Source organism: Harmonia axyridis, chromosome 5, assembly GCF_914767665.1.
Source record: "Harmonia axyridis chromosome 5, icHarAxyr1.1, whole genome shotgun sequence".
In the NCBI taxonomy this organism is placed as follows: domain Eukaryota; kingdom Metazoa; phylum Arthropoda; class Insecta; order Coleoptera; family Coccinellidae; genus Harmonia; species Harmonia axyridis.
Genome location: NC_059505.1, coordinates 34,983,189 through 35,044,136, shown reverse-complemented (window position 1 = coordinate 35,044,136; position 60,948 = coordinate 34,983,189). Strand labels below are relative to the sequence as shown.

The following is a 60,948-nucleotide window of genomic DNA, read 5'->3' as shown; positions in this document are numbered from 1 at the left end:
TCAGTTTCAAGTGAATTTTATTCAACTGTTACTCCTCTGTCAAATTAATTTGTTTATCTTCCACGTGACTCATTACGGACCTGCATCAGACTTGCATTTTACTGAAGCGCCTAACAAAGAATGTTCGGTATAAGATGAAAAAACTCGAGTATCTAGACGGATACAGCAGTAGAAAGTAACACAGAATAATCGTGCTAAGCCGCCTTGTATTCTCTGAAACACATTCATTTCACCCTTTTTCTTAGAATTACGTGACCGAAAAGAATCGTTTTACCTACAGTACCTACTCTTAAGATAGAAATTCTGCGAATGTTAAAATTGAAATGAGGCCAAGAAAGCTTGACTTTGAGTGAATTTACTCAGTATCTATGTTCTCTTACCTACCAAAAATCAATAATGTGTATGAATTATATATTTTCTTCCTATCAAAAAAATAAAAGCCACTGATACCTATGTCTATTCATATAAGATTTTCTACTTCTTTACGCTGTATTTCTACATGTAGAGACTCAATAGACTGCAGTCTATAGAGGGGTATAGAACTTTTCAAATTCAATAAGTGTTGAGAGTTCAGAGTAATGAACATAGATAGAGAGGGCATATGTCAATTTCAGTGAGCAAATTTTGTCCCCAACATGAACTATCAAATTTGACAATAAGCGCGCGGAAATGAAAACATATTAGTGTTATGATATTTCACTAAATTCGCGAGTTTCTCCACAAAGAATGCACTTCTTATGTCTCATAGTGCAAAAGACGTGAAACAACCGATGACACTAGGAGACTAAACGTTGTCAAACCTTGGATTTCAGCAGATAGATACAGAAAATAATGAAGATATCTGCTTATTATTATTTCGACAATTAGAAAAAATATCGGATTCCAATTATTCAAATTTGCATATTTAATCAGGAATCACTCAAATGCATCTATTTCATTCAATATAATATACATTCATAATGATACAGTAAAATTGTGGATTTGAAAATATATCACGATCCGACAACGTAATCTAACCATGTTGGGGACATGCGTGTACTCCCTCTATTCATGATTATTACTCTATGGTGTTGAGAGTTTTGTTCCGGAGACGTTCAGGATATTTTTCAGATCGAAATAAAACATAAATAAAAAATTCATATTTCTTTGAAGATAAATAAAATAAATAACAATAAATAAATCACTTTATCATGCGAATGCAGATGGGTAGACTGAAGACATGGGATCTACTCCAACTCTGCTCCAGTGGGATGCAGCAAGAGATGGCAGAACTTCGTACACTTTGCTTCCAGCAGCGTGGTTCTCCAGTAAGCTCTTGAATCCAGTTGCTCCAGAGATTGCAAGGGCAATAAGACTAGCTCCAAGACCCTTGAAGGAGACTAGAGCGATCACTGCTAGTACAACTGTGATAACTATTGCTCCCTTGAGTTTCAGAAGGACGAGAAGAGGCAGGAGGATTTTTTTGATTTTGCTGCTTCGGGATTCTGCAAAAAGAGAAAAAAATTGAAATTGCCGTATATAGAAACTTGCCTCTTAATGATAATTTTGAATGTAGGGATTCACAGCTTCACAGCTACTTGGCTTAAGCTTCACTTGATTTCAAATCAAATAGAAACATAAATTAAATCACTATAAATAATAACAAAATAAAAATAATAAAAAAATAAAGTTTCGTAATATTGAGAAACCTCCAGGCTTTGTTTGATTTTATAATTTTCCATCCAGGATCTAAGACACATGAGGCATCTTATAGATTTGTCGCCTAACCTATTGCGGGTTTTTGTAACTGTAAGAGCAGCTCTGGAAAATTGTCTTTCAACAGGAGCTGAAGATTCTGGCGTCGATAAAAAATCCTTGGCCATTTTGGCCAAGTTTGGAAAGATATTTCTGAAACTACCAAAATCTATCAATAGATTTCATAGAAATGTGAGAAAACTACTAATAAGGTCACACTGGCGAATGCTTCAGTCTCTCGGCGCTCGAGGAATCCCCCTATTTAGTCTAAGCGCGTACGAGATTGCAGAAATATATGCAGTGAGACGTGTGCATATCAAGCTCAAGTAATATCAAGTTGCTTGATATCAAGTCAAGCAATGAATATCTAAACTCAAGTCAATTCAAGCTCAAGTATGTAATTTTTCACGAGCTTGATTTTCAAGTCCAGTGGTTGGTTAAAATGTCAAGCTACTTGGCTTGATGAATCCCTACCGACGCTGGATGAGTGAAGGCTGAAGAAGGAGAAGAAGATTTTTTTGTTCATTACAAAACTGCAGAATTGATAGAGTTGCAAATTTTCAATAGGATGTTAAATGTCAATTTGAAGCCTTGTGCAGAATTTCATGTTCATTGCAAAATCAGATCCGAAGTAAATTCAAGAAGAATATCGAAAAAAATCTCCCAATATCTCTGTGACCAAAAAACCGATTTTGGATTTTATAAATACTTTATATCTCTGTGCGAAGTTTTAAGATAATTATTTACTTATAATCATAAAAAAATTGAGAAAAGAGGAAGATATTGAATATTCAATATTTTCGGGATTACAGTTCTGGGGTTGAGATTCAATAAAGAATAATCATTCAAGCTTAGTACAGAATTTGGTGTGGATAGTTCCATTAGAATCATTGAAAATTCAAGGAAGATATTGAAAAAAACTAATAATTCAATGACAACAGATCCGTTGAAAATTTTGTTGTATCTATAGAAAAAAAATTTCGAGCTTCTTGCAACATTTTGCAATGATATCTTTATCAGTATCATAAGAAATCCAAGAAGAATTTGAAAAAAAAAATGAGTAAACCACTGGCGTGGAGTCAGAAGATTTTGAGCCCTCATTTTAAGCATTATTGCACCTTTGGAGACCAAATATATTCCTATAAACAGTATGAGACCTACAAGGGTGTAATTGGTGCATGAATGATGGAGCGCTTAATATCCCACGATATCACATCAGAGGCTTTTCTCATTTTTGTCACGCTATTGCAAAAATGTAGTAGGTACACACTGTTGTAAGAAAAAATGTTCTGTTGAAATTTTTTCTTGTTTTCCAAAAAACCAAGTCGAAAATGGTTGGAATCCGGAAGACAACGTGTTCTGCTGCGTCCAACAGACAACTGAAGTGCTAAAACATCAATCAATACTGCCTACAACAATCCCAGACCCCACCAAGCCTACCAACTACCAATAGATAGCAACCGTGACCACCACACAAGTTGTTCACCTCTCCTGATTCTATTGATCTCGTTCATCGTCTTACTGACCTAGTGCCGTAAAGCCACTTCCTGTCCATGGCCTACTTGAAGGCCGCATTTCTCTTCATTGCCATGGGCGTTAGTGCATAGCACTTGTCGCATTCTCTGCGCTTTTACCTCACCTTGGTTTCAGTTCTCAGGTTAACAGAATAGACGTCAGGGATCGTCTTCATTTTAGTCCCATGATGTGAGGTAGAATGATGAAGAGGAAGCTATGAAAGTGGTAGGTTAACTCATGGAAGATTCAAGTTTTCATCGGAAAAATGTGATTTTGAAGTTTTGATTTAAATTTTCACTTTTATTGAATATGACCCATTTTGTTTTTATAATTCTATTCTTTTTATTTATTTTTGTGGTGAACCATCAAAATCGTTATTAAATTTTATATGAAAATTATACTATGCAATTTAAATGCAAGAATCTACGCTCATATTGATCATTTGACTTTTAGCCTTTGAGATTCATTGAATGGCTGGAAAATCTGAAAATACTGATAAATTTTCGATCCATTAGAAACTGGAATATTTTAGCAGCAATTCATTGATCAAATTTTGTATCATTATCGACGTAATCAATTTAAATATTTTGATTTATTTCAGCTTGGAATAGATATCGGGTGGAATTTAAAAAAAAGTCATTGGTTCTTTTCGTTTTAGGTTTACCCAAAATTTCAGGAATGTTGTTCGAGTCCATTCTTAACTGAAGAAATTCTAGTGCTAGTCATTCTTTGAATATTTGTTGAAGAGAATTGTCATTTTCACTGAAATGAGGTTATAAATGAGTTTGAAGCTTCAGAAAGGAAAATATCGAGGCCATATCTTTAGAATTCCTGTGGTATTCATCTTTTCATGGATGGATACAGATAAAGAGCGATGCGAATTGTTAGAATTGAGCTATTAAGTTTATATCTATAGTCAAGAGTCACCATCCGCTTATAGATACGTTGAACTTGTCGAGTCCTTGACAAGGTCATATCAAGAGTATTTTTTCAGAAAAAATAAAAGAAACAGATATAACAAGTCACTCAATAAGTCCTAGACTTGGCGCACTGTCAATGCTCAATGCCATACTCTTTTTTTTCTTGTTAGTGCCAAGCTTCAAAAGATACGTGTAAAAAATTCAGAATATAGAGTTAACTCTTGATCTAGATATTGACGGTTAAGTGACGGGTCATTAGTTAATGTTTGAAAAATGGATAAAAAGGAGTTTCGTGTATGGATAAATAGTTATTTATTATACAAGGGAAAAAAGTATCAGATTTTAGCTCGAGGTTATGTTGTCTCCCGACGCGAAGCGGAGGGAGACAAAAAACCGAGAGCTAAAATCTAATATTTTTCCCGTGTATAATACACTATTTTTTTCTGTGACAGGAAAAACCACAATTTGATAATGAAAGAACATATTATTACAATATATTAAAGTCAGAATGTTATTGATATAAATTTTGAATTTTTAAACTAGTAAGCTGCAAATAGACCTGATGCGTTGCTAAGGGAAACTTCAAAGTAATCAAATATCTGTCAATTTAATTTTGTGATTTGTTTCAAAACTCAGTAATAATTGTTCAGTAGTTATTTTGTTGAATAATATAAAGTTAAAAAATGTCAGATTCCGAGTTTTCTCTGACTCCACTAGAGTTGATAGAAGCAGAAAATTTACGAAAACGCGTATTCAAGATTTATGGAATGGAAAATGAAAAAGACATGCAGTTCTTTCTCGGAGACAGTGTTATTGGCTTATTTTTCGGAATTGGCACAACAACAAAAGCCATCAATAATGTGGTCGAATTATTATTATTCCTTTATCTATATGTAGATAAATATATATCCGGGAAAAAAGTACTCACTTTTTTCCCGGGGAAAAAAGTAATTTCGTGAAAAGTCATATTTTGTTACCTGTCAACAGAGATAAAATGTCAAATTTTTTTCCCGTCACAGAAAAAACACTTTTTTTATGGGAAAACGCACTATCAGCAAATCAAAGGGTCGATAAGTGTTATTCAGACTCTGTTCCATCAACATAAACGGTTAAAAGGTACTGCAGGGAAAAAAATTTCTAATGAAGAAGTGAATGCCGAGGTTAAATCATATTCAGAAAGCCAAGACGAATCTTTTAATGGAAAAGGCGTTGAAAAGTTAAAGAAGCGTTAGAGTGCATGTAACACTTTTGAGGGCACCTTTGTAGTAGCTTACGTTGATGGAAACTGGACGTGCTGAAAAAGAATTTTAATCGGAAAATGGTCATCAGAACCATCTATAAACTGCAGAATTAATTTGAAACAATATATCTTAATGTCTTATATCTAATAATGATATATCTTAATAGATCAAAATACTAAAAGCTTTTTTGTTAAGATTACTTTATTCTTTTCATCATTCAGTTGAGTTTTAGGCAGAAATTTGTTGTCGTGGTGCTAAATCAAAAAGCTTTCTTCACTCAAATCTAGTTTGTCTAGCACTGTTCTATATTTTTATTGTTTGTGAATATGACGAAATACACTTCGAAAAATTAACTTTCAAAATCACCCCTGGTGACAATAAAGGTGTCTGCTGATTTTTTTTCGATAAATTCAAATTCTTCAGCCTCAAATCAAGCAAAATGTTAAAATAACGAAGGAATGCACATTCAAACAATTATCAACCTCGATCAGATCTGAATGGAATGAGCGTTTTCCAAAGATCCGTTATGGCTGCGCGAGTGAAAGTGCAAAGAAATGTGAGACACACGCTTGCCACACGAGTGGATTCGTCATTATTTCTCCAAGATCCTTTTTTTTTGTTCGATGAACTGATTCGCAACAATCTAACTCAACGCATAGCGGTTGGATTTCTTATAGAGAAATTGGAAAGTGAAAGTAAGGCTCAAATGTCCCGATCGTCTACCACCTGTGGTTGGTATCACTGGCCCAACAACGAGATATTCTTGAATGAAAATATTGATGAACTTCGAAGTATGACTTTTCTAAAAGGGAAACAACAGTGTTTTTGCCACATCAAAATTGATTTACCAATATGAATTTTGTTCGTTTAACGCCATTGACACTTTCAGATTCTCATTTGAAGTCGAAACTTTGAACGCAGATCAAGATTCGATGGACGAAATTGTGGTTGCTTCAGATCTTAAAACTGACAGCATCAAGAAGTTTGAATTTGGTTGCTGAAGTATATTTATTTCAGCAATGGTATGACGTCATTGATGACGTATTCGAGAATCAAATTGCACCCACCTTGCAAACGCAAACAACAATGTTTAGAGATTGTTGAATTGTATTATCGGAATCAATGCCCATTTGAGAATACTCAGAGAAATTTAAATTCTTTTATTGAAAAATGATTATGTAAACAAAGAGAATTGCAGAATTCATTGAGACGAAAATCCTCACGATACTGTTGAGACACCATTATATCCAGATAAAGTAATTATGTGATGTACAATTCATGCTGGTGGACTCATAGGTACATATTTTTTGGATAGGATGGTCGGAGAGTAACAGTCAATGGAGTTAAATTTAGGTACAGGACAATGTAAGAAGAATTTTTTCTGTTGTTGTTGAGAATATATGGTTTTAACAGGACAGTGCCATCTGCCACACAACAATCTCAACAATAAATTTATTGAAAACAAAATTTGGTGATGAAATTATTTCAATAAGAGGTCCAGTCCCCATAACATAAGTATACTATTTACGTTTTCAACTAAACGTAGAATTTTAATTGTTTTAACAGTCATAGTATTATAATATTATCTTTGAATGTTTTTAATAACCTCTTTGGACTTTTGCTAAACATACTATACGTGTATAATATTGAAGGCTTTCTAATTATGTTGCTTTGTCGATTGTCATTTATAAATAACTAATAATCTTCAAATTTATAACAATGGACAAGAAGTCTGTCCAAGGAAAAAAGAGTATTCATTTTGGCCTTTCATGAATGCGTCCCAATTTGAGCCAGAAAGATACTGAATGATATTTTGAGAAGGATTTAAGAATTCAATTTTTGTAAATATTGCGTTTTCTCTTACCTTGAATCAAACTCTTCGAAACATCAGAAGGCAGCTTCAAGCGGATCTCGTGGTTAGCCAAGAACCTGGCACATCTCTCCAACAAATCCTCCTCAGCCCTTGGAGCCTCAAACTGCTCATCATTCTTTCTAAGAGACACCATATCACCCAAAACCGATACATTAGATTGACCATCTAGACCATCCACCAACTTGACCAACCTCTTCTCTACACAATGGTAACTGTCGCCACAAGAACTATAGACATCTTCACAAACACAAGCACCAACAACGAAGACCAAAAATACCAAAATCTTGGCAGACATCTTTTTTTCTACTGTGTGAGCAACTGATGGAAAATACAGGGTCTTTCTTGGAAACCTCTGCTTTTATGTTTTTCTCAAACTGAGCCCGACGAGTGGGGTGGTGTGAATGAAAATAACATTTGTAACATGAATAAATAATATGTAGGGTCAGATCGTGTTTTGCAGAACAACAAGTTGGTCTTCTTCGAAATTCAGGAGTATCCATCGATGTGCCTGTATTGATTGTATGTAAAGCATGTATCGACAATGGTATTTCTCTGAATATTCTAGACGTGTGCTTGAGATTCTTTACGATAGTGGCCGGATTATTTGATGTTTTCGATCGATGAATCTTGAAGCTCAAACTTTCTCGTATTTGATTTCGTTTGATTATTTTTGGAGAAGATGTCCTTTAGTTTAACATGGATTACTCTGTAGTATATACGAATACGTTGTTGAAATCAAGACCTCAAAGTCGTTAGGGTTTTTTCGTAGTAGTGCGATTATAGAGAAATAGAATTTCTTAGTTATGAAGACGTAAGTTAAATTTTTGGCAAAAATGAATTTTGAAGTAGGCAATGAAGACTGAAGACGCAAGTTAACAAACAATTATTTATATTGTACACACATATATCCAATCTCCTATATCTTGTTTAACATTTTTTCTTGATATTGATATTTTTCTGCATGTTCTTTTGATTTTCTCTTCATTGTTATTATTACCTACCTTATTTCTGTTTTTTTTTTGTTAATGATTTTCGTCTAACTGTGAAATCTGCCTTACTCCATATTCTTATTAATTTGTTTTTCTTCTTATTTGTTTTCTTATAAAGGATTTTCCAATAAGGGGTTTCATTTTGATATAAAAAAAACAAGTAGGTATATTTTAATATTTTCACTTGTCAAATGTCAAAAGATGACAGTTCCAAGAGTGACAGCTGCCCAGATGGCGAACTATTCAAAATGAAACCTCTTATGCATTGGAATAGCCTGTATATCTGAATTTATCATTATTTTTCCTGAAAAAATCTCTTGTTCAAAATAAATAATTGTATATTTATGTAAAAACTTTCTTGAGCTGACAAGTAAAATGACATGGAATGTATTGTAAAATTAAAAGTATACCAGATGTCAAAAAAGAAAAAAAACAATGCTTCTTTCACACTATGGTTTATTTCTTTTCATTCAACGCAGAGTATCGCGACACGTGATGAAAAAAATTTCAATGTGAAATTGTAGAAAAAATTGGGTCCGAATGAAATTTTCTAAAATTCAGTGCTAGGACTGCATTGAAAAATATTTTTTGCAGTATCTTTGTAGTAATGTAAAATATCCATTTTGTCATTATGTTTTCTCAAAATCCTGAAAAATAATTTATTTTTTAATTGGTTCCCATGGTTTTCTACTTTTAAAAATCATGTATCGTGTACTAGAGCTAGAAGGATCAATGTGGTATAGTATACGATTTTGTACCGAATTTCGTGCCAGAAGCTCTCAAGTTTTCTGAGAATAGTTTTGGATGACGTACCGACAATATTTTTTATTTAATTTTTGAATTTTTCATTTTTAAAAACCTAAAAAGTTAAAATTCAAGGGGTTGTTAAAATTAATTTTTTTCGAACCATTCCAAAGGTTTATCATAAGAAATAATCAACCAAAATTGATCAACAAAGAGTTCTCATTCGATACTTATTAGGATTTCAATTGGTCGGAATCTATTTGGTGATTTTGGTGATGGAATATTGTTGGCATAAGTATTGATTTCTTTCAATAATTTTCCTTTGAAATTCTTTTAGATTATTCTCATCCAGGAAAATTTTCGAAGACTACCAGACGAATTCTTTCATAGAACGTTTCTTCCTTCTCATACGCTTTCATGTTCAGATCCATTCATTTTTAGTGCTCGGACATATCACGAAGAATTTTCGTCCAAAGAATTCAACAAATATTATCGAACAGCCACTGTATTATCCTGATATGACACCGGCTGACTTTTTATCTTTCCAAATTCCAAATTACCATCCCGAGGTTTTTTTTTTATTCGAAAAGAGAAATATTAGAGAATTTGCGAGACTTGAAGTAATTCCTGAAATTCTATTTTTATAATAAGATTATTAGTATCTATATTTTGCATTTCATTAATCGATTCCTCGTCCTTTTTAGACATAATATTATTGCCCATCAATAAGTGTTAAAACTTTCTTCGGAATGTAAACGCTATGACCTTGAACTGGTATTCAAAGAATCGGTTCACTCTAGTTTCTGCAGACTAGGTACTCAAACTGAACCATCATTGCCACCTATCGTTAGAAGACTAGAATTACAGCAGGAGGTGATAAATAATACAGTTCGGAATGTAAGTAGGTAACTAGATTGTTACATTCCCACTTCAGTCCATTACGTATTCAAATTCAGATAACCATCAAGGAAGATAGGAAATGCCATTGAAATTCTTTGAATATTCTCAGTTCATTATGCTGAACACTTCATTTATCGGTAGGTATAGAGAATTTTCACCGATGAAAATTTAATAAGCTAACGAGATATTTAATTTACAATTTTTTTTCGCAATATGAAATTGGTACTTGTGTGGATGATATAAGCTTTACTTTAATTCACCTGATATTTATCCTAATAACCGAATTATCGACTACTAGGTACATTATTTGTGAAGTTATGTAAGTTAAGAAAAAAAATTGAAAAGCTGAACTGAGTTTGAAAAAACAAAATAGTAAAAGTAAAAAAATGTGAATGATTCAAATGATTCCTTCGCTTTCGAATCACATACAGAACAAAAAGAAACACAAATAAAAACATATAAAATTATATTGAATTTTCAATAACAGAAGTACCTACAAGAATAAATAAATAAATAATTCGTGGAATAATAAGGTCTCACAGAGACCTTAAAATGTCATGTTGAAAATATAATATCTTCGTATCCTATTGTGGGATTGAAGTGTATCCTTTATAAGCCAATTGTTCTCCTTCATAACTTTCAGTGCTACCACCATTCACTTCAAGAGATCTAGCATAAGGATACTGGGGATTCCAACCTCCTAGATTATTTGTTCCATATGTAACAGATGGGTAGTAGGAATTTCCACCGTAGTATGGCAGATAATTTGTGCCCTGAAGAAAATAACAGAAATTACATCCTCAATATCCATAACATTTTTTATTATACCCTTTATAATTTAGTCTACCTATTTTTATTTGTTTAAATGAATGCTAATTCGAGTTTTCCATTAATTCATCAACTCACCCTATTCGACAAGTAGTTTTGGGCCAACAGGATTACAGAGATCAGTAGAGCCAACTTGGCAACAACTATAGCCTTAGCAGACAAAAGACCAACACCTCCAATCAATGCAAACAGCTTTGCAGCCATGCTGATCATAATTGGACCAATCATTCCACCAAAATTACCAAAACGATTTTTCTTTCTTCCTCTTCCTTCAAATGAATTTATTCTGATGATTATAATCAATTATTTTTTATTTTTTCTTACCTTCTTCTCCTTCTTTCAATGCTCTAGATATTTCCTCCGAATTTATTTTAGGTAGTTTGACTGTGAGAGTCCTTTGTGAGATTAATTTCATCGTTTCATCTCCAAGGAGTTCCAGGATTTTCTCAGAACGATTCACAGGATTTATGGGTAAATCTTCATCCATTATTTTATTGGGGATATCAGTCGGTCCATCTCTTTTAGATATGAAAAAATCATTTTGTTATGAAAACTGTGGAATTGTAATCTAATGAAGATTTCATCAAGAAAGTACAAAACTTTTTGGACTTTGAATAGATTTCAAGTTTGACTTCATTTTCGACATTATTGGTTGATACAAAATGGTGGAAGCGCTTATAATAATTGATATGATAAATATTTCTATTGTGCTTTTTTGAACTATGCCATTAAATAAAAACTAGTTCTCGTTTCAAATTTCATAGCACTCATAATACTTAGTTAGAAAATTATATATAATTATGGTTTTTTATTACCTTTGAAGAACTATCCCTGGTAGAACCTCCAGAGTGTTTTTATGAGATAAACTTCTCATCATGTTCAGTGTTCTGAGTCCAGCACAATTGACTACACCGTTGAATCCTCCTTTGTCGAAACATTTTTGAAAACTCTTTAGGACACTTCTGATAGGAAACTCAGCCTGTATACAAAATATACATGAAGTTTATTTGGACATTCACGAATAAGTGAAAGTCAGGAATTGAAAATGATTGATATTGAGTTTGAGATTGAAATAATTTTTGTTTTGACAAAATATTCCCACGATAGTATTTGATATACAGGTTGTTTCCTAACTACAGTATGAATCTTCAAAGGGTGATTTGTTAAGACCGTTAAAAATTTTTTCCTATGAATATAATTCCGATGTTGCTTCGTTTCTGAGATAGAGTTGAGGTTTAACTACGGTGAGGAATTTGAGAGTGTGATTCATTGGGAAGTTAAAAAAGAACGTGCCATCAGAACATCTGTCCGGAGTTGCTTAATTTCTGAGATACAGGACTTGAAGTTTGAAAAAAAACGGTATTTATAAAATATCTTCTATTTAACCATAACTAGATTGAAATTTTTGAGTCCAGTGTCGTCTCATTAGGCACCAGACTCAACAATAGAGAAAATAAGAACGCCATTGACTTTTTTGTATTTTTCAATTGAAGTTTCGTATTGTAGTTAAGAAACACCTTGTATGAATAATCTCTTGCATTTCTTTATAATCAAACAACAACTATATCCAAAGACAATATTTCAATGAGAAAAATAGTTTGATTATTATAATATAGTCGAGCATGCTATCTTGACATGACAGGTTTAAAACAGAAACATTGTTGTTCTTGAATTCAAAGACACAAAAAAGTCTATTTTTATTACGGCCCTAAATTTTATAAATCACTCACAAGTGAAATAACCGATACAATCAATTGGAGAAGAAGAAGAAACATTGATTTAATCTGAAATCATACATCGCACTGATTTCGTATCAGGGATTCACGGCTTGACTTGATATTCAAGCTACTTATAGCTTGAGTTTGACATAAAATCAACTCAATTTCAAGTCGAGCATTAATTTTTCAATGTCAAGTACTTAATATATAATAATAATAAATACTTGACATTGAAAAACTACAACTTGAGTTGATTTCAAGTCAAACTTGAGCGAGGGAGCTTGATATCAAGCCAAGCCGTGAATCCTTATTTGGCATAAGTTTAGAGCAGTTTTACATAACAAATGTCGATACTTATCCTTCTTTTGATTGTGGATATTGAATTTAGAGTAGGATAATGTAAAATTTCAGGGAGAATTTTATTTTTTAGGTTTTGCAGAGTGTGGTATACAATACTGCTTAGTCTGCATACTTCTGCCAAATTGATTATAAGTATTGTACACAATTTTTGATGAATAAATTGAATTGAAAAATGTCTCAATTTCTTATGAAGTTCTAGAATTCTGAGAAACTGTTGGTTTTTCAATTGAAATCAGTACAAAGCTTACCTTAATCGATCCAATAGCGATCAAAATCACCAAAACACTAAAACACTTGAACTGCATCTTGAGACTGTGGCACCTTCGAAAGATTCCTATAACTATTTTCTCAAAACATCTACAGAAACTTTTATACTATACGAAGACAAACATAAGACGGAATTTTATGAGTCAAACAATGAAAGGGAGGTGCTTTATTTGAAGAATATACAAGAAACATTGATTTAGCCCATATTATTGGCACCTGACCTACTGAAAATAAAAGTTACTCACGCATAACAGGTACCATTTTCAGGAAATGTTACTCATTTTTGTGTTTTGGACCGATCGTTACTCTAGGTTGTAGGAGGATTACAGGAAGTAAGGCCAACTTCTTCCTGATAGCAGGTACTCCGATCTTGAGTTACTTCATTTTTCACAGTACTACGATAATTTCACATGAATAAATTGAATAAACTCCATTTCATTTGTGAATACTGGGTGTTAGTTGATAAGTGCGTCAGGTTGTGATTCTGAATAAAAAAATAATTACACTGTGCTATAGAGGGTGTCCTGGGACACTAATCAGAGGTAGATTAAGACTAGGGAAGTACGTATTGACTATAAAAAATTGCTATAAAATAGTTATTTATAATACAAGTGCAGAAGGCATTGATATTCTTCCACGAGTTCAAAATTCAAAAACGAGCCACGAAGTGGCGAGTTTTGGAATGAACGAGTGGTAGAATGAGCCTTCTGTACAAGTATTATACATTATTTTCTCTTATTCATTGCATTTTCATTGAAATTAATGAAATATTTCCATAAATATATTTTAGTGATTTTTGCATTGAAAAATGTTGGTTGGCAGAACTGATTTCTTTGAGGCAAATTGATGAATTGACAGATAAAGCCGTGGCGGAAAGTTCGGAGTACCAACATAGAATAATAAAATATAACCATGAAAACTGTGCATTTCTGATATATTCTCGCACGATTTTGTTCTACAAGATGTGGAAGAATGAACGGAATAACCACAGAATTAGAGAAAATTAATTTCTGCGTTTACTCAGGAAGCTACAGGGTGAGTTCTCATATTCATGGAACGGCGGAATTTATTGAAACTTGGGATATTATTGACTTAGGTGGGTGTCCTGTCAGAGAGATATTAATGAATTTGAAGTGTTCAGGTTAAAAATATCACTTTGTATTTCGAATTTAAAATTTAGATTTCCAAGACTTGCATAAATACTGTATTTTATTTATAATTTGTATTTTTTTTTTATATGTGAATAAATAACTATTGTTCTGCTTAAATACGGTATCACTCAAACTTGTTACATTCATTTTATATGAATTTTTGAAATTAGACAATTTGTTGTGATTTATTTTTACATACAAACAGCATCCATACGGAAAAGAGGTATGACAGATTTTTGTCACAAGTTGAATGAGAAATTCAAAAATGTGTTTAGTTCGAAATATTTCAGTGACGTGCCTTCTTTTCAAAAGAGATCTTTACCCGTATGCGCTCCAATGATGAACATACAATTTTTTTGATTACATGTAAAGATAGTTCTTGAATTCTATTCTGTTCGGCCGGCTGTATCTAAACACAATAACTCTTCAACTAAAATACCAAAAAACGAAAAATATTTAGTATCGATGGTAGTTCGAAATGTGCTCCTGTTTATTTCAAAACTACCGATTCAATCGTGATGAAAATTTGAGTCAAGATTTAAAATGAAAATCTCAAGCGTTGTGTGAAATTTCATGTTGATAGTGCAACCAGAACTATGGAAAATTGAAGACAGATATCGATACTTCGAAAGGTTCGAAAACCGTAAACTTGAGATTTTGGGTGTTAAAGCGCCTATTGGTCAAATTCGAAAATGATTTATTTGTTATTGGAAGAGACCTATGGTATTGAGATTTAAAGTGGGATGGGATATTAGCATATTATGTCAGAAAAGTTAAAGTTAGGTACGGCAGTTAAGCTCCATCAACTCGAAGCCCATTACTTAAGTATTTTTGTAGTCAAGGCCAATGCTAGGGGTGAAACAGTATGAAGCAACCGTTTTAGGCGCCTCTATTTGAGGTGCGGTAATTTAGTCCAGTTTGCTGACCGCCTTCTCATATTTCATCTTCGATTCTTAAAAACAACATTAGGTTGTTCTGCCCCGCTGCGTATGTCAACACTCCCTGCTATAAACATCCCCAAACCACCTTCACTAATCTGCCTGTATAATAAATAACACATGGCAGCCCAACCAGTATAAACAGAATTTCCTATTACCCCCATTGAAGAGGGATAAAATCATGATGTATTTCACAAAGACGAAAAACGCTTTCGACTGATTTGGAAGCCTATGTTTACACTCAGAAAATTCCTACGATTTTGCATTCTAAACTAATTACTGTTAAATGCCAAACGTTTTCAGTGGAACACATATTTGTAATCCCAATTAGTTTTCGAAGCAATATTGAAACTTTACATGCCCTACCGCCCTTTGTGAAGTGGCATCGATTTTAGAAAAAAACGATTAATTTTTTTACGCACGATTGAAAGATTCTTCATTGGAAGATTTTTTTTAACTCGAGTTAAATCTTCCGTTTCTGTTGCAATGCACATCAAATTAACTAATACCCGATTAAACTTATCCCCCTAAACGGATGGATTATTTGCTTCTTAAAATATAACTCTACTTCTATAACCTATATTATAATCATAGAGTAATAAACAAAGATACAGCGAGTATATGCAATTTTTATATATGAAATATATTTATTTGAGTGATTTCCGATTAAATATGCAAATTTGAATATTTGGAATCCGATGTTTTTCCTAATTGTCGAATTTATAGTATGCAGAATATTTATTATTTTCTGTATCTACCTGCTGAAATCTAAGGTTTGGGAACTTTTGCTCTCCTAGTGTCATCGGTTGTTTCACGTCGTTTGGCTCGCTTGAAGTTTGTTTTCTGAATTTCTGATATATTTAGGTATTTATTTCAATATATTTCGAGTCAATATGAAACGTTCATTTACTATGAGACATAAGAAGTACCTTCTTTGTGGAGAAACTCGCGAATTGAGTGAAATATCGTATCACTAATATGTTTTTATTTCCGCGCGCTTCATTTCAAATTTGATTGTTCATGTGGGGGACAAAATTTGTTTACTGAAAATGACATATGCTTCCTCTATCTATGTTTATTACTCTGAGATTAAAATATATTTGAACTCCTTTTCAATATATGCCTCACCAAACCAGGAAAAAAAAACAATCTGCAATCGTGATAAAATGTCATATTCATATACCTCAAAAAAACAGCAGATATTATCGTATAAGATACTCATGATATAGGTATAGATTTATTGAGTAACTATAAGCAAATCTATTTTAGAACTTGAACAATAATGAAAAAACTCAATTACTTATCTACAAAACTATGATAGTGATCAATAACTTTTGGTCCATCATAATCCAAGTCTACACCTTCAGTTCGTGGAACGTACGAAAACTTTGATCTGAAAATGGGTGGAACTATGTATTCCTCAGGCGGTGACCAACCTTGTTTAACCAATGGTTTTTTGTCGACATATACGATTTTCACATTTGGTGCTGTGTAGCTCTGTGCTAGTTTGGCATATCCTATGATTGAAGATATGATCAAACTCTTGAGACTTAGTAAAACAGCTACACTAGTCATTACAGCCATTGCTTTGATAATCATTGGAAATATAATGGATTTTATCATCAAAGCAGTGATTATGAGGGGGAGCATGAGATGAAGTTTGTGCTTTTTCTCTCGAGGATCACCAAAAGCTAAAAAAAAAAGGTTTGAAGTTGAAGCAGCATCGGACGGGTTCATCATGTGGATGGGTGGTCACACCGTTATGCATTTTCAGTTTCTCAAAATTAAAAATTAGAAATTTGAAATTTTAAGGATGGACAATGATCAAGCTCTCAGAAGCTCTTTTAAATTCTAATATCGAAAATCGAATCGAAATTATGATATATGACAGTTATTCTATTTTCCCTTTTTATATCTATGAATTAATATCAGTTAGCAGATTTCAGATTTTTTTATTTTTTGATTTGATTTTTTGATAGGCATCGTTGTTGTTCTTGAAGAATTAATCAAAAACATCAAAGTGAAAATGGAATAACTGTCATTTAATTTACTATTTAAAATAAATTTTCACTAAGTAGATAAAGACCAAATCAAACCAATATTCGACAATCAATGTTTTTCATTCGTTTTCTGCAGATAAATTCGAATTCGAAGGATCAAAATAAAATAATAAATGTATAAACCATACTCACATCTTCCCTGAAATCCATAGGTCTGATTTTCCATCCTGACATGATCCAATAAAACAAATGAAAAACTAGGCGCGACCAAAATGAAAAAAATAAAAACACTAGAAATTAACACAATGTGCTTCATGCTAAAGTGTAGTCACTCTACTGACAATTCAATAAAAGGGATGCAATTGAAACTGAAGTATTTTATCCAATCATTTGCTCAATTGAGGTTGTTCTGATATAGCTCAGGCATAACATTGAAAACAACTTTGTATTTAACAGGAAAACAAGGGCAATCAGTTATTACTATCTAGTAGCCAATTTTCTAGTACGATGAATGCAATGAAAGTCTAATTCAAGGAATAGAAGTGAATGACGGCTTCTTCAGGGATACCTTGAATCTCTAAAACTATTTTTAAAGGCCATGACTTGCAGAATGCATAATATACTATTCGAATTATATTTACTGTAATATAAGTAACATTACATGTAAAACATTAGGTAAAAGTGTAACAATAGCTTTAGCTAAACTAACGACGGTTAATATTATTATAAATCTATTTGTAATACTTATTACTCAATTTTTGGAATTTTCTTAACGCGGATTGTGGAAGAAGTAAATTGTCAGAAATAATCACGTAAGAAAAAGCGTTATATCAGATACCCATCCTGTGTGTTTACGCAAGAATCGGGATTCTAGCACAACAATAAAGAAAACAAAAAATTTTTTTTTGTAACTACTGATTAAGATTCCTGTAGTGTTTCTTTAAAATTAGATGTTTGTACTACTAATATATAACTCTTTTACATAACCTGCGATTCCAGATGACTCATAATTAAATTATATAAATAAATCCAAAAATATAATTATAAAATTATTCTTGATTTGTATTGAAATAATTGAAATACAATTATTGTAGTGGAAAATAGTTATGATGTGATATTTACATTTGGCAACGCTGGTATTATCGTATGACACTAAAAACGTTGTCATTGAAACGGTTTTTCCATCATTTCTAGGTATTGTTTGTGCTGCTATGTATGTGATGATTTGTCTTTATGTAGGATATCAATAGAATACTTTTAACCCTTGTTTGCGTTTTTTATCACTTTTAAATATCCTGGAATCGAAATCAAAGTGATTTTTAAACAATTATTTTTCATATCAAATTATTATTTCCATATCAAATTAATTAGTGTTAGATTTATTTAGGATTTAGAGAAGAATATAGATAAATAGAAAGTAGTTTTTTGTGTTTGTGTTTTTTTGTGAGACTTGGGCTTTGAACGAGTGTAAATGTTATTTTAATTCATTTTTTGTTTGAATTTATATTATTTTGTCCTTTCTCCTATTTCAATATGGAAAGTAAAGAAACAGAACCTGTAGCAGGTACAAGTGATGCAAATGCAGAGAAGTGAGTTAATGAATCATATATGAGTTCAGTACAAGTATTTTAATATTTAAAAAAGTTTGAAATACCTACATGTGATGTATTTACATGCATTACAGAAAGAAAAAAAGAAGATCAAATGCTCAACGTCAAAAAGACTACCGAACGAGACAAAAGAAAGAACTCACGAACGAAGAAATAATTAGTAACAGGTAGATGAAAATTACAAAGATTATCTGAATTCTTTTTTTCCTGTTTTGGTTATTACCTGATAATAATATAAAGTTATATGAATTCTCATTATTGTAAAAGCGATATATTCATTTTTACCAATATATAAATTGTTATGATTAATTTTTATTAATTTTTCAGGAAAAAGCTCAATGCTGAGCGTGTTAGAAAATTTAGGGAAAAACGCAAATTAGCTAGAGGGCAAGCTGAATCTCAGTCATCTCAGTCATCTCAGGAAGAATTATTACCGAATGAAACAATTGATAATATGCAAGAAACTAATCCTAGTCTTGAGAGAGAATGCGAATAATTAACGTGTTGCCCAAGTTTACCTTCAATGGATGAAGATGATGAATGGTCAACAATGACTGACTCCGATTGATAAAATGATGATGCCATATTAAAACCATTAGTGTAGAAATTATTAGAAAATAAAACAAAACTTTGTGTCTGACATAGTGAAAATTCTAATTTTCCATTCATGTTTAATTATATACCTTATTTTCATTTATTCACTTTTTTTTAATTGGATTTCAGGTAGTTTGCGTCCAAACCATTCGAAATATCTTGCATAAAATAAGAAATTTATAAACATGTTATCTTCAAAAATTCCAACATTTATCAATGAATATTTAATTAAAAGGTGCCACTATTCGACGAGACAAAAAACAATTATTGAAATGAGAACTAAATCACTAAATAAACTATTATTTTCATCGACATTTCGTTGCTCATCGAAAAATAGAATTTTGTGAATTTGAAAGTGAAGTGATTAAGACCTTGCTCTTCGATCCATAACTACGATTTTCTTTTAATAATAAATGAAATAATAATATATTCTAAAACAAGTTGCAGAATGGTCTCCTATTCCGACACGAATGCGAAATGAGTGTTGGAATTGCCTTCTGCAACGAGTATTAGACGATATTTTCTCTATTTCAGTCAAGTTTTGTGAAATATTGTCGAAATTCAATGAAAAATTCAGATTATATATCCTAGTGACTTTTATATTGTATCTTGGCAGTTGCTGTGACTGTTATGAAAATTGACAGATTACGGAATTTGAATATGAATCGTACGTTTCGAATTTTGAAATAATTTACAAATACGCTTTAAATTCGTGAATAATGTCTGACGAAATCGATTAAACACCACCAGAACTAAGAGAAATTCCGAATAATGTTGCAAATCATTTCACTATATCCAAATTATGTATATTATATTGACAATTATTGACGTTTGTTGAAATTTGATAGGATTGGTCAGTCAGTATATATAGACAACCACAAAACACAAATATACCTGAAAACGATGCTGTAATAAGTTCATTACAGCACTGTTCTTAGAACTGTAATGAACTCATTACGTTACTGAAATAGAGAAACAATATTTCTTCTCTGTAACTACTGATTAAAATTCACGTAAAATTAGATTTTTGTGCTATTCTAATTTATGGCTCTTTCATATAAGTTACGATTCCAAATGACTCATAATTAAATTATAAAAATAAATAATATATATATGGTTTGTTTTGAAATAATTGAAATACAATTATTGTAGTGGAAAATAGTTATGATGTGATATTTACATTTGGCAACGCTGGTATTATCGTATGACACTGAAAACGTTGTCATTGAAACGGTTTTTCCATCATTTCTAGGTATTGCTTGTGCTGCTAAGTATGTGATGAGTTGTCTTTATGTAGGATATCAATAGAATACTTTTATCTCTTGTTTTCGTTTTTCATTACTCTCAAATATCCTGGAATTGAAATCAAAGTGATTTTCAAATCATTATTTCTATTCAATTATTATTTTCATATCGAATTAATTAGTGCTAGATGTATTAAGCATTTAGAGAATAATCAAAATAGAAAGTAGTTCTTAGTGTTTTTTGTGAGACTTGAGCTTCAAACGAGTGTAAATGTTATTTTAATTCGTTTTTTGTTTGAATTTATACTATTTTGTCCTTATTGCTATTTTAATATGGAAAGTAAAGAAACAAAACCTGTAGCAGGTACCAGTGATGCAAATGCAGAGAAGTGAGTTATATAAATATATATGGTTATTATATTAGTTATATAATTTAATATAAGTATCTTACTGTTTACAAAAGTTTTGAATACTTACCTACATGTGATTCCAGTGTTTTCTGTTTACTATTCACATGCATTACAGAAAGACAAAAAGAAGATCAAATGCTCAACGTCAAAAAGATGATCGAACGAGGCAAGAGAAAGAACTCACGAACGAAGAAATACATAGTATCAGGTAGTTACAAAGATTACCTGAATACTTTTTCCCGTTTTGGTTATTAACTAATAATAATAGAAAGTTATATCAATTCTTATTATTGTAAAATTTTTACTAATATATAAATTGTTATGATTAATTTCCATTAATTTTTCAGGAGAAAGCGTAATGCTGAGCGTCTTAAAAAATTTAGGGAAAAATGCAAAGCTAAAAGGCAAGCTGAAAGTGACTCTAAGTCATCTCAGGAAAAATCATTACCGAATGAAACAATTGAAAATAAGCAAGAAACTAATCCTAGTCTTGAGACAGAATGTGAAGAATTTAGGTGGTACCCAAGCAACTCTTCTCAGTCATCTCAGAAAGAATTATTACCGAATGAAACAATTGAAAATATGCAAGAAACTAATCCTAGTCTTGAGACAGAATATGAAGAATATAGGTGGTGGTGGTACCCAAGTTTACCTCCAGTGGATGAAGTTGATGAAAGTCAACAATGACTGACTCCGATTGATAAAATGACGATGCCATATTAAAACCATTAGTGTAGAAATTATTAGAAAATAAAACAAAACTTTGTGTCTGACATAGTGAAAAATTCTAATTTTCCAATCATGTTTAATTATATACCTTATTTTCATTTATTCACTTTTTTTTAATTGGATTTCAGGTAGTTCGCGTCCAAACAACTCGAAATATCTTGCATAAAACAATAAATTTATAAACATGTTGTCTTCAAAAATTCCAACATTTATGAATGAATATTCAATAGAAAGGTGCCACTATTCGACGGGACAAAAATCAATTGATGAAATGAAAACTAAATCACTAAATAAACTATTATTTTCATGGACATTTCATTGCTCATCGAAAAATAGAATTTTGTGAATTTGAAAGTGGAGTGATTAAGACTTTGCTCTTCGATCCATAACTATTCAATTCTATACAGAACAACTTCCTCGAAAATAATCAATGAAATAAACACACTTATTGGTTTAAATTTCTTGCAGATGTTTTAAATTGTACAATACAATGAAATAAAAGATAAAATCTATTCTATATAAGTAAAAAATTAATATCTAGAATAAATACATAAATAATATTATTACATGGAATTCGATGAAATATTAGATTCACATTCATATGGTAAATTATGACTGAAACAGATTGAGAAATGTATTGTAATTGTCATCATTATTATTATTCATTACCAAAAATTTTAATGTATTTTATCCTGACAACAATTTGATATATTAATAATTATTATCCTCTTTAATGAAATTATACAAATTCTGCTCTTCATTATGAAACTTCCAACTCAATTATGATGTATGATATTACAATTGAACTGTTTGAAATTCGTTGAAAGTTTTCGCGAAATGAATACCATCAAAAATACACAAATATTATGTATTGAGGTAGATTCCGTGATCATTCTAACTACATATTGTCAATTACCGGAAATTTATCTTTTTAGTGGTCATGATGACTCTTGAGACCCATCACTGCTGCAAACAGAGCAAAGAAAAATCCAGCCAATCCTGTTGCTCCAGTAAGCAGCAGCAGTCCCCCAATCATAACAGGAATGAGGGTGAAAAATTTCAACTTATACGCTAGAAGTAATGGTAGCAAAAATTTCTCGAGTTTTTTCCTCAGCCTTTTTTTCCTTCCCCTTCCTTCATCTTTTAGAGGGTCGAATTCTGAAATGAAAAAAGGAATGAAAAAAATATTATGTTATGTCTTGTAGCTAGAAATTTATCAATAACTTCTGTTCCTCAGTTCTTTTTTCCATTTGATATTGAAGCTTTTCCATCAAATCAAAATCAAGGAACAGCAAAAGTAGATAGTGAGGGTGTTTTCAAAGGTGCAAGCAGAACAGTTTGGCTTTACATTGGTAGGGCTTCCATATATTTCCTCAAAATGCCCAAGGATTTTTTATCAACGCCTGCATCTTCAGCTTCTGTTGAAAGACCATTTGCCAGAACTGCTCTTACTGCTACAAAAACCCGCAATAGGTTTGGCGACAAATCTATAAGATGCCACATGTGTCTTAGATCCTGGATGGAAAATTATGAAAGCAAACAAGCCTAGAGGTTTCTCAATATCAAGAAACTTTATTTTTTAATTATTTTTCATTTTGTTATGATTTATAGTGATTTAATTTATGTTTCTATTTGAAAAAAATTGATATTTACAGTTCCTCTATTCATTAAGTTCAATAAATGAAAGTGTTTTTTGCAAGGTTTCTTCTCATTTCATCATTTTTTTATTGATGTGACACTAAACAATAAAGTTGCTCAAATCAAGTAGCTTGATATGATTCAAGTACTTGATAAATAAATATTACACTTGATTTGAGATTGAAAAACTACTACTTGACTTGAAATCAAGTAAAGCTCAAGCCAAGTAGTTTGAAAATCAAGCCAAGCCGTGAATCCCTATATGGTAATAAAGAGGTTTAAGTTTAATGATGTCTTCTTTATTCTCCTATTTTTTAACGTAGCAAATATTTGAATAGTGGTAAGACCATGAAATCAAACGTAGCCATTTGTCAATTTCAGGTCGATATCTTCATCAGTTCGGATTCTGTTAGTTTTCACGGTTCTAAAAGTTGAGAATCGTGAAATCGCGTGGTTTTCATGGATCATTTGTAATTATCGTTGGACCTACAGCTGATTGAGTCGATGGGAATATGATGAACGTCATGATCAAGCGTTAAAACAACAGATTCAATCTCCAACTATGCAGAACTACACCGATGTTAAATGTTTCATTTCAATCACTTTATTTTGATTATCCTCCTCACGTACAATATAAATGATTACTGTTTCTTTGATTAAATTCAATGGAAGATTAATTAATTGTAGGTAATAATCATAAACTGAATGATAGTAATCGTAAAGGTAATGATGCTGTTGATTCAACACCTTCACACCTGAATTGAACCAAGAAATAGTAATTCACATGAGACATTTGAAGGAATGGACAAGCTAGACGATCATTTACCTCAAGAGGACTAGAATCAGAAGGTTGTCGAGCACCGGATTTTACTTACTTTCAAATTACCCACTGACGTATTCATTAATTTTACAAAAATCTATTAATGAAAATAAGAAAGCAGAATACATTTAGTTCATTTTAGTGATGAATTTAGTCCTCATTTTCCAACCGTTGTTCAGAAACATCAATATAATGAAAAGTCGTTTTTTTTATGAGATTCTTCCAGTGGCCAAGAAACAACTTGCATTAAACCATTGAAATGATCATTGAAACAATGTTCAGTTCATTATTCGATAGGATGTACCTTTGTGTCAGTAATAATATATTACTGTTTTGCTGTGCATATATTGGTATATTTGCTCTTCAACACTGAACCAATAGTGTACAGGGTGGGCAAATTTCGATGTTTTAGCACTACAACTTTTGAACCAGAGGAGATAGACAAAATCTGATACCCACTTCTCGATCTCTTTTTCTGAGAAACTAACAAGGGTAGTATTCATTTTTGGCCACCTTCTTTTGTTTTCGAGTTATAAGCGAAAATTGGAAAAATGGCGATATCGAAAAACATTTATATCTCCGCTAATACTGATGATAGAGCTCTGAAATTAAAACATTATACAGGCACTTTTTTACGTAGAATCCAGTGGTGTACTCGTATTTTCAAAAGGGTTTTTAATTACGAAGCTATGACCCAAAGTTATGTTTTTTTAAATGGGAACACTAAATTTTTGTGCCATTTTCTGAAAGCTTAATTTTTCCTGATTTCAAAAATATATAACATCGTATGATTCGTATCAAAATGAATAACAGAAAATGGTCAAAAACCTTTTTTTCCTTAAGAGTCTCAATATTTCTATGGTTTCAACTGTTGATGAGCCTTCCTATAACAAGAGCAGTGTCCTTCCGTCAATCTGAATATTTCTATGCTTTTCACTTATTTCTACAAAATTCGAATCTATATTTATTTTATTCAAATAGTTTCGAAAAGATAAACGAACTTGGAAAAAGGTTCCTAGGTAGCTTGAACACAGTTTCAAATATTCATCTATTGAAATATCGAGAAGAGGTGTCGACTGTGCATTGTGCAATTGTTCTCATTATTAGGTAAAATATTATTTCTTGTTTGTCCCTTCGTAATTAAAATGTTGAGTTCAATCAGATATGCATTGTTTCATATGCTGTTTAAAATGGATTGGTACTTGTGCGTATTGATTCTGGAGACCTATGTAAATAATCTCCTGATACATGCATCTTATTACAACTCTTTCGATTGAAAAATTCGATCTTGTGGTTTCTCCGTTATTTCCAAATCAATTTTTAGATAAAAAATTTATAAAACATATCTAGATTCGAATTTCGTAGAAATAAGTGAAAAGCATAGAAATAATCAGATTGACGGAATGACACTGCTCTTGTTATAGGAAGCTCAATTTTTCTGTGTTCATCAACAGTTGAAACCATAGAAATATTGAGACTCTTAGGTGAAAAGAGGTTTTTGGCCATTTTCTATTATTTATATTGATCCGAATCATACGATGTTATATATTTTTGAAATCAGGAAAAATTAGGCTTTCAGAAAATGGCACAAAAATCTAGTGTTCCCATTTAAAAAAACAAAACTTTGGGTCATAGCTTCGTAATTAAAAACCCTTTTGAAAATACGAGCACGCCACTGGATTCTACGTAAAAAAGTGCCTGTATAATGTTTTAAATTCAGAGCTCTATCATGAGTATTAACGGAGATATAACTATTTTTCGATTTCGCCATTTTTCCAATTTTCGCTTATAACTCGAAAACAAAAGAAGGTGGCCAAAAATGAATACTACCCTTGTTAGTTTCTCAGAAAAAGAGATCGAGAAGTGGGTATCAGATTTTGTCTATCTCCTCTGGTTCAAAAGTTGTAGTGCTAAAACATCGAAATTTGCCCACCCTGTACATTAATTAATTCAATGAAAAAGTGCATCATATCAATGAACTCAGTCATCCTTTTTTAACGATGAGCATAAATCTTATTGCAATGAAAAGTCGTTCAGCATATTGATGAATTTTTTTTATTGTATCAAGGAATAACTTCCATTTAACCAATGAAATGTTTATCATTACAATGTTTGGTTCATTATTCGATATGTACTTTGTTAGTTATGATGATGTACGACTTCATATACATCTAATAAAAGAAGTTTTTCTATCCAATGAATATCTAATCGAAACAATGAACACTCAACATTTGTTCCAGAATCCTGCTATTAATTTACAGGGATTCATAATATCAATGAATAAGGGTATACGTTAAAGAATGAAATTTCATTCAAATGATTCAAAATTACATGGTATCAATGACATCATGTTGATGATTGCCATACTTCAATACAGTGAACACATTTTGTACAGTATAGTAAAAAGAATAAAAAAGGATAACCTGATGAAGGGAAAGTTAAAGAAGATTTTCATTCTGTATTTGTAGAAAATTTCTTCTGTATACGAATATATTTAATGGATTTGTTGAATGGAAAGATCCTTGAAGCTATTTGAGAAGCAGGTGTAAATAAAAATTGTGCATTTTTTGGGCTAGAGGCTAATTATTTTTCTTCTTAAACGATGCGTAGCTAGAGTATGGAAAATTAAACTTTATACGCACTAAAGCAAATAAGTAGAGTACTAGAAGATTACAGTTATGCTCAGTTTGGAATAACGGACTTCTTCAGAAGTCAAATCCTTACCAGGTGTCATAGGAATCCTGGCTGCCAAAGACCACGTGGCAGAATCCTGCCGGCTCTCCCAAGATGTCCTAATCTCCGTTTTTTCACCAACTCCTTCACCACATAGGGCATCCTGCACCAAGACAAATGTAAGAATCAACACAAGCACTTGCAGGATTTTGCACAAGTTCATCTTAGACACTATCGAAATCAAAAAACGGTCAGATTATGGGTCTGAGCCCCATGTTCGTCGTCAAAATCGGAAACTGCAGGAGTGGTTTTCGTAGCAGGACCACAGTGCTTCTACGTTGAAACTGTAACGCGTAAAAAGATAACTCAGTTTGTCATTTACTGTTTTCACAGAACCGTGTAATGATTCCAGTCTAATGTTAAAGATTATCTAAGTTTCCGCATGAATTACCTTCTGACAAAAAGACACCGTACTATTCGGAGCCGGCAGTGGCGTAGACGTGGGTCTTGCTTCGCCACAATTCTGTGGAAAGACCATCAGAGGAGAAACTGTTAGATTCTTATTTTCCTTCTACAATGGAGGGAGGGGTTTTTGATTACTTTTGGGAAGAAAACAATTTTTGTCCTTCGATTTGAAGATTTACGTACGCAAAATGCATTTCTGACCTTTCTGTCTGTCTGTGTGTCTGCATATCCTTATAACAGCTTCGATATCTGCAATTCTTCTCAGATTTTAATGAAAATTGATCCAGTCGTAGATGGTTCAAATTTCAACTTATCTAGATATGTAGTGCACGTTGAGAATTCGTAAGTATACGTGAAATTCCTGTATCTCGAGCTCTACTAGCATAGTATAAGCTATATACTATGCTACTAGTCTGGTTTTGATGAAGTTTGCTATGAATATTTCGATTTGATCGAAATGCAATGCAAAGTAAAGTTTCTGAACCTCAAAATTTCGCGTTCTACAGTTTTGATTGTGATAACATTTCAAATGGTGATTTGGGTTGTCAAATAAATTATTTCATAGTGATTTCAACCTTTTTAGACATGGTGTCGCGTATTGGGAACTCCTTAGGAGATGAAATTGTTACAGGAAACACAGCAAAATATACACTATGGTTCATTAATTCCTCATTAAATATTAAATTATGAAAAAAGTGGTGAACAACTTTTTTTAAAAAGATGCATTCAAGGTGGAGTTGAATCTAGGTCCTAAGCAGTCCCAAGTTGTTAACCAGGCTTCAGAGCAACGAATCTTATAAAATTACGTGTTTTTAATGATCATAACGAAAACAAAAATTTTTTTCAATTCTCAATTCCCAAACTATGAGCTTACGACTTCAAGGCATATTTCATTCAGTATCATCGTAGCAATACATGACGATACGTTAAATTTCAAATTTATATGTTGTTGAATTTTCGAGCAATGAGTTTTTTGAATGTTGTTTCTTTGATTTTTCACTTCGACAATTTATGGATTGTATTATGTAGCTAGGTGAATATATTCAATATTGATTGACCAAATTCAATGAAAAAACTTCAATAGTTCCCGACAAAAGCTTAAGAAGGTGTACAGCGCAAAGATGGATTTGTTTTTATTCTATTTTGGATTCTATACAATCCAAAACTGCAAATTTCAGAGGGTGTTCAATTTTTTTTTCCTTAAACGATTCCAAAGCTTTCTTATTTTCAGTAGTAATTTTTTGAAAAAATAAAGAAGAATATAAAATTATTTTATATTAATTTTTTCTTCGATACTGATGTCAAATAACTGCAGAAAATATTGTTTGAACGATATTGTGTTATGAATTATCTGGATATATTATGAAGTTCATGAAATTCATATCAATAGGTTCGTATAGTTAATAAACATTTTCTCTATTTTATAAAAAATTCACTTCTTCAATGATAACATTTTTTTAAGTTGGAAGATAATTATTAGAACCTTTATATATCTTTTGCAAGACCTTCATATTTTTTCATGCCCATGCTTCAAGTTCTCAAAATCCAAAGAATCATGAGAAGGTAGGTATGTATTGAGATAACAATTCCAAATATTTATCTTAGTAGATTTCATTCATTAGTAAATCCACAATATTCCTATTTTATGGGTTAACTGAAATGAGTTATGGAAAAACAATTGAGTTAACCCATAATTATAAATTAGGAATTTTTTAACCTATAGGTAATTGGGTTCACAATGCAGAACATGTTCTAGAATGTCTATATGATAAATTCATATCTGTGGTTTGTTATATCAACCATGCCATCGTTTTTGAACAATCACGTACAAACTTGGTAATCTGTTTCTTTTTGACACCTTGGGTACAAAAGAAAATAGTGTATTAACATATTATGAATGGATAGGAAGACATAACTGTACTCCACTGCCAATATCCTCTAGAATATGTTAATCTAATTTCTCGTAACTCTCGAAGACATTATCATTGACTATCATATTCAACAGAGGTGTAATAAATGCGTTTATAATAGCGACAATCAAGTATGTTATATTATTCGCACTAGGAATGAAAGATGTTTTTCTAAATTAAGTCTATTAGTTTTAATATATTTTAATGGATTTTATGGATTTTTCTTCTTTGTAGGTATGTTCTTCGAAGAAAATGGTACTTTTTTCGTACTGTACAAATATTCAGGATGAAGTACAGTCGAGCCACTGGAAATTATTGATGTATTTCTGGATCTTTCATTCTTTCGATGAATAGATAACGATCTTCGAGAACTATCTCAAGCCTCAAACCACAATGAGGTTGCAGTTATCCGAATTGAAATTTTCGAATGGAAGTGAAACTATAATATCACGTACCTACCTGTAGATCTATGGAATTGCAAATCAGATTTTACGAAAGTATCGATTGTTCTTTGTATTTTAGTTGGGTGTGGTACTTTGGTACTCTAAGCTATGGATATTGTTGAAAAGTTTCATATTTGTTCATTCATGCGCAAATTGTACCCTTGGAGATGATAATACTGTATATGTGGTCTTCAAGGGCACATAAATGAATGAGCTCCTGATTTCAAGTTAGTGCTTTCCCATATTTTACTCGATTTTTTATGGTTATCGTGAAAAATTTTCACGAAGTTGGAATTGTTAATCTATATTAAGGATTAGATTAGAACAACTTTTTTGAAATAGAAATATGAATTGAATTACTATAAATCATAAAAAATGAAAATATAAAGTTTCCCAATATTGAGAAACCAACAGGCTTTGTTTGATTTCATAATTTTCCATCCAGAATCTAAAACACATGAGTCATCTTATAGATTTGTTGCCTTACCTATTGCGGATTTTTGTTACTGTAAGAATAGCTCTGGAAAATTGTCTTTCAACAGGAGCTGAAGATGCTGGAGTTGATAAAAAATCCTTGGTTATTTTGGCCAAGTTTGGAAAGATATTTCTGAAACGATCAAAATCTACCAATAGATTTCATAGAAATGTGAGAAAACTACCAATAAAGTCAAACTGGCGAATACTTCAGTCTCTCGGCGCTCGAGGAATCCCCTTATTTAGTCTAAGCGCGCACGAGATTGCAGAAATAAAGGCCGTGCGACGCGTGCACATCAAGCTCAAGTAATATCAAGTAGCTTGATATCAAGTCAAGCAAAAAATATCTGAAATAAGTCAAGTCAAGCTCAACTATGTAATTCTTTACGAGCTTGATTTTCAAGTCGAGTAGTTGGTTAAAATGTCAAGGTAGTTGGTTGATGAATCCCTTATCTATATATTCTCACAAAATTTCTACACGATTGGATCTATTCTCAATGAAATATCAACTTAGTTTTTTTATTAATATTCTGTTCGAATTGTCAATGGCACTGATGAAGATACCCACTCAATATTTTGCACGAAATTTGCATCGATATTTACGAAAATATTGGGGATTTCTTTTTCGACAATATTCTTGAATTCTCTATCGTTATGTTATCAACATTCTACACAAAGCTTGAAGTTACTATTTCAAATCACTACCCAATTCGAAATTCGATATTCTTCTTGAATTTTGTATGGTCCTAGTTAAGTGATCATCATTAAATTCTACAGGAAGCAAAAAATTGTCATCTCACGTCTAAATACCAATTTTGATTTCGAATGAACAGACAATTTGGAAAGTAACAGGAAAAATAAATTTCTATTCCAAGGAATAATTTTTCTGTTCTACCTATTTTTTTTCCCTTCCTTGCTCAAAAATATCATTGATTCGACCGAAAACAGGGTTTGATGAACCAAACTGTGAAAACTGTGTAACTAGAACGTTTAACTTGAGGGCCTGCCTCACTCGCGCAAAATTTCGTGCTAAATTGCGCCCAGTTTTGGGTAGTACGAAATTTCACTGGAAGCGAGTGATTTTTGAAATGATTGTTTCGAAGCCATGGATTTGACTTCTATACATGTGGGATCCAGTTATTATTCCCTGTAACGAAGTGGGATGGTCAACCGGATGCTTGGAGACCTATTAGTTTCTTTTAGTGTCGAGGGCATGACAGTTTCAATCGATTTACAGGGAACGAATTGTTATTGTACATAATGTAGAAAGGATGTGTTATTCTTCGGGGTGTCGAAGAATGTGTCATGTCGGTTGTAAAACTTAAGAGATTTACTGGGGTTGGGAAAGTTCCAGAACAAGACGGTTGTAGCAGATGTGTTACATCTGTTTCTCAGGTTCTAGTCCTTCTAGAATATTCGATTTCCAGGATCCGCGAAGATCTTTGGGGGCGGTACGGCAAAAGCTTTTATTGGACTAGGGGATGGTACCTTCCCCTAAGGGTGTGGTCAAACCGAGAGAAGGGAGGTCTATATTCGAGAGAGGGTAGTTCCAATCGACAGAGAGCACAGTTCAAATTAAACCGAAGACGGGTACAGCCGGTACAGTTCAACTTAAGTCGAAGTAAGAGTAAGTTCGGTCGGTCAACTTAAGACGTAAAACGAAAAGACGGTTCGCGGACTAGATTAAGACGAGTCGCGAACAAATCAAAGACGAGACGACCGAAAACTTGAAGTACGACAAAGACGTGATAATCGAAGACGTTTCGAGTAATGAAAACTAGAGTTAAAGACGAAATTCAGTACCGTTGTGAGAAACTTGTAATTAAGACGTAATTAGGATCTTCTCAATACGGAGTTTGTACTGTAGAAGTGTGGCTTTGTAAATAGATGTAAATAATTGAGAAGAGTTTAATTATTACAAATGCAACAAATTCACGGAGAAAAAGACGAAAGGCCAGGTAATCGAATCATACCTCTAGACGATCGATTAACCAAGCCTACATTCATGCGTTGAAATGTTTTTATGAATAGATAATTACTTATCCATCTTATATTCAAGTGTTTCATTAACTAATTCCCGGTATATTTTAAGTTCGAAATATATTCTATACCCTGCAAATTGAGCGTTAATCAGACAAACTCATTCAATATCCTGCTGATTTCCACAAAATTTATTGATGTTTAAATGACGACAATTGTTTCGCTACACTGTAGCTTTTTCAAGTCGGGTGCTGAACGAAACAATTGTCGTCATTTAAACATCAATAAATTTTGTGGAAATCAGCAGTGTATTATTATTTATTTAAAATGAATTTCCATCAAGTGAAGACCGAATCAATCAAATATTCATTCAATATCGCATGAATGGAACAACAAAATCTACAACATAATATAATTTAAAACACTCGCCTTCAGCCTTACGTAAACAACGTAATCCGAATGAAAAAACTCTTGTTATCGAGACGCCTCTGACTGCTACCGATTTTTTTGAGAAGATGGCTTTCGAACCTGTCATTATGCATGCTATAGTGGAAAGGAAAATTGTCATCATTCCAACCTATCATTTGCGTGAGTCTAACGGTGGACAAAGCGTGCACTCACTTCATGTCTTTCGATTCTGCTTGACTTTACTGTCAATAACCCACTCAATCCCTGGGTATTGTCTCATTCTCAATACTCTCGAAGGTCAAAACGGTTAAATTTCGTTTATTTCAACGAGATCATTATGTACTTTTTTTCATTGAAAATGACTTTATTGTCAGGAATAATTTTCTGCTGAAAGTGCTCGAAACTCGAAGTTCCTTTTATATGAAGAAGTGATGACAATGGGGTACTGATCCGAAGATCAACAGTTTCCGACTACTATATACAGGGTGATTCAATGGGATGGCCTATTAGACGTTTATGGAAAACTAATCATAATTTTGAGCTGAGAATTTGTATATTAGGATTTGAGATAATCATCTTTCTCTCTAAAATATTTTCAGATCTCTACAACTTCCGGTTATAGCAGAAACAGACTACTACTTCCTTATTACGAATGACACACCCAGTTTATTATTGCATCATTAGATAACTTTTTTGACAACAATTTCCGCAATATGCCATACCTTGGTAGGAAACTCAACGGTTCATGAGTTAATGGAATTTTTTTGAAAAAAATTGTGGCGATTAGGACTCACATTTTTTTAATTTTTCGGTAGAAAAAGCATTTTTCGAAAAAAATTCTTTTTTTTTTTGATTCCACAAAAACGTTGAAATATAAGACTGTTTCCGGTTTGCACCAAAAATGTACAGGGTGTTCATAAAAAGATCATAAACTTGGACAACTCAAATTCAACAAAACTCAAGATTTTGAAATTAGAACCTTGATTTTTATTATTTCAGTCAATTCTGCGTACAGAAATAGTGGGTTTGTTATTTAAATAAACCCTATACTTAAAATGAATACTTTAAGAGTTATCGAGGAAGAACTTTAAATGATGAAAACCCGCAAATTACAACTGTGAAGTTGTCTGTAACTCCCGGAAAACACAGAAAGAAACTAAAATTAGATGTTTCCATAACTAAATTTGACATTTGAAGATCTTATCCTGAAATTTCGCTCCAAAATTTCCATTTATAACGAAATGAAAAAATAGTGGAAAACCACTTACTACTAAATACCTTTGAAATGTGTCGGATACGAATAATATTCTCGAGATAAATTTGACATTACCTCTTTTACTATTTTCCCTGTTATTCCATTATCGATAGATATTTTGAAGCGAAATTTAGGGTCAGATAGTACTCGATACGGTATTCAAAATTAGTTATCGCAACACCCCTGGTCAAAATCAAGGTGTTATACTCACCCCCGTTAGGGGTTTGATGTCCGAGGGATGAAAAAAGCAGAAAAGTTGTTCCCCCTCGAATAAGAAATTGACGGTCCGTTTTCGTTGGACCATCCTGTATAAGTTGTGGCATATTCCCAAGAAAACGTGGTAATATTTTGTTCAAAACTAATTATTTATAATGAATGAGGTGTAAAACAACAGCCTATATGCCCTGCTTAAGCGCTTGTCCAAAAGATTCACATTTAAATAATATTGTAGTCGAATATTTCCTCAGAGTAATAAACATAAAAGAGAGAGCATATTATGTCATTCATATAGTAAGCAAATTTTGTTCCCAACATGAACTATCAAATTTGACATGAAACAGAAATGAAAACATATCAGTGATACTATACAGCACTCAATTTGCGAGTACCTTCACGAAAAATGCACTTCTTATGTTCCATAGTGAATCAACGTTTCATATTAACTCAAATTATATTGGAAAAAATACCTAAATATATCAGAAATTCAGAAAACAAACTTCAAGCGCGCCAAACGACGTTAAACAACCGATGACACTAGGAGAGCAAAAGTTGCCAAACCTTGGATTCCAGCAGATAGATACAGAAAATAATAAATATTCTGCTCATTATAAATTCGACAACCAGGAAAAATATCGGATTCCAAATATTCAAATTTGCATATTTAAATTGGAATTACTCAAATGAATATATTTCATTCAAAATAATATATATTCATAACGATATAGTAAAATTGTGGATTTGAAAATATATCACTAACCGACAACGTAATCTAACCATGTTGGAGACCTATAAAAATTGCATATACATCCCTCTATTTATGTTTATTACTCTATGAATATTTCTAACCAGTCTAACCCAATTCTTATATGTTACTTTTCGATAACACATGGATGAGGTTTTATTTCTTATGATCATTTGAAAACTTAAGTAGCCTCACCTTGTACTGAATCTGTGAAGGAATCTTCATTTAAGAAACAATAAAATCTCATCCTACAAATTTTATCTCTCGAATTGAATATCCCCTAGTATACTTTTCAACGACCCGGATACTCAGCAGTAAAACTCGAACACTTCCTCTATACCCATCTCAAAGGCAAACATTCCCAAAACATCAATCAAACCATACAAAACGTCGAAGATCACGATTAAGGTCGTCCATCTCACCGAACACCTTAAGCGAAACAATCAGGTTTACCAACTTACCATCGACCCACTGATCATCCAAAGACGTCGTGAGAGAAAGAACTCAACTCATCTCCATTCTTGGGAACGAGGAGAAAGCGGAAGCAAACCATCTCTCAATACCTAGTGTACGCTAAGCATAAGGTGCCTTACTGAAAGAGTGAAAACTTCTTAATTGCCATTTTAACCTTATCGTTCTCCACTTGCATGCTAAACACAGTCATCTGCGTTTTATTTCTTGCGTTAACATTGAAAGCATTCGATGATTCCGTATACCACCTGAACAATTGGGTCAATTAGACGATAAGTTATATGTCTAATTAGGATCCTGGAGAAAATTTTCACTCAGGTCAACCAATTTCCTAGCTGTGACTCTATCATACCATTCATGACTAGAATTCCCTCAAATCTATGAGAGGAAAACTTAATCTTGTTACTCTAAGAATATCTCATCTGAACCAAGTCAAAATCGCTAATTCTTGTGTTAAAAATCATCATTCGAATGATATTGGTGAAATATCAAATGATTCTCTGAATGAAGAGTCATTTTGATACTGAGGAGGATAGCTCGAATGAACCACAGTATAGGAAAACAACTTTTATTCTTTTAATGCAACAAAGATTCGTAGATTTTCGATTGAACAAGAGATAGACATTTTCATAAATAATCGAAAAATAAATACATAAATTAAATAAATAATCAACGGAGTGCTGGACTGAAAGAGAATCTGGTAAGAATAAGATTGTGAATGACCAAAAAATCGGTCGATATTTGTACAACTGTCAATGGGATTCTAGATCCCATTGTTAAATTCAATAAAACCGTCTAATCAAGTTCAATTCATTTGGGCGCATAAGCGTTGTATGCGTATTTTTGGGATTCGTTGACATCGTCGATGGATCTCTTGTCCCATCCACCTCCGCTTGATTGCCATCCACCGGAGTGTCCACCGCTGTGTCCATGTCCTCCACCACCTCCTTGTTTGGCAGCTACGAGTTTCTTGAGGGCGATGATACCAGAGAGCAACAAGGCGATCTTAGCGGTGATCAAAGCCTTTCCAGCGAGCAAGAACAGACCAGCGATGGCCACAGGGATCAAAGCAGCCATTTTGGCGACAATTCCCATCATCATACCTCCCATCATTCCCTTCATCTTCTTGCCACGTCCTGAGGAAGAAAAAAGTTTGAGTTTATGAAGGTTTAGGATTTCAAGGATGCTTACCTTCTTCCAATGTGAAGTCTGACGCTGTGAATTTGGGCAGAGTGACTTGTACGGACCTGGAGCTCAATACTCTGGATACCTTGTCCAGGAGCATGGAGTTGAGTATTTGGTCTTGAGCGTCAGCACCTCTTGGCAAGGATTTCTCCAGCTGTTCTTCACTGATTGGTGGTTCCAAGGTGTCGTTTTGTACACGAGTCACAGTAACTCCATCAGCCAAACTGAGCTTCTGCATACGTCCCAATCGGTCCAAGAATGTCAAAGCCTTCTTCTTCAAACAAGGAGAGAACCCATCGGATTTGGTACAGTCCTCATAGAGCTTGAGAGCCACACGTACACCAGCATTTTCAAAAGTATCCTCGTTGGCTGTGACGCTTGCGATTGTGACAGCCAAAAGCACAAACACACACGTATTTTTCAACACTGCCATTTTTTTTTCACTGCACTGAAGACGAACGTGGAAGAACTGATGATAATCAATGGTTTGATTGTGGTTTTATACCACACGACTGTGACCTTTCCTACCAGTGACCCGGCGAGAAATTTTAAACGAGAAGAAAAGAGAGAGGTGGTAAGGAGCAAGGAGTGCAGCTACCAGATCTTCGTTGCTTCATTGACATATTTGCCGACAACCCCACAACAGCCATTGGCTAAACTTGACACACATACGGTTATCTCGCGTGGTCTCCAACCGTTGCGCTTGTCAATTGCGCACCACGCCGTCTGTGATGTTTCCCACCTGGTTTTTTTTGGACGCGATGGAGCTTGGCTTTCGTAATAATTATTTACTGAAAGAGAGTGAATATGATAGGACGGTGAATGGACCGAAAAAGTCTTGAAATCGAAATTGTTCCGAGTATATTTTGGTACTTATTGCATGTGTCGCCTTGTTTTTTTGTGATTTTAGAGTCTTCGACAATTTTTAAGGATGTTTACAGTGTTATTGGATAATTAAGTTTCGATTTTTTTCATGGACTATATGATTAAATGGATAATGAGGTGATTTTTAGTTTATTTCAATCGAATAATCAACTTTTCAATTCGTGATCGGAAGAATAGTTATAAATGACAAAGAATCATAAATTTATTGTGGTCGGTCTTACAATCAAACACAGTTGAATTCCATAATTTCAGTGATTTTATGCTTCATTTGAAGTGAAATTTAAGTAATTTTTTTTATTGATGTTACTATTGGAATGTTATTCGAGAAATGTTTCGAATTCAGAAAATCTGTTATCAATTCAATGCATAGTACGTTTATATGGTGTTCTTTATTGAATTCAAAACATTTTTGACATAAATCGAATTACTTAGGCGTCTTAATTCATGGAAATCAAAACAATGAAGAAATTGTAAGGATTGTTTCATGACAGTTTAAATGGCTTTCCAACTAAGAATGAACATTCACTTTTGTAAAAACTATTCCTGTTGTAATTGAGAAGTTTATGATTTGATGAAATATTCTGCGAATCAGTTCTCATTTATGTCAATCAACTGATTCATTGTTTTTAAATGAAAGCTCCAGAATTGAGCTCAATGATGATGTAAATTCTTAAAACCTGATAGAATTACATATTTTCAATTTGGACTCCTGATTTTAATCAGTCCAAAAAAAGAAAATCACTATCTTGAATTTGAAGGAATCAAAGTCGAATAGCTTGTAACTGAATTGAAAAAATTGTGGCTGAATATCCAATATAAAATTCTTGAACTCTATTCATGATAGTTAAGGGTACAGTTGATGCGAAGAAAATTGTACTTATAAGAAGATTTCGACTCTTTCTTAAGTGGTAGAGTTTTTGTTTTGCAATGAGAAAACGTCAAACATTAAGAGCTGACATTTTTTAAGAGAACTAAGTAGTTCTATGGGGGATACAACAAAAAACAAATTGTTGATTGAAATACAAAATGATTTCTAAACAATACTCAAGTAAACTTCCGAAAACCTTGATTGTAAAAATTCCAAATATTTGAAACCAAATTAATATATAGAAAATGAAGTAATATGTCGATGAATGATATTAATTGATAAATCATTTTATCGTTAAAACCACAGTAGCAGTGGCTTCAACCGAAATCGTAATATTGTTTATAAACAAAGCAATTGACTTCATCTCACATTCTTTGTTCTTTGCAGTTTAATGACTCTCTAATTGTTGTTAGGTGATAAAACTATTCTTTGGAACAACGCCTTGCTTATTGAATGGTTCATTTATTATGGGACTGGTTTATGCTACTTGCTGATGGGCTTGTCAACGACTAGGTACTCATTTTTTTGTTCTTTCCCCATTTGTGAGTATGAAATACTCGAACCGATATAGAGTCACTTTCTAAGTGTTTCTCGTTTTTCAAAATATTTCAGTCAATTTTTTTCTTGTTGCAACAACGACTATCAGGCTACTTCAAATTGAACGAAGAAGCATAATACTGGGTGTTTAATTTGCCATACGTAATATAAGAATTAATTCCTAAACTTATGGCCTCTGTAATATATCCAGTATTATACTATTGAAATTGAATAGAAAAATTCGAAACTTCAATGAAAATAGTGAAGTTTATTCTCAACTCAATTTCATGGATTTCTGATAGAAAATATTAGATAGCAATAAACATGATTAGAATTACTTTTGAATACCTACCAAACTTCCTTGAAAATATAACTTTCAATTCCAATCTATTGCTCATTCTAAAATTAATTCTTATTCCCTTATGATATTTTGAGATATCTCTGATGGGGGGCACAATAGACCATTAGGTCGCAGTGAAACGTAACCCCCTAAATTAAATCTAAATCTAATCTAATCTATGATATTTTGATAGTTTCAAGTTTGTTTTATTATTTTCTATTTATCGCTAATAATAACATTTTTAGTTGTTGAGTTGATTAATTTTGACTTGTTCTCGTCATTCAATATTTTAAGGCACCTATAATGTAATACTAATAAGCTATACTCTCGGCTATACTTTGAGACTTCCGTTATCTTATCTCCGTTCAAATCTCGTTAGATGATCTACAATTCAGCGTGAAGTAGGATTAAATTAAAAAGTTTTCATCTAAATCTTGTTTCTTGAAAATCACCAATTCTAAACAGAAGAAACTCGACAGGCTATGGAGTTGAAAATTCATAAAATCTAAATTAATGTAGAAAACAACTCATTTATTCATTTATGCTGTTCATTATCGTATAAGAATTTCTCCCATCTGTTGTTACTCTTTGATCAAACGAAATGGGAAATTAATTTGTAGGTCTCACTGTATTTAGTTGGGTTTAATTGAAATACATTTTTAGAACGTAGAGAAGCTGGACAGAATGAATTTAAAACTATAAAACAATAATGATGTCTTCGTTATCTCTCGATATTAATTTAGATAAAAAACTTTATGAGAGAAATGATGCTTGGTTTAAAAATAATGAAGCATCTAAAATTTATTTGTAAAAAAATTTCACTACTCAAAAAATTTTCCGATATGAGAAATGAGTTCAAATTTTGTATGAACCTTGTACTCTGTTCAGTCTGAAATCACAAATTCAGATCAGCTACAATTATTCAATTGATAATTAACCTGTAAAGTGAAAATACCATGAAAAAAGCCATACCCTCAACACATATTTATCATATCTTGAAACAATATTCTTGCGGAGATAAAAAAGCATTCATAATAATTCATACTTGGAAGGTTCGATTCTACTTTTCGATATACATATTTGAGAATCTTCAGTTTTAATGAGATTGAGTTATTCATGTTATAATACTACGTTTTGGAAGAATCGAAAATGAAAAAGTTTTTTCGACAAAACTTTCTCTGCAGAAATATTTAAAAAAAAATTGAGTCCTTGTCGCAATCATTTTTTTTATAGGAATCTCATCAAATCATGAACCGTTGAGTTTTTACCCGAGTTATGACATATTGTTGAAATTATCATCAAATAAGCTATCTAATATTGCAATAATATACTGGGTGTGACTCTTGAAATAAGAAAGTAGTAGTCTGTTTCCGGTGTAACCGGAAGTTGTAGAGGTCTGAAAATATTTCAGGGAGAAAGATCATTGTCTCAAACCACAATTTGCAAAATTTTAACACAAAATTATAAAGTTTTCCTTGAACTTCCAATAGGCCATCACCTTGTATACCACAAACACTTCACTGAATAAGTCCCGATTTCAATAAGAAAAAACACATTTTTTCTCGAAAATTGGACTTTATTCGTCATCATAGTTGCCTTCAAGAATGCTAAATGTACTTCAACACTTCTCTTACTTTTCCATATCTTTTCTGTAGAAAGATTTATATTTGCCTTCATTAGAGCCAAATTTCTTTCCCTGGAGCATTCTTTTGAGGTCTGCAAAGAGCCAGGGGGCCAGATCTAGAGAAAAAGTCTCCGATTGAGAAGTTCAGTTCGTTCAATTTGGTATTCATCTTCTTCATCATATTCAAATTTGCACATTTAATCGGCATCACTCAAATATTATTATTATTATTATTACAAAATGGATAAGAGAGGAGGCATAGAAGCCTATAACTCTCAGGAAAAAAATACAGAAAAGTTTACATAACACCAATACCCTAAAAATAAAGAAAATGCTAAAACGACATTAAAGTGCATCCAACAGATTTTTAAAAGTATTCACACTTGGGGCGTCCGCTATCCAGCCTGGTAGTGAATTCCACCTATCAAACACCCTGTTGCAGAGGAAATGTTGCCTTTGAGATGTCCGATAGTTTTCGTGGTACAATTTCAGCTGGTGACCACGAAGATTGTTATTGAGAGACGTCTGAACCTCTGAACACCATCTTCAGGTGAAAACGAAAGTTCATCTCGTCTTCCATGAGAACAAAATCGAAATATTCTAACGCTGCAACAAAGAAGAAACAAAATAATCAGAATTCATCCAACTTACATCCAATAAATCATGAGTGAAATCTCTATTAAATCGTGCACAATCAAAGAAAGTGGAAAGTGACAAAGTATAATAGAAATTACCTTCAATGTATCTTCATCCTCTAGTCGAATGAAGCAAAACCATGGATCGACACCACAAATATGAGGTCGATTTGGCCATTAACAATGAGTGGTGAATTCAGGTGGATATTGGTACCTACTTAGGACTTGTTTCAGCAACATGACAAGAGGTTGGTTCCAAATGGTATAGACGACGACCCAGATTGATGAACCCATCAGAACTCGGAAATATGAATAATGTAATATGTAAAACGATTTTTTCGGTCCATTCATAACGTTTCTATCCATTACAAGGAGATATCAACATAATTTGGAATACAGTGTGTGTATATTCAATTATGAAATCGTTGATATTCTACCACTTTCTATCTTCTGTGGCATGCCGATACTCTTGAGAGACTTCTCGGGTATCAATCGATTTGTCGTCAGATACACTTTCTCGGGTAATTCTCTGATTCTCATAGTACATTTTCGAATGTCCAATCCTATCTTATTTGAGGATAATCCAAGGAGTGTCAATTATTATGCATTATCCAATCATTGCTACCTTTGAAGGTGGTCGATTTATACAGGGTACCCAGGAATAACTGATCAGGCTGGGCAAATTTCGATGTTTTAGCACCATAACTAGTAGAATTTCAGTTTTTGCCACTTTCATCTGTTTTCGAATAATCCAAAAAGTGTTGATGATACTAATGTATATTATAAGGTTTTGTTGTCTGGGGACATATTAAGGACAAACTTTATAAAAATAGTAAGGAAAATATAAATGAACTCAGGGAAAATTTCCTAGGTTGCTTGAACACAGTTTCAAATAATCATCTACTGAATTCGGTGCGAAGGATTGGAAGAGGTGTCGACTGTGGATTGCTGCAAGGATGGCCAACGATTTGATCTGTAAAAACTTGATTCTCATTCAAAGTTATTACTGACCAATTGTTATCACTTTTAGGTTGAATATTACTTTTTGTTTGTTCCTTTCCTAATTAAATTGTTGAGTGGATATTTTCGTTATTTTCGAATCCATTTTGAAATAAAAATTTATGAAATTTATTGAAAATCCGAGTCTAGATATATATCTAGACTCGGATTTTGTAGAAATAAGTAGAAAGCATTTCAGTATTTTTCCTTTCTTCAATAAATTATCTATTTTTAAACAGTTCTTGATAATGTATTGAAGTTATAATATTAAGAATTCATCAAGCCAAGTTACTTGACATTTCAACCAACTACTTGACTTGAAAATCAAGCTTGTGAAAAATTACATAAGTGAGCGTGGCTTGACTTTATTTTAGATATTTATTGCTTGACTTGATATCGAGCTACTTGGTATTACTTGAGCTTGATATGCACGCGTCGCACGGCATATATTTCTGTAATCTCGTGCGCTTAGACTGAATAAGGGGATTCCTCGAGCGCCGAGAGACTCAGCCATTCGCCAGTGTAACTTTATTGGTAGTTTTCTCAAATTTCTATGGAATCTATTAGTAGATTATGTTAGTTTGTGAAAAATTTTTCCAAACTTGGCCAAAATACCCAAAGATTTTTTATCAACGCCAGCATCTTCAGCTCCTGTTGGAAGACAATTTTCCAGAGCTGCTCTTACAGTTACAAAAACCCGCAATAGGTTAGGCGACAAATCTATTAGATGCTTCATGTGTATTAAATCCTGGATAAAAAACTATGAATTAAAACTAAGCCTGGAGGTTTCTCAATATTAAGAAACTTAATGTTTTTATCATTTTTCATTTTGTTATGATTTATAGTGATTTAATTTATGTTTCTATTTAAAAAACGTTGATATTTTCGGTTCTTTCAAACAATAAGTTTAATGAATAAAAGTGTTTTTTGCTAGGTTTCTTCTCATTTCATCATTTTTTCTATTGATGTGACAATACACAATAAAACTGCTAAAAATCAATTAGCTTGATATGATTCAAGTACTTGATAAATAAATGCTTGACTTGACTTGAGAATGAAAAACTACTGCTTGACTTGAGCTTGACTTGATTTTAAGTCAATTCCTGGTTAATATGTTTTATTCATAAAAGGACTTCCCATTTGAAAGAAAGTTATGACTTTTAGTCACAAATTGAACGAGCAATTCAAAAAAATTTTTTTTTTGAATATCACAGTGGTGTAAAATAATTTATTATATCTCAGTGGCGTCCCATTTCTTGTTTCAAAATTGAGAGCAATAAATAGTCAGTTTTTAAGAAAATCTTCAACCCTTCATAAAAGTTTTATTACAAACTGTTATTATATTTTCATGAAGAATTACTCGCTAAAATTTGTTCCACATGTATAAAACGTCATCAAATGCCATGAAAGACCAGACAATCTATTCAAAATAAAAGTCACATACTCAATTGATTACCTACTATTTCATGTTGTTAGCATAGCAACCTCTCGAGTCTCGATATGAAAAAAAAAAACTGATCCAAATATGATCAACAGATAAATGAGAATGAGGTCTTCTTTCCTGCATTGGAAACGGAAATCTCCGTACCTATTCTTATTCAAGTGATGCCTCCATCTCAATAATATCCCATGATAATTGTCATTAGAATCTATTCGTTCGCTTTTCTCCGAAACCATACCTCATAATTTTCGCACCAGCTACGTGATTACATCTTCAGAATGATGCATTCAACGCGGTGATGCAGACGATAACTCTGTCGTTATATGGGTGTGTCGAAGAAAGAAGAATCGTAGACGGTAAAGGCTCTCACACACAATACGATTTATTCTTACCGGACACAATATGATAGAAATTGGAAGGGGATATTTCCTTATAGTTATAATATGGTTATCAGCTTCTTTCTTAACTCAAAAACTTCATTTCAATAGAATATCGAATGGTATATTCAATATGACTACACACATCGTCAAAAGGCTTCTCAAGAAATAAACAATCTGGAAATGAGATCAATATTTTTCTCTATTTCAACTGCAATATATTTGAGAAAATCATTATTTGTTTTTCTTTGCTTCATGCAGGATGAGACAAAATAGGAAAAATGAGAAAATTATAGTTATTCCACAACTGAATCAAAATTCAATAGTCCATATTATCACCTCTTCTTTCCATCAACTGCCCAATACGCAATAACTAAACTTTTTAGGCATATTCCTGAAAATTGAAGGTGGGTTTTAGCGATTGGATATTGCTCTCTTTAAGTAATCCAATACGTGTTAAATTGGGATCATGTCGGGTGAGTTTGCAGGCCAGTTCATTCTCTAGAAAATTTTCTCTTGAATGATGTTTTGAACCCTTCATGTTCAGTGTGGTGGGGCGTTATCCTCCTGATAAATGAAACTCTTCCCAAATTCGTCGCGCAGAGAAACAATGATTTTTCTATGTAGATGTTATCATTGTTCGTTCAACGATAATAAGAGAGGTAAGGCGACCGAACATTAAATCCCTCCAATTGTTTCAGAAATCTAAGAAAACAACAGTTCTTTGGAAAAAACAAGTTTTGAAGTATTCAATTAGAATATGATGTTTTTATACCATAAACCCCTCTTTCTCAGTTTGGGTGTGCAATAAAAAAAATTCTGGATTATGTTACATTTGGATTATCTGATCTTCTTTCTATAATTGAAAGGTATAATAAAAAAGAAAAACAAATCTTCATTTTTCACTAATCATTTACTAGTAAGATTCCAACCGCCCAGTGAAGTTCTTAAGAAGATTATACACTTTTTGGAAGTAGAAAATTGAGCAATTAGCTGTCTCATTGGCATGCTAAGCTAATTCTAAGGAGCATATACGAAACATTGTAATACCTATTTGGCTTATCTTAATTGTAACTTAACCTAACCATTTCCAAGTTAGATTCCAATCGCCCAGTGAAGTTCTTCAGAAGATTATACACTTTTTGGAAGTGAAAAATTGAGCAATTAGCTGTCTCATTGCCATGCCAAGCCAATTCTAAGGAACATATAGGAAAAATCGCTATACCCATCTGGCATTTCTTCATCGTAACAGTTGACTGTTCCCAAAAAAGTTAAGTTTACATGTATGTGCCCAAAACCTTATGTTCTGGGGCAGTCGTACATGTTACATATTACATGTTACATGAAGTTACATGTTACATGTAAGAATACCTTTTTTTTACGATTGTCTCAGAAAATCAGGTTTTGCTGTTAAGAGGGATTACCACCACGTGGCTCTGGTACCCATTCATTTCCCCTCTGGCTCTCCTACGATGACCAAACTTTGTACGGTGTAGGTAGTTGTACATTCACTCCATCTTTTTTCTTTTTTCGAAGCAAATAAGTAGAGGGCAGCACTGTACTACGACTTTCCCGAAATTAAAGTTTTATCTTTTCTGTAATAATTTTTGGTAGGTTTTTGTTGTCGAATATTTTGAAAATATATCACTGCTTCGTACAAAGTAATATATGTTATCAGTTTTTCTGTGAAAAACGAAAAGTTACCGAAATTTTCTATTCATTTCTTTATATGTAGATTATTATTTAAGGAAATCATGTGATAATCCCATAAAAATCGGTGATTTGTAAGAAGTATTATTTCTAATTTCGCTTTGAACTGAGCAGTCACGTGGTCGTGTTCCCTCTTAAAATGCACTGCGAGTATTCTTAATCAATGCGAATTTGCCGTGTTGGTTTGTGGGCGCCTTTACACGAGATATAACCTTAGCCGACGTCAGGTATCCAGGTTAAACGTCTCCGATATTCGGACAACCTGTTGTCGAATTCCAAATCAATTATTAGAGCCCGAGGACGTAGTATCGACTTCCATTTTCATCTAGAGATGAAATTAATATGAAATGCGTGAATTTAGAAAGTTCCGTCTTGGTTCCCCTTTTCGGGGTCAATTTTGGAAGATTGTATTATACGTATTTGCGAGGAATTTTTTAACATATGTTAAATATGAAATATTTCGAGTTGATAGTTGTTTCGCCAGGTCGATAGCAATATTATCATGATCAGAAACTAAATATTTTTCGTTGCATGTTTTTTTCAATTTCAGTTAACCGCAAACAAAGATTCGGTGGATTAGAGTTACAAGTTGTTACTTCAACTTTTGTCAAATCTTTACTTCAGTTCAGAGATTAAGTTACTATACTTTCGCAGATAACTCCATCAGGTACATATTTGTATTATTGATGTCTAATGAATATCTATAAAGTGTAAGATATTATCAGAATATATATCTGAAATAATTTTACATTTCCATGATAAATCTTTTCGAACAGAATATACAGGGTATTAGTGAATAAGTGCGACAAACTTTTGTAGAGGTTTTGTTTTTAAATTGACTATTTAGTGCCCCCAATTTTTTCAGAGAAGAAATGGTACGCCACTGGGATATTTTGAACTATAATCATTTTTGAATTGCTCGTTCAATTTGTGACTTTTTTCGCACGGGACGCTGTTTTTATCTTCGTCTTCTTCTAATGCATATCCATTAACGGATGTATGCGATAACATTTTCCGCTGTTTTAATGAAAAAACAATAAAACCTTTATACTTTAATACATCATCAAGAACTATCTGAGGAATGAATTATTAAAGAAATGAAATTGATTGCAGAAAAATACGCGTAAAGGTGTTTTATTCTCTTGCATTATATTTGAACTCCGTACGAAAAGAAGTCATGCAGTTTTCTGTCACAAATTAAACGGGGGATTCAAAAATGATTTTCAGCATGCATTTGACTTTTAATGCTCGGCTCAAACGCATTAATTTAGTTCGATAGCCATCGCCTGTAATTGTTTCAGTCGGTTTTAACCATTCATAATACACTACGTCGAGCTGGTCCCACCAAATACTGAGCATGACCTTGGAACATTGAATAATCGGTTTGGCTGTCGACGTGGAACTATGACTGGGATATCTCCATGATTTTCTGCGCTTGGGATTATCGTAATGAACCCATTTTTCGTCTCCGGTATCAACGCGATGCAGAAATTCCTTTCGTCTTTGCTTCGCAAACAGCTGTACACAAGCAAACAAATGCCGTTCAACACCTCTCGGCTTCAACTCGTTAGGCACCCAATTTCTTCATTTCTGAATCATTCCCATGACTTTCAAGCATTTTGAAATGGCTTGTTGCGTCACTCCGAATGAGCCTGCCAATTATTGTTGCGTTTGATACGAGTCTTGATCAAGTAATGCCTCCAATTCTGCATCTTCGAACACCTTCTCTCTTACACCGCCATGCTGGTCTTCGACGTCAACATCACCGTTCTTGAAGCGTTGAAACCACTCTCGGCACGTTCTTTCACTAATAGCGCCCTCACCATAGTTATTCGAGAGCATTCGATGAGCCTCAGTCGCAGATTTCTTCATATCAAAACAGGCAATTGAAACCTCCTACAAATGACGAGAATTTGGCTCGTAAGCTGTAATGTTCAATCGAGAATAACTTTATGATACAGATACAAATCGACTAATTTTTCGATGGAGTTATGTTAACAAATACCTTATTAATCTTCTTTCACGATCTATTTATTTCGACTACCGCTACAGTAAAAAACAAAACTGCAAAACGGCGGAAGAAAAGTTGTACACCTAATATATTAGATCATTGAACATTTTCAACAGTGGACATCCACATTGTTAGAAAGGGATATCAATTTTCACTATCACTTATTGATTCAAAACGGATATCCAAAGAATATTGTGAGCTTTAAGGGATGCTACCACTAGATGTCATCATCCAAATAAAAATTGAACTCTTTGCGTGTTCCGGAAAAACTTTCAATTACGAAAATATTCGGCCACACTGTTTTATCTGAGCCAATAATAAAAAGTCCACTATTAATAATTATTTCACACAATATTTAATTATCGAAAGATCTAATCCAACTTATAATTAGATGACAGGATCAATCTGATCTCCAAACTTAATACCATGAATTATATTTTAGTCCCAATCAATGAGAACTTGCTAATCTGAAACGGATGTACCAGTTTCAAGGGACATGAGAACTATTGTACCCACCTGATTACGTTAAAATGATTATAAAAAAATTCGGAACTGTGTTAATAGAGCAAAGTAGTCCCACAAATTTGTCCAAGAATAAAAATTAGTTCCTTTGAACCGTAGAGAACAATGAGGTATATATATTTGCGGGTGTTCTGTGAAAGCTCTACCTATTATAATAATAAGGAAAATACTTACGTGTGAAAAATTAAGTCTTATTATTCCGGTTCGATTCGAAGAACAAGAGGAACTAAAAGAAATTATAATTATTTGATTGAACATTTTCTCAGGTTATAAATTTTCATGATGGATTATATTGTTTTATGGTTTTTCAAACTTGAAGTCATCCGATGAAATTTATGACTTATGAGCTCAATACATAATGATTACTTGTTTTGAAAAGGAAGAAAAATGTCTACTTAATTAAAGTCAGTTCATCATGTAAATTACTTCAACAGTATAAGGATTATTAGACAGGCCGACATACATTTAGGTGCCCGTGATTTTAAATGGTGCTGGTAAATTTTTGGGATGCAGAAGCCGAAATAGATCTTATTTTTAGATATGCTACATTTAGCATGTTTTACTTCCAGCTTGTGTATACAGGGTGATTCACCGCAATGGCCTATTAGGAGTTTGCATGTTGGGGTTTGAGACAATGATCTTTCTCCCTAAAATATTTTCAGATTTCTACTACTTCCGGTTTTACCGGAAACAGACTATTACTTCCCTATTTCAAATGGCACACCCAGTTTACTATTGCATCGTTAGATAGCTTTTTTGATGACAATTTCAGCAATTTCACATACCTTGGGTCAAAACTCAACGGTTTTTGAGTTAATTGGATTCTTATGAAAAAAATTGTGGCGACATGGACTCAAATTTTTCAAATATTTCTGCAGAAAAAGTTTTTTAGAAATAACCCTCAGATTTTTCGATTCTGCAAATACGTAGTACTATAAGACTGTTTGCGGTTTGGACCGAAATTAGACAGGGTGTTTATAAGAAGATCATGAACTTGGACAATACAAATTCATCAAAACTCATCATTTTCAAATTGGAACCTATATTTTTCATTATTTCAGTCGATTCTACGTACAAAAGAGTGGAGCTTACTTGAGCAAACCCTATTCCTAAAATGAATACACTAAGAGTTATCGAGGAAGAATTTTAAATGAGGAAAAACCGCAATTTCTAACTGAATGAAAATCAATATTTTTCTTCTAGAAATCTTGAGGATTCTAAAATAAAGAATAATAAATTTTTTTTTTCAGAATCACAATTATGGCTTTTACGATGTTATATATACCGACTAGTCCACTTGTCCCAGCGAAGTTTTTCTTGCATATTCCTTTGGCATCTACAACAAGAAAATTTAATAATTATCCGATTTCGTTTCGAATGGAGACAGTTGAAACATGTTCATGAATTTGAAACAAATGTAATTGTTTCAATCGTACCCACAAAAAGTGTTTCAACTGTCCCCAAGACCCCATTTGACACAAAATACTTTACAGTAATAGCAACAACAATTTCTGAGAAATACTATTTACTCAATCATGTTCTGAAAGCATTAGTCTAAACACAAATTCACTTATCACTACTGTCACTGTTAACAAAAATGAACTAATTGAAAAAATATGCGTACACAAATACTTACTTTTGCTCACCAAATAACAATAGGGCTTACTACAAGGAACTGCAATTCGCGAAGATTGGCGGGATATTGACATTAACATACAGTTCTTGAGATATTCACCTTGTTTCAACCGCCACCTGTTTTATTCGTACCCAGTCTCCCCTAGTCAGTGACTTCCGGAAAACACAGAAAGAAACTAAAATTCGATGTTTCGATAACTGAATTTGATATTTCAAGAATTATACCCAATGCAAGTGTGTAGTTATGAAATTAACAGGAAAAACAAATTTAGAGTGAATGATACACATTAATGAATATAACGGCACAATTGGGATCTAAACTTGAAGATTCTAGATCTTTTTTTTGGGAGTTACTGTTTTTAGGGACGGCTTTTTAGATAGATGTCCAAGTCGATTGAGGATAAATTCGATATCCACGAGTCGAATCATATCATTTGAGAACATTTCAGATTCAAAATTAAAAAAACAAAAACATCTAATGCAATAATAAAGCAACCTTTTTTTCTTCAGAAGTGAGAACAGTAGAACGCCAAAACGGAACTGATCTAGGTGCTGGCAAAAAAATTGAATGCGGGGGCACATCCAGTGCTCGAGACCAAATGTAAAGTAACGTTGAATAAAATTTCAACATAGCAAGTAATTCAGAACGAATCTTATTCTTATGATTCACTTTACCTGTCCATCCGCATTCCAGCGCTGCAAAAAGGTAGGTACAGGAAAAAGAAGCGATGGACCTACCAGAACATCACTTTGAAAATCTAGCGCTTGCTTTATTTCGCATTTTCAGGTTATTGTTCTAGGTCTAGGTCGAAGAAATCAAGGTCGGATAGGTCCTTTCTGTGTTTTACCATCTGAAATGTTTCGCAGTTAATCAAGATTAACGGATTATTCTCAGGAATGCCGTCTTATAGGTGCGTAGGTATTTTCTTCTCCGATGTTATACAATGTGTCCCACAAAATTGTTGAATGTGTTGGAGATAGGGTCAGATATTAGGAAAGGAGAACTTTCAGGAGGATGACTGATGAGACAAAAATGCTTGTAATGGGTTCACCAATAGCAATAAAATTAAAAAAAATCATAATTATTCAGTGACACAATTTCTTTATTTCAATTAAGGATTACATTATGCCATTATGTATGGAAAATACATAGGAAATTCGAGGCTTTATTGTAAAAAACTGGTTATACATTTATGATTCAAAGTATTGTCCATCGCTGGTCACTACTTTCTTCCATCTTTCAGGCAGCGTACGAATCCCGCATTGAATAAGCTGGTCATTTTTAGAAGCGATACAAGAATCGATTCAATTTTTTACTTCGTTATAAGACCGGAAGTGCTGGTCAGACAGGCCGTGTGCCATTTATCGAAACAAGTGATAGTCCGAGGGCACAACGTCTAGAGAATATACGGAGGGTAATGCCATGACGACTTTCGCAACATGAGGTCGGGTATTGTCATGCTGTAAAATCACTTCTTTATGTCTACGTGGTATTACGGCCGTTTTGTCTTTCCATGCTCGGCTCAAACGCATTAATTGCGTTCGATTAGGATCGCCTATGATTGTTTCAATCAGTTTTATAACACTTAGCCGAACTGGTACACCAAATACTGAGCATGGAACCGTGAATATTCGTTTTGTCCGTCGACGTGGAAGCATGACCGAGATATCCCCATGATTTTCTGCGCTAGGGATTATCGTAATGAACCCATTTTTCGTCTCCAGTCGCAACGCGATACAGAAATCTCTTCCGTCCTTGCCTTGCAAGCAGCTGTTCACAAGCAAAAAAACACCGTTCAACATCTCTCGGCTTCAACTTGTAAGGCACCCAATTTCCTTGTTTCTGAATCATTCCCATGACTTTCAGGCGTTTTGAAATGACTTGTTGCGTCACTCCCAATGATCCTGCCAATTCTTGTTGCGTTTGACACGTGTCTCGATCAAGTTATGCCACCAATTCTGCATCTTCAAAAACCTTCTCTCTTCCACCGCCATGCTGGTCTTTGACATCAAAATCACCATTCTTGGCAAGTTCTTTCACTAATACGAGGTTCAATGTATAGTCTGATGACTTCGGTTCTTGAACCAGTTAAATTTTATAAGGATTTATACTCAAATCTTCTTTCAAAATTCTGTATATTCATTTTAAGATTTATTTGTTGAGATTAACGTGGAATCTACAAATTTGAATTTTCTTTCACACTTGCCGCTATCAAATCATTATTATCTTGTGTGCTTGCATTTTTTTGTCATTATAACCATTTGAAATCCAATCATTACTACCAGAAAGCTTTTTATTTATCTCTTTCCAACTCAATCATTCAATGAAAATGTCACCTTTAATGACGATAGCCAAACGACAGTAGTTCATAGACATTCTCCATAACTTCATGATAGGTTAGCTAAGGATCTGAAAGAACATCGGTTAAACTTTTTTCCAATCATTAAAATTATTCACTTTGTAATTCAATTTGCAGTAAGTAGTAATGAAACGTTATTTTCAATTCCACACCAGCCACACAATAAAACAACCAAAACTAAATAACCATATTGTATAGCTCTTCAAGCGCACCAATTCGGAACAAATTGGATACTGATTAGAGTATACCTTGTATAGCTAGTAACGATCATGAATGACAAAAAATATAATTACTCTCTGAATACATCTAGTGGCACAAATTTAAAAAAATAGAGTACTTCTCATTAGTAGTAATATTCAGTGAAGTTGCCTCCAGGGTATAAGATTAAATTATAGTAGCACAGAAGTTTGAAAGAGAATATATGGGTGTTGGGATCTAGAGTTCATTCTTTTTTCAGGAGTAAAAGTATGATTCTGTCAAAACTGAATGACTATTTCAGTCAGAAATGTTATAGGTGCGATGAGAAAAATATTATAAACTCTTCTAAAATGGACTATCAGGTTATTTTTGTGAATTAGCAACAAAACCAAATAGGGTATCAATATTCCATGTCGAAATTATTAAACTGTATATCAACTTAGACTAGATATAAGGAAATATAATAAGGTCTTTCAACGAAAATTTGATCCTCCCACTACTTAGGAACAAAGAATTTTCGAAGATTTTTGAAAAACCTTATAGGAATTCTTTCTCTCTAATGCAGAACTGGAGAATTATTTTTGGATTCTTCAAAACTCTTAGGTTCTTGAATTTGGGTGGTTCAACTGTCTGTTCAAAATGATCTTTCAAGTTCAATTTTAATATTATTAGGTGTACCTACAACTTTGCTTCCGCCGTTTACAATAGATAGCTGTAGCGGTAAGTGGTAGTCGAAATAAATAGATCGTAGATGGCATACAACAATCTTAGGTATTTGTAAACATAACGCCAGCGAAATATTAAAGATTTGTGTCTGCATCTTGAAATTATTCTTGATTAAATATGTCAGCTCACGAGCCAAATTCTCGTCATTTGAGGAAGGTTTTAATATTCTGCTTTAATATGAAGAAATCTACAGCTGAGGCTCATCGAATGCTCTCAAATACCTTTGGTGAGGCCGCTATTAAGAGAGAACGTGCCGAAAGTGGTTTCAAAGCTTCAAGAACGAAGATTTTGACATACAGAATGGCGGTGGAAGAAGAGAGAAGGTTTTTCACAGAGGCAGAATTGGAGACATTACTTGATTAAGACTCGTGTCAAACGCAACAAGAATTGGTAGGATTATATGGAGTGACTCAACAAGCCATTGCGAAACACCTGAAAGTCATAGGAATGATTCAGAAACAGGGAAATAGGTTGCCGTACGAGTTGAAACCGAGAGATGTTGAACGGCGTTTGTTTGCTTGTGAACAGCTGCTTGCAAGGCAAAGATGGAAAAGATTTCTGCATTGCTTTGTAACTGGAGACGAAAAATGGGTACATTACAATAATCCCAAGCGCATAAAATCATGGGGATATCCCGGTCATGCTTCCAAGCCGACAGCCAAACCGAATATTCACGGCTCCAAGGTCATGCTTAGTATTTGGTAGAACCAGCTAGGCTTAGTGTATTATTAGTTGTTGAAACCTATTGAAACAATAACAGGCGTTCGTTATCGAACGGAATTAATGCGTTTGAGCCGAGCATTGAAAGACAAAGGGCCGCAATACAACGAGGGACATGATAAAGTGATTTTACAGCACGACGATGCTCGACCCGATGACTTTGATTTGGAGTTCAAATTGGCAATCTTTATGCCTAAAATATATAATTGTCTATTCTCATAAATCAATTGTAAAAACACGAAAAATTTTTGAACACACAGTATCACGGAAACCAACATTATTTGTATGAGGGATTTTTATGGAATCACCCTGTACATTTCTAAGTGAATTTAACAATTCCAATACCAAACGTTTTCAACTGGAAATAATTAAGTACTTGCCTGAAACCGTGATACTTAACTCATATACTCGTATCTGTATGAACATAAATAACAAATCGAGATCCGCCAACGGAAATGTTTATTATTCAAACATATGTTCTTCGCAACTCTAATTGAATAATTAATTACCAAAATGCACTCAACAAGACGGTCGGTATTGATTACGAAGTGCACAATTATAAATGTCTGGCGCACCGAAACTTTTCACTCGGTCGAATCGTCGTCTGTGTACCTCAATTTTCTCTTGTAAACCTCTTAGAGAAAACTGTTGTTACGCGACAGCACGTACGCTAGTAAATTCCTTTTGTAGCAGAGTGTATCCTGTATGTGCTTCAAAATTGCACTTTGAATGGCACTTTCAATAGAAATGCTGGTTCTCTAGCGAGGTCAACTATGGCAATAAAGACGGCCAGAGTCGGTTCTCGTTGTTGAAATGATGAAAGCGAAGTTTGACACAGCAACTACGTAGTCGGATGTTGAACTAACTACAGGAAATCGAATCAATATCCGGGAAATCGAAATATCTACTATTGTTTCATTGGTTTCTGAAAAGCTAATTAAATAAAAATTCAGATTTGAGGTAGATGATTTTATCATCGTTTTAAATCAACTGTACGTCAAACTTGCTTCCTCCGTTTTGATGGCTTTAGCGGTAAGTGATAGTCGTAATAAATAGATCCTAAATGTCATACAATAAGCTTAGGTATTTGTAGATATAAAGCCATCGAAATGTTAGTCGATTTGTGTCTGCATCATTAAGTTATTCTCGAATAAACATGTCAGCTTATGAGCCAAATTCTCGTCAATTGCGGGTGGTTTTAATTTTCTGCTTCAGTTTGATGAAATCTGCGGCTGAGGCTCATCGAATGCTCTCAAATACCTATGGTCAGGCCGCGATTGATGAAAGAACGTGCTGAGAGTGGTTTTAACGCTTCAAGAACGGTGATTTTGACGTCGAATACCAGCATGACAGTGGAAGAGAGAAGGTTTTCAAAGATGAAGAATTGGAGGCATTACTTGATCAACACTCGTGTCAAACGCAACAAGAATTGGCAGGATCATTGGGAGTGACGCAACAAGCCATTTCAAAACGCCTGAAAGTATGGGAATGATTGAAAGACTTGTTGGCTTGTGAACAGAAGCTTGCAAGGCAAAGACGGAAAGGGATTTCTGCATCGCATTGTGACTGGAAACGAAAAATGGGTTCATACCACAATCCCAAGCACAGAAAATCATGGGGATATCCCGACCATGTTTCCATGTCGAAGGCCAAACCGTTTTTCACAATAAAGCCTCGAATTTCTGAAAAAACGACGGAAACAAAGATGTACGCGTATGTAAAACCTTATACAGGATATTACAAACTTCAGGTGGTGATTCTGTATGTATGGTTTGTAATCCGAGATTCGGAGTGTCAAAGTTTTTCTGAAAAACTGACTATTAATTCACTGTTTTCAATTTGAAAAAAAAAATGGTACGCCACTGAGATATTTGAAATACTCATTCAATTTGTGACTAAAAAATCTAAAAAGCCTTTCTTTCTGTATGTGGGTGCCATTTTTATGCGAAAAACATCTTTACTTCCATATTCAATCAAGAATTATGAAATAATGATTAATTTATTGAAGACAAGAAGAATAAGATGTTTTATTTTTCTGCATTTTTTTTCGGCAACCCTCACAAAAAAGGCAATAGAGATTTTAGCCATCAACTAAAGAAGGAATTCAAAAATAATTTTCAGTGGCGAACCATTCTTTCATTTAAAAAAAGATAATTGCCCGTATGCGCGCCAATGATGACATACAATTTTTAATAGTCTGTCAATAAATGCGCCAACTATTTTTTGAAACCCACAAAATGTTATTTCAATATCTTGTCTGGTGTTAGAGCAATAAGAGTTTTAAAAAAAAACTCCATCTCGGAACACGAAGTTATCGCTAACAAAAATTATTCAACGATTTGTAATGATTTTTACATGCAGGATCAACTCCTGGAGTTTATTGCACTTATTCACTAACAACCTGTATACAGGATGTAAGGTGAGACATAAAGTTCTACATTGAGTTAACTATACATAGATGTCTCTCATAAAAAAAAACATTCCTAATTAATGAACATCTATAAGATTATGATGTATAGGTGTAAAAAAACCTAATACCCAGTAAAATGAACTTTCCATAACAATTTTTTGTATACATATCTCTTAGGAATTACTTTGAGATTGATCAAAATTTGAGAAGAGTCCAAATGTAAATTATCAATTTGTTGGTTCTTCTCGTTTTCTTTTGGACTCAGAAAGACGTCAGGGGCCAGGGTATCCTCCTAATGAGATGCCCGATTGAGGTATCCCATCCCAGGAAACTTACACTCCATGCCGTCAGAGTTTTTTGAGTATGGAGTCAACGGAGTAATCTCCTTCCTATTTTGTTCCAGATGTGCCGATGGGTGAAAAATCCGGAGATCTAGGGTACCAAGGCAATAAATAGACTTAATTTTCTTCAAAATTGGACATCATAAATCTTCCAATATGTAGGTAGTCACCCTTTATCTTGTTTACAAAGTGGGTTCGTGTACGTCCGTATATAAGGCATTACAAGTGATTCCATCACCTGATAAACACCAAATGTGATGTTGTTTCATGAGCAATATCTCCATACCATACTTCCAACAGTGTGATTTTCCATCAGAAATTGATTTCACCACGTCGACTGGGTGTTTTTTTTATATTTCAATTAGTATATAAAGTTATATACATTTCCATGAGAAAATACCTATAGCTTAATATTTTTCACTATTAACTAATTTGCGTCCGACTACAGAGCTGTCTATCTATTCGAATAAACATATCGACACACTTTTTATATTATATTCCTAAATATTATGCAGGAAAAGTAGAAAATCAGTCAATTCCTCGATTTAAATTATGGTATTTTTGAATCGCATGTATGATTTGTCTTACTTACCCATTTGATTGTTTGAGCATATCGTCTGCTAGAAACTATTAATCTCGAGTGCGACTAAGTATATATTTTTAAACTTACAGAGATTATTAGCTGATTAGAGTTGAGCAGATGAAACAGGATCGTACTTTTACGTACAACATTTGAAAAAAAAATCTCTTGTTCATTGTGTAATAGTGCTCAAAATAAGTAGAGAGAGAAGCAGCAAGTTTTTAAGGAGCAGTTCAATGCTTTTTCCTACTGCATATATTTCAATTAGGAATTTGGATATAGTCTTCTGAGTACCAAAAAAAATATCTTCCGTTCTGAAAAGATATAAATTGATATACATATACACATATTTTGATTTTCAAGCCTTTCAGTGCTGTACTTTCTACAACTATCATATTCTCCTTTTACTGAAATAATTCTCAAAATTCGATACCTCTTTAATGAAAAACATTTCGTAAATTTCATCGAAAATTTTTCTAAATGAGAAAATAATTTATTTTATAGGTTGAGTAAACTGTAACGTTATGATTTAGCCAAAAATATTGTTTTCATGTCAATGAAAAACACAATAGCATCATTTCATGTACTTGTTTCAATTTCTTCAGTTCTGAATCATATCTATCTAAAAATGAGATGTTGACCACATGAAAGAATTGGGTCGCTAAATATAACATTGAATCCTACATATTTCCCTAAATAGAGATAGGTACATATATTTATGGCAAAGTAACTGTACACTCATATAAAAGTAATGGGAGCTCCACCTCAAAATCTGAATCTGAAATCTTTCTTCATAACACTAGGCACACCTAAAAGCTACTGAGATTATTAAAAATAAAATTATCAACATTAACCTTGATTGCAATTATTGTAACTTCTCTAAACGGGCAGAAGATAAGATTAATTAAGGCTGTAGTAGCCCAACTTTAACTTCAAAATTCTTACGAACTAAACGTACTTTGTATGTGATTTGACCATAATGTAGATGCTTTCAACCTCATGGACAAATGGGAGAAGTATGTTATCATTTCATATTCAGATTGGAAGGTTGTCATTTTTTAGCAATAATCCATGAAACATTAGTAGGCGTATTATTTATTTTCTCTGAAAGTCTTACTACTTCTATTGAATCAGTTTTCAATAACAAGGTGAAAACAGCAGCTGCCTTTGTGGATTTATCTGCAGCTTAAGATACAATGTGGAAAGATGGTTTGACAAATGAACTACATAATCATTTGAAATGTGGAAAAATTATTCGTTTGTTGCAAAATATGTTATCTGATAGAAGACTTCGTTTTGTTGTTGATGACAAGAGTAGTAGATTCCAAACGTTGAATAATGGACTTCTGCAGTTATAAGTTTTGTATCCCAAACTTTTCAATTTATACTTGTGTGACAACCCTCAAGAATTGAAAATTATGGATAAATATTTTCTTGAGTGGCGTTTATGACCTAATTCAAATGAAAATGAAGTTTCCTATTTTCATTTGAATAACCAACAAAAACAGATCGGAGTGGAGTCATTTGAAGGAGGCCTACATCCAGGAGTGGATGAAGAATGGCTGAGGAAGAAGAAGAAGAAGAACCAACAAAAATATAGAAAATTGAAAGTAACTTTCAATAATTTCGTCTCGAATCATAATTATACTCCCAAATATCTTGGAATTAAACTTGATTCTTCTCTGCATCTCAAGGTTCACTTAAAAAATTTACGTATTAAATTTAAGCCGAAGAACGATTTTCTCCCAAAATTAGCTGATTCTTCATGGGGTGCTGATGTCAGCACTCTTCGTATGGCAGCTTTGGTTTTGTTTCTTTTTTGCTGTTGAATACTGTTGTTCTGTTTGGTTCAATAGTGCTCATGTTCATGAAATTGATGCACAGCACAACGTTTCCATGAGAATTATCAGTGGAACTATTAGATCTACACCTTTACATTGGTTACCAGTGATATCTCATATTGTTCCACCTCATATTCGTAGACAGATTGCAGTCAAGAAATCTTGGGATGAATTTCATTTTTACCCGAACTTATTACCAATTGTATCTTACCTCCCAGATACTAGATTTGCCAGATTAAAGTCACGCAAACCTTTATGGATTAATACTTTCCTTCAATATAATGAAAGTTACAAGGAAATTTGGCGTTCGGAATGGAGTTCTTGCAATGTTTTCAACAAAAGTTTAATCGTTGATCTTTCAGAGAAAGTTCCGGGTTTCAATTTCCCTAGAAAATTATTTCTTTTATCACTTCTTTATGGTTCTTTTCTGTTTTGATTCCAGATTTAATTATAATTACAGTTCGTTATCTTTTAGTGAAGAGGAAGGATGGAGAAGATTTTGTTTGGATGAAGAGGATGCCCTTCAATATAAATATGTCAGCTTATTCTGTAAAAAAATACACAAACTAATCACTACACCTATACGTAGAGACTGAGTCTTTGCTAAGGTTTTTATCTGTACTCTTGTATCATAAGTTGAAATGTATGATGCCTCGTTAACATTTCCTCTGCTAATATTGAGATTACATCTACACATGCTTGATTTTTTTAAGTTAATAATTTTTTGTATCTCGAAAGAACATATCTAATCAACTACAAATTTAAGTAGTATTCACTAACTCTGGTGGTATTCCTCACATCTAATCATCAACATCACTGTCCATTTCACTGTTTTTTGGAAGATAGGTAGATACTAAGCCCAAAAAAGTAATTATTATCTGATTTTTGTCACAACTATAAACAAATCGATGTATTGTGAACTCAACACTCAATCACAATTTTTCCATATAAAAATTAAGCAAAAATCAAGCCCAGCACTGCATAAGTTTCATTTCAGATCCGGAGATGAAATCGAGTGCAATGTGCATTCCATCTTAAGTGAAGTGCAAAAATTATACATTTTTAACGCTTCAGATGCACCACGCAAACTGCAATATCGTATAAAAATACGCCTCGCCAGCATCAGGGTACAGTGCATCACAGCGTTGCTCACAGATACAATGTACCTCAAACATCTCTTTTACCTTTTTTCTATATACCTCCTAGCTGTTAACGTCAGTGCCGAAGTCAATGTCCACGAAAAGTTATCGAAGTTGTTTAATGAATGTGTTAAGAAGGAAGAGGTGATAAAGTGCTTCAAGATCCACGCCCTTAAGGTGCTTGATAGGGCTCTTCACTCCAAAAAACTGTACCTCAATGATTATGTGCAATTGGTAGTCAGCGATGTTGGTAGGAGCTTCAACAGTAGGTTGACCAAAAACGACTCAAAACTGGAAGAACTGAAGAGTGAAGCCATAGATGAAATGCTGATGGACACAGCTTCGAAATTCTTTGAATCTCACAAGTTGGAGGTGAAGCTGCCAAACCTCATCGATGAAGGTAGAAGAACAGGAGGAGGAGGTGGTGGTGGAGGAAACAAAGGAGGAGGAGGTGGCAACATTGGAGTCCTCCTTGGAGCCTTGGCCATCAAAGGAACCTTCCTCGCTATGGCTTACAAAGGAATTGCCATCATGTCTGGAACTGCCCTTCTTGTAGGTAAGATGGCGTTGATGCTGAGTGCCATATTGGGTCTTAAGAAGC

At 33.3% G+C, this 60,948-nt stretch overlaps 7 protein-coding genes across 8 annotated transcripts in view; 2 read left to right on the top strand and 5 right to left on the bottom strand.

Annotated features, from left to right (window-relative positions):
- Positions 1-1,126: 1,126 nt before the first annotated feature.
- LOC123680358 lies at positions 1,127-7,630 on the bottom strand. Its single transcript, XM_045618205.1, has 2 exons — positions 7,275-7,630; positions 1,127-1,484 (listed from the first exon to the last, which is right to left on the bottom strand). The coding sequence occupies exons 1-2, from the start codon at positions 7,576-7,578 to the stop codon at positions 1,189-1,191; spliced, it is 600 nt and encodes a 199-aa protein (XP_045474161.1). The 5' UTR covers positions 7,579-7,630; the 3' UTR covers positions 1,127-1,188.
- Positions 7,631-10,365: 2,735 nt separating this feature from the next.
- On the bottom strand, positions 10,366-13,211 carry LOC123680357. Its single transcript, XM_045618204.1, has 5 exons — positions 13,071-13,211; positions 11,560-11,723; positions 11,069-11,262; positions 10,823-11,013; positions 10,366-10,689 (listed from the first exon to the last, which is right to left on the bottom strand). The coding sequence occupies exons 1-5, from the start codon at positions 13,125-13,127 to the stop codon at positions 10,501-10,503; spliced, it is 795 nt and encodes a 264-aa protein (XP_045474160.1). The 5' UTR covers positions 13,128-13,211; the 3' UTR covers positions 10,366-10,500.
- Positions 13,212-16,344: 3,133 nt separating this feature from the next.
- Positions 16,345-17,882, bottom strand: LOC123680356. Its single transcript, XM_045618203.1, has 2 exons — positions 17,371-17,882; positions 16,345-16,869 (listed from the first exon to the last, which is right to left on the bottom strand). Exons 1-2 carry the CDS (start codon positions 17,492-17,494, stop codon positions 16,475-16,477), a joined length of 519 nt encoding a protein of 172 aa, XP_045474159.1. The 5' UTR covers positions 17,495-17,882; the 3' UTR covers positions 16,345-16,474.
- A 685-nt stretch (positions 17,883-18,567) lies between these two features.
- Positions 18,568-21,835, top strand: LOC123680354. Of its 2 annotated transcripts, none has more exons than XM_045618201.1 (3): positions 18,568-18,767; positions 21,152-21,244; positions 21,384-21,835. In XM_045618201.1, the coding sequence occupies exons 1-3, from the start codon at positions 18,712-18,714 to the stop codon at positions 21,721-21,723; spliced, it is 489 nt and encodes a 162-aa protein (XP_045474157.1). In that variant the 5' UTR covers positions 18,568-18,711; the 3' UTR covers positions 21,724-21,835. The 2 variants fall into 2 exon arrangements, with proteins under 2 accessions (XP_045474157.1, XP_045474156.1); XM_045618200.1 differs by lacking the exon at positions 18,568-18,767 and adding an exon at positions 20,630-21,015.
- A 130-nt stretch (positions 21,836-21,965) lies between these two features.
- LOC123680355 lies at positions 21,966-27,294 on the bottom strand. The gene is made up of 2 exons (XM_045618202.1): positions 26,948-27,294; positions 21,966-22,923 (listed from the first exon to the last, which is right to left on the bottom strand). The coding sequence occupies exons 1-2, from the start codon at positions 27,117-27,119 to the stop codon at positions 22,697-22,699; spliced, it is 399 nt and encodes a 132-aa protein (XP_045474158.1). The 5' UTR covers positions 27,120-27,294; the 3' UTR covers positions 21,966-22,696.
- Positions 27,295-35,817: 8,523 nt separating this feature from the next.
- On the bottom strand, positions 35,818-36,940 carry LOC123680353. Its single transcript, XM_045618199.1, has 2 exons — positions 36,455-36,940; positions 35,818-36,399 (listed from the first exon to the last, which is right to left on the bottom strand). The coding sequence occupies exons 1-2, from the start codon at positions 36,879-36,881 to the stop codon at positions 36,074-36,076; spliced, it is 753 nt and encodes a 250-aa protein (XP_045474155.1). The 5' UTR covers positions 36,882-36,940; the 3' UTR covers positions 35,818-36,073.
- Positions 36,941-60,352: 23,412 nt separating this feature from the next.
- The window catches only part of LOC123680352, an 862-nt gene continuing 266 nt past the window's right edge, over positions 60,353-60,948 (top strand). The window contains exon 1 of the mRNA XM_045618198.1: positions 60,353-60,948. This exon is cut by the window's right edge and continues 266 nt beyond it. Coding sequence (XP_045474154.1) covers positions 60,369-60,948 — 580 coding nt within the window. The 5' untranslated portion in view covers positions 60,353-60,368.

Coding starts and splice junctions, on each gene's coding strand:
- LOC123680358 (XM_045618205.1), bottom strand. CDS start 7,578: ATGTCTGCCAAGATTTTGGTATTTTTGGTCTTCGTTGTTGGTGCTTGT. Junction 1,485..7,274: donor TTCGAAGAGTTTGATTCAAG/GTAAGAGAAAAC, acceptor CTCTTTTTGCAG/AATCCCGAAGCAGCAAAATC.
- LOC123680357 (XM_045618204.1), bottom strand. CDS start 13,127: ATGCAGTTCAAGTGTTTTAGTGTTTTGGTGATTTTGATCGCTATTGGA. Junction 11,014..11,068: donor ATTGAAAGAAGGAGAAGAAG/GTAAGAAAAAAT, acceptor ATTCATTTGAAG/GAAGAGGAAGAAAGAAAAAT. Junction 10,690..10,822: donor AAAACTACTTGTCGAATAGG/GTGAGTTGATGA, acceptor TATTTTCTTCAG/GGCACAAATTATCTGCCATA.
- LOC123680356 (XM_045618203.1), bottom strand. CDS start 17,494: ATGAAGCACATTGTGTTAATTTCTAGTGTTTTTATTTTTTTCATTTTG. Junction 16,870..17,370: donor CTATGGATTTCAGGGAAGAT/GTGAGTATGGTT, acceptor TTTTTTTTTTAG/CTTTTGGTGATCCTCGAGAG.
- LOC123680354 (XM_045618201.1), top strand. CDS start 18,712: ATGGAAAGTAAAGAAACAGAACCTGTAGCAGGTACAAGTGATGCAAAT. Junction 18,768..21,151: donor AGTGATGCAAATGCAGAGAA/GTGAGTTAATGA, acceptor CATGCATTACAG/AAAGACAAAAAGAAGATCAA. Junction 21,245..21,383: donor GAAGAAATACATAGTATCAG/GTAGTTACAAAG, acceptor TTAATTTTTCAG/GAGAAAGCGTAATGCTGAGC.
- LOC123680355 (XM_045618202.1), bottom strand. CDS start 27,119: ATGAACTTGTGCAAAATCCTGCAAGTGCTTGTGTTGATTCTTACATTT. Junction 22,924..26,947: donor CAGGATTCCTATGACACCTG/GTAAGGATTTGA, acceptor TTTTCATTTCAG/AATTCGACCCTCTAAAAGAT.
- LOC123680353 (XM_045618199.1), bottom strand. CDS start 36,881: ATGGCAGTGTTGAAAAATACGTGTGTGTTTGTGCTTTTGGCTGTCACA. Junction 36,400..36,454: donor AGACTTCACATTGGAAGAAG/GTAAGCATCCTT, acceptor TTTCTTCCTCAG/GACGTGGCAAGAAGATGAAG.